At 44.5% G+C, this 72089-nt stretch overlaps 1 protein-coding gene and 1 pseudogene across 1 annotated transcript; both read right to left on the bottom strand.

Moving 5' to 3' along the window:
- Positions 1–35471: 35471 nt before the first annotated feature.
- On the bottom strand, positions 35472–37254 carry LOC123405184. The gene is made up of 6 exons (XM_045098977.1): positions 37243–37254; positions 36369–36500; positions 36060–36191; positions 35910–35976; positions 35699–35809; positions 35472–35598 (listed from the first exon to the last, which is right to left on the bottom strand). The coding sequence occupies exons 1-6, from the start codon at positions 37252–37254 to the stop codon at positions 35546–35548; spliced, it is 507 nt and encodes a 168-aa protein (XP_044954912.1). The 3' UTR covers positions 35472–35545.
- Positions 37255–39071: 1817 nt separating this feature from the next.
- On the bottom strand, positions 39072–39920 carry LOC123405185 (annotated as a pseudogene).
- Between the last annotated feature and the right edge of the window lie 32169 nt (positions 39921–72089).

Below are 72089 nucleotides of genomic sequence, written 5' to 3' on the forward strand. Positions count from 1 at the left end.
AGACTGGGATTTGTCACACCGTGTGACGGAGAGGTATCTCTAGGCCCACTTGGTAAAGCATCACCATAATGAGCTCAATGCGACTAAGGAGTTATCCACGGGATGATGTGTTACAGAACGAGTAAAGAGACTTGTCAGCAATAAGATTGAACAAGGTATAGGGATACCGACGATCGAATCTCAGGCAAGTATCAAACAGGTAGACAACGGGATTTGCATACGAGATTGATTGAATCCCCGACATCGTGGTTCATCCGATGAGATCATCGTGGAACATGTGGGAACCAACATGGATATCCATACCCCGCTGTTCGTTAGTGACCGGAGAGGTGTCTCGGTCATGTCCGCATGGTTCCCGAACCCGTAGGGTCTACACACTTAAGGTTCGATGATGCTAGGATTGTAATGGGAATAGTATAAGTGGTTACCGAAGGTTGTTTGGAGTCCCAGACGTCACGAGGAGTTCAAGAATGGTCCGGAGGTAAAGATTCATACATAGGAAGTGGAGTTTTGATCGCCGGAAGAGTTTCGGAGAATGCCGGTAATGTATCGGGACCACCGGAAGGGTTTCAGGGGTCCACCGGGAAGGGCCGCAAGCCCTAAAAGGCTACATGGGCCAACAGTGGAAGGGAACCAGCCCCTAGATGGGCTGGTGCGCCTCCCACCTCAGCCCAAGGCACACAATAGGGAAGGATGGGCTAACCCTAGGCATGGCGGGCTTGCCTTATGTGGCAAGCCACCCTAGCGCGCCACCTCCTCCTCCACTTGGCCGCCGCCCCTTGCCCATCTAGGGCTGCCGCACCACCTAGGGTGGAAACCCTAGGGGTGGGAACCCTCCTCCCTCTCGTCCTATATAAACCCAAGGGTTTGGGTTGTTGGACGCACAATTCCACCTCTCCATGGCGCAACCCTACTCCTCGTCCTCCTCGTCCTCCGTAGAGCTTGGCGAAGCCCTGCCGGAGTACCAAGCAGCTCCACCGTCACCACGCCGTCGTGCTACCGAATCTCTCTCTCTCAACCTCTCCTCTGTCCTTATTGGATCAAGGCATAGGAGACGTCATCGGGCTGCACGTGTGTTGAACGCGGAGGCGCCATTGTTTGGCGCTTAGATAGGAATCCACCATGATCTGAATCGTTGCGAGTACGATTCCATCAACCGCGTTCTAGTAACGCTTCCGCTTAGCGATCCTCAAAGGTATGAAGATGCTCTACCCCTTTGCTTGTTGCTGGTTTCTCCTAGATAGATCCTTGTGAAGCATAGGATTTTTTTTTGAAATTACTACGTTACCCAACAAGCAGCTCATCTAATTTCATGACACTCACGACATCCATGTTATTAGAGTCCACGGGGCTAACCAGTGGCACCATTTTCGTTGGAATATTTGGACTCGGGCCATAGCTACAGTCATATGAAGAAAATCCGTGTAAGGCATCTCGCTCGGGCCTCGGGGTCGGAGCATGGTCGAGAGTCGTCTCGAGGACAAGATCTACCCCCTCCGATGTTGAGGCATCAAGGGCAAAAGGCGTTCTTGGAATAAGGTCTTCCCGGGAACCGGTGACGAACTCTAAGCTCCGAAACCTAATCTCCTGGTCGGGGGACAAGGCTTCTGATCCAGTCTAAGTGACCAGTTGGATTGGCTTGCAGCACGACGCTACCAAACGCGAAGATCTGCCCAGGCACAAAAACATCCGCTGAGCATATGTCATCATTGATGATGAGATGGGCCATTGGTCCTTCAATAGTTCCACAATAGGCCCTCAATGAAAGCACCAATGTGGGTGTCAAAACCGGCTGATCTCGAGTAGGGGGTCCAAACTGTGGATCTTGGATCGATCAGTAACAAGGGATGAAGGAGATCGATGGGTAACAAGGGACGAAGGAGACGATGTTTTACCCAGGTTTGGGCCCTCTTGATGGAGGTAAAACCCTACGTCCTGCTCTTGTTGTATTGATGAAGCAGTACAGAGTACAACGTTGTTCTTTCTTGAGATCAGATGTTGTGGTCTAAAACCCTGATCGTAATGAGCGTAAGTTACCTACGAACTACATCTCCCTAGCTTATATAGATACAAGGGGAGCTAGGGTTTACACAACGACAGTTACATCAAGGAAAGGAATATGGGGATCAGCACATTGTCTTGGATTGCACGCCAAGTCTTCGGAAGATTCCATCTTGATCTTAGTATCTTCAACGACGGTCGAACGGCCCAGGAGTCCGGCCCACAAGAACAGATAAGTGCCCCGAAGACCCCCTTAATCCTAGACTCCCTCAATGAAGACTAGTAGATTTCTCCCCATACTCCACTATGGATGAGCCACTCTTCGTCACATCTTCACAAGTCCATTGTCACCACAATGGATGTCAAGCTTAAAGCATGATCTCTTCGTGATGCTCCACTTGAACTTGCACACTACAAACTTGATGATGATCACCACTTGATGTCCTCCTCCATGGGGTGTATGATATCTTCCTCTTGACACAATCCCATGGACACATACCTAACCCCACAAAGAACTCTCATGAGGACCATGGGTTAGTGCACAAAACATAATGGACAATGCTTACCATACCATGGAATCACTTGATCCCTCTCGGTACATCATCTACACTTTCTGTGTTGATCAACTTGATTCATTGTTTGAATTAGTCTTGATCAACATTGAAACTTATATTTTCTCTTCATAAAGATGATGTCTTGAAGGTAAACATAAATGTTCACACAATCTTCTTCTTCAAGACATGCTTGTAATAAGCTCAACTCTCACATGACCAATCTTTGGAGAAAACCTTGAATACAACCTTGATCACCATATAAACTCCTTGAAACCAATAGATGGACTTCAAGAAGTGCCTAAGGATAAATCCTCCGAATATAACTCAAGGCTACCATTTGTCCATAGGGATTGTCATCAATTACAAAAATCACACATGGAGAAATATGCTCTAATAAACACATACTCTCTCTTTCTCTCCTTCTTTCTCTCATATACACACACTCTCCCCACTCTCCTATGACTCAAAACTTAATTTTGATAAGTGTTATAATTCGACATAATATATTCTATATTCTAAAAGCTTAAATATTAAAGAAGTACCGACCAACTTATAAATATTCTTTCTTGACTCGTTTACTTCACCACTCCAAGGCACACAATTAATGGTTATACTCTATACAACAAACATAATGACTTCGCATGATAAACTTTTTAATCCACTGCTTGACATTCATTCTAATAGTTATTCTTGCCTATTAGATTTTTTTTATTAAACAAGTCAGATTGATACTGAGATTGATACAAAAGGATGTATGTAAGGTCTCACATCCATAAATATCCGAATGATTTTTGTGCATCCACAATCTATGAAGATTACTAAAGATGAATAATTCTAGTTGAGAGTTCAAAGCAGAAGTGCTTGTATTCAAATGTAGGTCATATCAGTGAACAAGCATATTACCACTAAACCAAAGTCTAAATTTGGAAAACACTGAAAGAGATATTGTGGTATCCTCTATGATCACAATAAAGCTACGACACACATGGATGAAGATTAAGATTCCAACTTTGTTTGACCCCAATGGTTACAACTAATAAGTAACAATTTCAAGAAATATTACCAGAATAGACGCATCATGCACATGACATACACAGGTGAACCATGAAATAAAAAAGTACTAAAAGACAATCTCTTAAAGTTTGATCATTGCATCGTGAAAATGACATTGCAAGAGCCAACCTTGCCTAGTCCGGCAAGAGAGTTAAACCAACAAACCCTAGCTATTTGGTTCATGCCTAACAACTCCCTTACTTTGACCGACACAAAGCACTTGCAGGTTGGTGCCGCCACCCTACGCCCATGATCGTTTTATTCCCCTTTACTCTATGCATGCCACCTCCAAATCAAATAAACAGTTGGGTTAATTACTCATCGGACTACTTATCTATTTCCTATCAAGCAATGATGGATGTTGTGTTGGAAGTACATCATCGAGTTAATTGCGCCAATGGTACACAAACTTGTCGTGGATGCTCACTTGAGTTCGTAAACTCGCATCCATGGAAAGCGGCTGCATGAACTTGTTAAGCGCGCTCAGTTTAGTACAAAAATAGCTTAGTGGCATGCTAACTCACCTGAGGCTGGTTTGAGCGGGATTTATTTTTGCAAACCCCCTCGGAGGCACGTGAGGGTCTGATGTCCCACAAGCGTATGGGATTGCAGCAGTTTCAAGGGTAGAGTTTTCAACCCAAATTTGTTGATTCGCTCACAAGGGGAAGCTAAAGGATATTCTCTAGTATTAGCAGCTGAACATGTCAGATTCAACCACACCTGAAAGATTAGTGTCTGCAAGCAAAGTATCAGTAGAAAAGTAGTATGATAACAACGGAGACAGAAACGATCTGGTGACAAGGCAAACTATTCCTAACTGTTGTATCAATGGTGCGAGTAAAAGCTTTGACAATCCCGAGCAATAGCGCGAGAAAAGGCACGTTGACGGGAGACAATTCCTGAGACTATTGCTATACTTCCCTGGCAACGGCGCGAGGAAGAGCCTTGTTGATGGGATGTTAGCGCCAACAAACTCTTGCAACAAGTAACAGCGGAGTAGCAAGGAACAGTAGTAGTAGTAGCAGCAGCAAAGTAACAAGTAACAACAGTAGCGACATCAGTAGCAAATTAACAGCAGTAGTGACAGCAGCAAAGTGGCCCAATCCCTCTTGTAGCAAGGGACAAGCCTAGGCAAAGCAACATAGCGAGAGCCAGTAGTAAAAGACTCGTAGGCAGTGGATCGGTGATGGATGAGTGTGACGGATGTGATTCATCATGTAACAGCTATAACACGGAGAGATATGTGGCTAGCTCCCGTTCATCAACCTAATGTAGGCATGTATTCCGTATGTAGTCATACATGCTTAGGGACAAGAACTTGCATGACATCTATTGTCCATCCCTCCCGTGGCAGCGGGGTCCTAATGGAAACTACGAGATATTAAGGTTCTCCTTTTCATAAAGAACCGGACCAACGCATTAACACGCGGTGAATACATGAACTCCTCATACTATGGTCATCTCCGGGAGTGGTTCCGGCTATTGTCACTCCGGGGTTGCCGGGTCATAACACATAGTAGGTGACTACAACTTGCAAGATAGAATCTAAAACACACATATATTGGCGACAACATAATAGGTTCAGATCTGAAATCATGGCACTCGGGCCCTAGTGACAAGCATTAAGCATAGCCAAGTAGTAGCAACATCAATCTAGAACATAGTGGATACTAGGGATCAATCCCCGTCAAGAACTAACTCGATTACATGATAGATCTCATCCAACTCATCACCGTCCAGCAAGCCTACGATGAGATTACTCACAAACGATGAAGAGCATCATGGAATTGTCGATGGAGAAAGGTTGATGATGACGATGGCGACGATTTCCCCTCTCCAGAGCCCGAAACAGACTCCAGATATGCCCTCCAGATGAAGAACAGGATGTGGCGGCGCCTCCGTATCGCAAAACGCGATGAAACCTTCTCTCTGATTTTTTTCAGGAAAAACGGAAGATATAGGACTGAGATTGGGGGCGGTGGTGCCACGTGGGCCCCACAAGCCTGCGTGGCGCGACCTAGGGGGTGGCCGCGCCGTGTGAGCTTGTTTCCCACTGGCACACCCCCTCACGTGGATCTTTGCGCACGTATTTTTCTTTTATTCCAGAAAAAAAATTCCATAAATTTTCAGGACGTTCCGAGAACTTTTATGTCTGCACAAAAACAACACCACGGCAATTCTGCTGAAAACAGTGTCACTCCGGGTTAGTTCCATTCAAATCATGCAAATTAGAGTCCAAAACAAGGGCAAAAGAGTTCGGAAAAGTAGATACGACGGAGATGTATCAACTCCCCCAAGATTAAACCTTGTTTGTCCTCAAGCAACTCAGTTGATAAACTAAGAGAGACAAAAGAAAAACTTTGACGAACTTTGTTTGATCTTGTTGTTGCAACTATGTCTAACTCACAACCAGAATTTCAGCAACATCACAAGCAAACCACAAAAGCAAATTACATCTAGGTCTCACGGTAAACTCATATCAATGGCATAATCAACTAGCAAGCAAATAATAATAAGCCTCAAGTGTCAACACTTCAATCAAAACAACATGAAGCAGTACAAATAGATGGTATCTCGCTAGCTCTTTCTGAGACCGCAAAACATAAATGCAGAGCACCTTAAAAGACCAAGGGCTGACTAAACATTATAATTCAAGGCAATGAATATCGAGTCATAGTCACACTCAACACAGTTAAAAGCAAAGCATAAAAATGACAGAGGTGCTCTCTAATTGGTGCTTTTTGTAAGAGGAGGATGACTCAACAGGAACATAAATTGACAGGCCCTTCGCAGAGGGAAGCAGTGATTTGCAGAGGTGCCAGAGCTCAAGCTTTTAAAACAGAGATAATAATTTTGTGTGGCATGCTTTCATTGTCAACGCAATGACTAGGAGTTCTCAATATCTTCCACACTACACATGCTATAGGCGGTTCCCAAACAGAAATGTAAAGTTTTGACTCCCCCACCACCAATCAATCACACTGCACGGCTAGCTGAATCCTCGGGTACCGTCCAAACCAACATCAATCCTGGGGGAGTTTTGTTTGCAATTATCTTTTCGATTTGAGCATGGAACTGGGAATTCCAATTACCGGCCCCTTTCTCGTGAATGATAGTGAATAAACACATATCGAGGATAACACGCCTAGCATGGAAGATACCAATAGCCCCCTGTCACCACATGAGCGGTTCGGGCATGCAAAACAGATTATTTCTTGAAGATTTAGAGAGTGGCACATGCAAATTTACTTGGAACGGCAGGTAGATACCGCACATAGGTAGGTATGGTGGACTCATATGGCACAACTTTGGGTTTATGGAGGTGGATGCACAAGCAGTATTCCCGCTTAGTACAAGTGAAGGCTAGCAAAAGACTGGGAAGCGACCAACTAGAGAGCAACAACAGTCATCAAAATGCATTGAGATTAACTAGCATTGAGTGCAAGCATGAGTAGGACATAAATCACCGTGAACATGAACATCATAGAGGCTATGTTGATTTTGTTTCAACTACATGCGTGAACATGCGCCAAGTCAAGCCACTTGAAACATTCAAAGGAGGATACCATCCTATCATACTACATCATAGTCATCTCAAGATTCATGTGGGCATCCAAGACAAACCATTATAAGCTCCTAGCTAAGTAAGCATGGCATAAGCAACTATGATCTCTAAGTTGTCATTACAAACATGTTTCTCTCACAACAAAGCTGAATCAGACATGATGAGCTAGTCATATTTACAAAAACAAAATAGATCGAGTTCATACCAGCTTTTCCAGGCTTAGTCACTTCATCATATATCGTCATTATTGCCTTTCACTTGAACGACCGAATGATGTGAACAATAATAAGAGTGCTCGTGCATTGGACTAAAGCTGGAATCTGCAGGCAAACACAAAGGAGAAGACAAAGTAATATGGCTCTTTGAAAGCTAAACAGGTATGCATGCAAGAGCCACTAAACATTATAACCAATATCTTCTACCTTGACCCAAAGAAAAAAGAAAACTATCTACACGGGAAAGCTCCCAACAAGCAAAATAAGAAAAAGAAAATCTTTTTGGTTTTTCTCAAATTAGACAGACGCATGAAAAGAAAACAAGAAAAAGAAAATAAACTAGCATGGATGATACAGTGGCAAAGTGTGAACACCGGCTAACAAAGTGAAAGCATAAGCAAGAATGTAAAGTCGGTGAGAACACGTACTCCCCCAAGCTTAGGCTTTTGGCCTAACTTGGTCTACTCCCAAGGAGGGAAATAACCAGCTCCTGGGTACTCCGGAGTGGACTGTGGATGCCACTGCTGTGTGAACTCCTGTGGCTCCCACTGATAAACTGGCGTCTGGTACTCGACTGGAGGCTCGGGCTCGGGCTCGGGCACCTGTGGTTGGGCCAAGCCCCAATATGCGTAGATGTCCGAGGGCATAATAATGTACCTGCCTGCATGAAGATTGAACAAAGAAGGAGGAGGCAAAGTAATAGTCTCACGAGTACCCTGACTAAATACCAGGTTATAAATCATCCTTCCACCTATATCTCTATCAAGAAAGTCATGGCGAACCATGCTATCGTAATCTAGATATCTCTCGGGAAGAAGCATCTCTTCTTCCTCCTCCAGTCTAATGGGTATCTCAAAGTGTCTGGCAAGACGGGTAGCATAGATACCTCCATAAACAACACCTTTAGAACGGTTCAGGTTCAACCGTTGAGCTACTATAGCGCCCAAGCTATAAGTTTTATCGTTATAAAGGGCTTCGTGCAAGATCGCAAGATCTGGGGAACTAAGTGACCCAGCTTTCCCACGGCCAATCAAACATTTTCCCACAAATAGTGAGAAGTACCGAAGCACGGGAAAATGAATGCTAGCAGCTCTAGCGCAAGACACCCCTCTCTCCTCTCCTACAACAATTGTACCGATAAAAGCTTCCAAGTCCTGTGGACGAGGTTCATGAATATCCCCAACATAAGGTAATTTGCAAACATTGAAAAAATCCTGGAGTGCCATGCGCTGGGGGACATCATAAAGTTTAAACTCAACCATAGGAGGATTCTTCCTCGGATAGAAGTTAAAGCTTTGTATGAAGATATTAGTGAGGAGGAGGTATTGCGAACACTTATCTTCAATGAAGGCGGTAAGGCCTGCGTTTTCCACCAAGTGATAAAAGTCCTCATAAATTCCAGCGGCGCGTAAGAACACGTCGCTTGGCCACTCGCACGCTCGAACTTCCGCGACTCAAGGGACCGGATACTTGGGCTTCTTCTCACTCCCATCATCCTTGGGGTCACGGCTTGACGAGCCTCTCAAGAACCTCCTCATGTTTTCCCTTTTCTATCTCTGAAATATTTAGTGATTCTAAGGAGAAGTGAATAAGGCTCAACGAAACTCGTAGCAACTACTCCCACAAGTGCCTAGAGACCATATTACGCATCAAAACTACTTGGGACCAGCTAGAATCAGCATACAAAACTCAAGAACATGGTCACCAAGGCAGCAAAAATACGCGGAGCATAAGGCACTAGAGCAAAAACTAATTGGACCAATGGAGGAGTCACTTACCAAGGAGTAATTTCCCCAAAACAGTTCGAAGAATGGTGATTTGAGCAAAGAGATTGAAAATCCCAGCAAGTGGAGCAAGAACACGGGTTTGAACTGCGAAACGATTTTTTCTGGAGGTAGGAGAACAGGATGGGAGCAAGAATGAGTGGAGGGGGTACCTATGGCCCCACAAGCCTGGGTGGCGCAACCAGGGGGGTGACCGCGCCCCTAGGGCTTGTGGCCCACTGGTGTGGCCCCGAGACAGACTCTTTGTCCCAGTATTTTTCAAATATTCCACAAAAAATCATACTAGATTTTCACAGCGTTCGAAGAACTTTTCTTTTCGGGGTATTTTTCTACCGAACGCTAAAATATAGAACAGGGAAAACTAAACTAAATCTATCATTTTCTTCTAAGCAACCTAAAGTGAAAGCTTGGAACAGAGGTTTGTGGCTCCTCGATTCATCCATCTCATGGTCATCGAAAGAAATCCATCAATGGGGTTGATCAAATCCTCTTGACAAATTTTTTTGGAATCACAAAAGAAGACGGAGAATTTTTGAATAGTCACTAGGTCACCTCAGTGGGGATGTGTATCTCCCCAACAAGCAAATCATACTTCATCTTGACACGAGGAATAGGGCATTCAAAGCTCCCAATAAGAATCGATGAAGTCTTTTCGATAGCATTGATGCAATGTACTCGATATTGTTTCTTCGGAAAGTGCACCGTATGCTCATTACCGTTGACATGGAAAGTGACATTGCCTTTGTTGCAATCTATAACAGCCCCTGCAGTGTTTAAAAAGGGTCATCCGAGGATGACAGCCATGGCATCGTCCTCGGGAATATCCAAGATAACAAAGTCTGTTAAGATAGTAGTATTAGCAACCACAACAGGCACATCCTCACAAATGCCGATAGGGAAAGCAGTTGATTTGTCGGCCATTTGCAGAGAGATTTCAGTGGGTGTCAACTTATCCAGTTCAAGTCTATGATAAAGAGAGAGAGGCATAACACTAACACCGGCTCCAAGGTCGCACAACGCAGTTCTAACGTAGTTGCCTTTAATGGAGCAAGGTATAGTGGGCACATCGGGATCACCTAGTTTCTTAGGAGTTCCACCCTTGAAGTATAGTTGGCAAGCATGGCGGACATCTCAAGATCATGTATCCTCCTCTTATTAGTCACAATATCTTTCATGTACTTAGCATACGGAGACATCTTGAGCATATCAGTCAAACGCATCTGCAGAAAGACATGTCTGATCATTTCAACGAAGCGCTCAAAATCCTCATCATCCTTTTTCTTGGACAGTTTGCGAGGAAAGGGCATAGGTTTCTGAACCCATGGTTCCCTTTCTTTACTGTGCTTCCTAGCAGCGAAGTCATTCTTATCGTATCTCTTTGTCTTAGGATGTGGGTTATCAAGATCAACACTAGGTTCAATCTCCACATCCTTTTCATTGCTAGGCTGAGCATCTTCATGAACATCACTATTTATATTATCATTAGGCTCATGTTCATCACCAGATTGTGTTTCAGCATCAGAGATAGAGGCATCGTTTGGAGTCTCAGTGGTAGCAGCAACAGGGTTGCTAGCGTGCAAGATCCTATCATCTTTCTTCTTCTTTCTAGGATGACTAGGTGCATCAGTGCTAACTCCTTGAGACTATTGTTCAATTCTCTTCGGATGACCCTCAGGATACAGAGGTTCCTGGGTCATTCTACCGCCTCTAGTAATGACTCTGATGGAATTGCCATTCAACTCATTGATCAAGTCATTTTGAGCTTTAAGTACTTGTTCTACCTGAGTAGTAACCATAGGGGCATGCTAACATAATCATTGAAACTCTTTTCCAGTTGTGTGCTAACATAATCATTGAAACTCTATTGTTTGGCAACAAAGTTATCAAATTCATTTCATGCATAAGCTAGGAGGTTTATCAAAAGGAATATCACTCTCATCAAACCTACGCAGAGAATTTACTTCTACTACCTGTATCGGGTTATCGAGACCATGGATCTCTTCGATAGGTGGTAGATTTTTGACATCTTCAGATTTAATGCCTTTCTCTCGCATAGATTCTTGGCTTCTTGCATATCTTCGGGACTGAGGAATAGAATACCTCTTTTCTTCGGAGTTGGCTTAGGAGGTGGTTCGGGAGTAGTCCAAGCATTCTCATTGCACAAGATGTTATTCAGTAGAATTCCTGCTTGTTCTACGGTTCATTCCCTAAAAATACTACCGGCACAACTATCTAGATGGTCTTTGGAAGCATCGGTAAGTCCATTAGGTCTTTGGAAGCATCGGTAAGTCCATTATAGAAGATATCAAGTATCTCATTCTTCTCAAGAGGGTGATCAGGCAAAGCATTCAGTAGCTGGATAAGCCTCCCCCAAGCTTGTGGGAGACTCTCTTCTTCAGCTTGAGCAAAGTTGTATATTTCCTGCAAGGGAGCTTGCTTCTTATGGGTAGGGAAATATTTTTCAGAGAAGTAGTAGACCATATCCTGGGGGCTACGCACACATCCGGGAGCAAGAGAAGTGAACCAGGTCTTAGCATCATCCTTTAGCGAGAAAGGAAACAACTTGAGCATATAGTAGTGGCGGATCTTTTCCTCACTAGTGAATAGCGTGGCTATATCGTGCAGTTTGGTAAGATGAGCTACAACCGTTTCAGACTCATAACCGTGAAAGGGATCAGATTTGACCAGAGTGATTAACTCGGGGTCGACAGAGAATTCATAATCCTTATCGGTCACAAAGATAGGTGAAGTGGCAGACTTCGGGTCGTATTTCATCCTAGCGTCCAGAGATTTTTCTTTCCACTTGCGTAGAAGTTTCTCAACATCATAGCTATCCTTACACGCAAGAAAATCCTCAGTTATCTCTCCCTCCATAACATAGCGTGTATCAGGCATAACAGGCAATTCAGGCATAGTAGCAGGTTCAGAAGCATCATCACATCTAGCAGCAACTCTAGCAATATGTGCATCAAGGGCACCAAGTGGCAAAGCAGTATCAGGCATAGCATGCATAGTATCATCAGGCATATTATCTAGCATAGCATCAGACGACATATCAAGATTTCTAGCAGGAGGCGAAGTCGCAAACTTACTCAAAACTGAAGGTGAATCAAGTGCAGAGCTAGATGGCAATTCCTCAGGCATAGCATAGTTGTGCTTCTGTAACGCCCCGGACACACCCGTCGGGGGTCGTTACTCCTGGAGGGATCTAGACTGGCCCCACATATCAATACTAGTCTTTTCTGCGCACTTTGTCCTCACTCATGCGCACCCGGGATCAACTTCCCGGTCGGTCACCCATCCTAGAACTACTCCAAGCCAAGCACGCTTAACCTCGGAGTTCTGTTTGAACGGGCTCCCGGAAAAGAAGGAATTCCTTATTGATATGAGTAGTCTATCAGCCCTAATAAGCTAGGCTATCACATACACCACCACTTAGAGGAACCGACGTCCTCGTCGGGCCACAGGAGCGTTCCCTCTTGGTACAAACGTCCGTGCATCCAGTCCAGTACATGTACCATGTCGTGTGCCACGACGGGTCACAAACGTCATGAACAACATGATCGCACACCTATCCGCAAACATCCGTGTAACCGCGAGGGTCGGCTCTGATACCAACTTGACACGACGAGATGCGCTTCTATCCCTGACGAGGCCTTCGTGCCAAATTGAGGATAGGGTCGCATCTAGGGCATGACAGCTTCCCCGGCAACGGCGCTAGAAAAACCCTTGATGTCCCACAAGCGTATGGGATCGCAGTAGTCTCATATACACACACTCTCCCCACTCTCCTACGACTCAAAACTTAATTTTGCTAAGTGTTATCATTTGACATAATATATTCTATATTCTAAAAGCTTAAATATTAAAGAAGTACCGACAACTTATAAATATTCTTTCTTGACTCGTTTACTTCACCACTCCAAGGCACACAATTAATGGTTATACTCTATACAACAAACATAATGACTTCGCATGATAAAAATTTTAATCCACTGCTTGACATTCATTCTAATAGTTATCTTGCCTATTAGATTTTTTTATCAAACAAGTCACATTGATACTGAGATTAATACAAAAGGATGTATGTAAGATCTCACATCCATAAATATCCGAACGATTTTTGTGCATCCACAATCTATCAAGATTACTAAAGATGAATAATTCTAGTTGAGAGTTCAAAACAGAAGTGCTTGTATTCAAATGTAGGTCATATCAGTGAACAAGCATATTACCACTAAACCAAAGTCTAAATTTGGAAAACACTGAAAGAGATATTGTGGTATCCTCTATGATCACAATAAAGCTATGACACACATGGATGAAGATTAAGATTCCAACTTTGTTTGACCCCAATGGTTACAACTAATAAGTAACAATTTCAAGAAATATTACCAAAATAGACGCATCATGCACACGACATACACAGGTGAACCGTGAAATAAAGAAGTACTAAAAGAAAATTTCTTAAAGTTTGATCGTCGCATCGTGAAAATGACATTGCAAGAGCCAACCTTGCCTAGTCCGGCAAGAGAGTTAAAGCAACAAACCCTAGCTATTTGGTTCATGCCTAACAACTCCCTTACTTTGATCGACACAAAACACTTGCAGGTTGGTGCCGCCACCCTACGCCCATGATCGTTTTATTCCCCTTTACGTTATGCATGCCACCTCCAAATCAAATAAACAGTTGGGTTAATTACTCATCGGACTACTTATCTATTTCCTATCAAGCAATGATGGATGTCGTGTTGGAAGTACATCATCGAGTTAATTGCGCCAATGGTACACAAACTTGTCCTGGATGCTCACTTTAGTTCGTAAACTTGCATCCACGGAAAGCGACTGCATGAACTTGTTAAGCACGCTCAGTTTAGTACAAAAATAGCTTAGTGGCATGCTGACTCAGCTGAGGCTAGTTTGAGCGGGATTTATTTTTGCAAACCCCCTGGGAGGCACGTGAGGGTCTGATGTCCCACAAGCGTATGGGATCACAGCAGTTTCGAGGGTAGAGTATTCAACCCAAATTTATTGATTCGCTCACAAGGGGAAGCTAAAGGATATTCTCTAGTATTAGCAGCTGAACGTGTCAGATTCAACCACACCTGAAAGATTAGTGTCTGCAAGCAAAGTATCAGTAGCAAAGTAGTATGATAACAACTGAGCCAGAAACGATCTGGTGATAAGGCAGACTATTCCTAACTGTTGTATCAATGGTGCGAGTAAAAGCTTTGACAATCCCCAGCAATAGCGCAAGAAAAGGCACGTTGACGGGAGACAATTCTTGAGACTATTGCTATATTTCCCTGGCAGCGGCGCGAGGAAGAGCCTTGTTGATGGGATGTTAGCGCCAACAAAGTCTTGCAACAAGTAACAACGGAGTAGCAAGGAACAGTCGTAGCAGCAGCAGCAAAGTAGCAAGTAACAGCAGTAGCGATAGCAGCAGCAAATTAACAGCAGTAGTGACAGCAGCAAAGTGGCCCAATCCCTCTTGTAGCAAGGGACAAGCCTAAGCAAAGTAACGTAGCGAGGGCCAGTAGTAAAAGACTCGTAGGCAGTGGATCGGTGATGGATGAGTGTGACGGATGTGATTCATCATGTAACAGCTATAACACGGAGAGATATGTGGCTAGCTCCCGTTCATCAATCTAATATAGGCATGTATTCCGTATGTAGTCATACGTGCTTAGTGAAAAGAACTTGCATGACATCTATTGTCCATCCCTCCCGTGGCAGCGGGGTCCTAATGGAAACTACGCGATATTAAGGTTCTCCTTTTAATAAAGAACCAGACCAACGCATTAACACGCGGTGAATACATGAGCTCCTCATACTATGGTCATCTCCGGGAGTGGTTCCGGCTATTGTCACTCCGGGGTTGCCGGGTCATAACACATAGTAGGTGACTACAACTTGCAAGATAGGATCTAAAACACACATATATTGGCGACAACATAATAGGTTCAGATGTGAAATCATGGCACTCGGGCCCTAGTGACAAGCATTAAGCATAGCCAAGTAGTAGCAACATCAATCTAGAACATAGTGGATACTAGGGATCAATCCCCGTCAAGAACTAACCCGATTACATGATAGATCTCATCCAACTCATCACCGTCCAGCAAGCCTACGATGAGATTACTCACGAACGATGATGAGCATCATGGAATTGTCGATGGAAAAAGGTTGATGATGACGATGGCGACGATTTCCCCTCTCCGGAGCCCGAAACGGACTCCAGATCTGCCCTCCAGATGAAGAACAGGATGTGGCAGCGCCTCCGTATAGCAAAACGCGATGAAACCTTCTTTCTGATTTTTTTCCATGCGAAACGGAAGATATAGGACTAATATTGGGGGCGGTGGTGCCACGTGGGCCCCACAAGCCTGCATGGCGCGGCCTAGGGGGGTGGCCGCGCCGTGTGGGCTTGTGGCCCACTAGCACACCCCCTCACGTGGATCTTTGTGCAGGTATTTTTCTTTTATTCCAGAAAAAATCTCTGTAAATTTTCAGGACGTTCCCAAAATTTTTATTTCTGCACAAAAACAACACCATGGCAATTCTGCTGAAAACAGCGTCAGTCCGGGTTAGTTCCATTCAAATCATGCAAATTAGAGTCCAAAACAAGGGCAAAAGAGTTCGGAAAAGTAGATACGACGGAGACGTATCAGGGTCACGTGCGAATGCTAGGCGGTGGCATATTTACATATAGGACCTTGGTTATTTTAGCATTTTCAGTTGTTCATCTATCTCCCATGTTTCCTGGTGAACAGAGTAGAGGAGAGCTCGAGGAGGCGACAACTCCGCCGAGTCCGACGATCGGTTGCATAGATGCCGCCTCTTCTTTGAGATCGGGACGGAGGCCCTCCTGAATACGGTATGTTCTCATTCCCAACACGTTTTTTTGCTGCAATTAGATGGAAATCGGATGAGTGACGGGTAAGTTTTAAGGGGAGGTCGATGGATGAAATTTAATGATTTGGTGACTAATTTTCATCATAGATGGTCGAAATCAGCTTTCCCCTTTGAATTTTTGCTAGCCACGAACAAGGAGTAGTATGATTCACGGTTTGCTTTCATAGGATTATGAACTGAAATTTCCCCAATTTTTCTGCAATGCAGGTGATTTTGATGATCTTTTTTATGTTAAGATCCATCACTATGGATTTTTCTGTGGGATTAGGAAGAACATGGAATATATGGTTGAAAAGATCGATTTTTTGACCGTTGCTCATGAGATACTTGGTCCTTACTCTGACTACAAGATCATATGGAGAAATTGGAATACACTCCTTGTAATGATTTGGACGTGCACACGACAATTCATGGCAAAGGTTTAGGATATGGACTGAGGTCCTTAACTTGTGGTGGATATTCCATAGCATTGGTTAATAAAGCTCTGAGACCAAAGCTTCTACATCTCTATGTTGATCATGTGGACCTTATCAGATGCCAAGAGGATGATGTGTTGCAAGAGAATGTTGATTTGGCCCATGACATTAGGCCAGCAAAGTCTTGTGAAAGCACAATTGGTCCCTAGGGTGGTTTTGATAAGTGATCACAACATATGCACCATTGAACTAATATGTTTTCCAATTATATTTCAGAAAAAGTTCGAAAGATGCTATGGCTTAAGGTTTATGTGGAGATGCCCATGGATGCAAGAAAGGAACAATGTTGGATCAAGCTTCAAGCTAGAAACTGCTCATTTTATATTTGTGAAAATCACTTTTGAGTCCATAGGAAAGCCAATACTATTAAAAGGGGGCGAGGTAGTAAAATTAACTCATTGCTCAAATGCTCAAAGTTAGCCACCAAAACACTTAGTCATTTTTCATACATATCCACTCTTCAAGATCCGCATACAAAAATTCAGTTTCACCAACATTTCCATATCGGACCCACCGAGTTTCACCTCATACAGAAACCCTAGCCATTCCCACCAAATCGGTGTAACCGAAACCAAGTCGGTGCTACCAAGTTCAGTGTGACCAACATTTTGTTGCCAAGATACACAAAATAGGAATTTCCGAGTTTGAGTATCGGTGCCACCGAGTTTGGCCATCTGACCGTTAGTCACCTTTTTGGTGCCACCGAGTTTCATATATCGGTCTCACTGAGATTCAAAAGCTCACACCTTTGTGCTAATCGGTACCACCAAGTTTTCAACTTTGGTGTCACGAAGTTTGCCCTTTTGTGTGTAACGCTTGGATTTTGGCTGCTACCTATATATACTCTTTCACCCACCTCTCATTCATGGGAGAAGCACTAAGAACACACACTTTATTGCCAGATCCATTTTCTGAGAGAGAACCACCCACTCATGTGTCGAGACCATTCCAATCCTATCATTTGAAACTTGATCTCTAGCCTCCCAAACTGCTTTCCACCAAATCAACCTCTCCTACCCATGCATATTCTGTGAGAGTGATTTGTGTTGAGGAGACTATCGTTAGAAGCACAAGAGCAAGGAGTTCGTTTATCTACCACATCTATTACCTTTTGGAGGGTGGTGCCTCCTAGATTGGTTAGGCGTCACTTGGGAGCCTCCTACTTCGTGTTGTGGAGTTGAACCAAGATGTTTGTAAGGGAAAGGAGAACGCCTACTTCGTGAAGATCTACAGTGAGTAAGGCTAGTCCTCCGTGGATGGAAGACATGGTGGAATAGACAAGGCCGCTTCTTTGTGGACCCTCCATGGGTGGAGCCCTCCGTGGACTCTCGCAGTCGTTACCATCCGTGGGTTGAAGTCTCCACTAACATGGACGTATGATAGCGCCACCTATCGGAACCATGCCAAAAATCGTCGTGTCAACCACATGTGTTTGATCTCCCTACCTTACTCACTACTAAAATTCAGAAATTTTCCGTCTGCCATGGCAGACGGCAAAGGCTTTGCCATCGGTAAATTTTTTTTGGTGAAGAGGTTCTTTGTCGTCTGCTTTTGTAAAGCGGATGGCAAAGATTCTTTGCCATGAGGGGGCAGACGACAAATTAACTAGGACGACATATACTGCAACGTCCCCGTTAAGTGTTAACGGCAGGCGTCTTCTCCTACCGTCTGCCATCCCCCCTTTTCCATGTGGGGGCAGACGGCAAAGAGGGGATAGAGGGGGGGCTGATTCACCCCTTTGCCGTCTGCCCAACCCCCTTTGCCATGTGGGGGCAGACGACAAAGAGGGGAAACAGAGGGGGCAGATTCCCCCCTTTGCCATGTGGGGGCAGACGGCAAAGAGGGGAAACAAAGGGGGAGATTCCCCCCTTTGCCGTCTGCCCACCCCCCTTTGCCATGTGGGGGCAGACGGCAAAGAGGGGAACCTGCCCCATTTTAATTTATTTTTTATTATATCCAGCATTTTTAACAATAATCAGGATATATATATATATATATATATATATATTTGCCATAAATAAATTTCTTTCCGTACTCATAACCATATTAAAATAACTCTCATCCATAGTGCATACATATTATGCAAGTTGCATCCGTACCAAACCATATATTACACCAGTTTCATACACATGCATACAAAGTTTCATATATATCATATACTACAATAGTTTCAATACAAGCCATGGTACAAGAAATCATCTTCAAGCATTCCATCAATATAATCCAAGCTTCCCGTGAAGTGAAGGTAATCTGCAAAATGACAAATAAGAAAGTTAGAAGAATAATACTAGATTAAGGAGTGCATATTGTTGGAAATATGCCCTAGAGGCAATAATAATTAGTTATTATTATATTTCTTTATTCATGATAATCGTTTATTATCCATGCTATAATTGTATTGATTGGACACACAATACTTGTGTGGGTACATAGACAAAACACTGTCCCTAGTAAGCCTCTAGCTGACTAGCTCGTTGATCAAAGATGGTCAAAGTTTCCTGACCATAGGAAAGTGTTGTCACTTGATGACGAGATCACAGCATTAGAAGAATCATGTGATGGACTAGACCCAAACTAATAGACATAGCATGTTGATCGTGTCATTTTGTTGCTACTGTTTTCTGCGTGTCAAGTATTTGTTCCTATGACCATGAGATCATATAACTCACTGACACCGGAGGAATGCTTTGTGTGTATCAAACGTCGCAACGTAACTGGGACTATAAAGATGCTCTACAGGTATCTCCGAAGGTGTTCGTTGAGTTAGTATGGATCGAGACTGGGATTTGTCTCTCCGTGTGACGGAGAGGTATCTCGGGGCCCACTCGGTAATACAACATCACACACAAGCCTTGCAAGCAAAGTGACTTAGTGTAAGTTGCGGGATCTTGTATTACGAAACGAGTAAAGAGACTTGCCAGTAAACGAGATTGAAATAGGTATGCGGATACTGACGATCGAATCTCGGGCAAGTAACATACCGAAGGACAAAGGGAATGACATACGAGATTATATGAATCCTTGGCACTGAGGTTCAAACGATAAGATCTTCGTAGAATATGTAGGATCCAATATGGGCATCCAGGTCCCGCTATTGGATATTGACCGAGGAGTCTCTCGGGTCATGTCTACATAGTTCTCGAACCCGCAGGGTCTCCACACTTAAGGTTCGACGTTGTTTTATGCGTATTTGAGTTATATGGTTGGTTACCGAATGTTGTTCGGAGTCCCGGATGAGATCACGGACGTCACGAGGGTTTCCGAAATGGTCCAGAAACGAAGATTGATATATAGGATGACCTCATTTGATTATCGGAAGGTTTTCGGAGTTACCGGGAATGTACCGGGAATGACGAATGGGTTCCGGGTGTTCACCAGGGGGGGGGGGCAACCCACCCCGGGGAAGCCCATAGGCCTTGGGGGTGGCGCACCAGCCCTTAGTGGGCTGGTGGGACATCCCAAGAAGGCCCTATGCGCCGTAGGAAGAAAATCAAAGAGAAAAGGAAAAAAAGAGGAGGTGGGAAAAAGGGGAAGGACTCCTCCTTCCAAACCTAGTTGGATTCGGTTTGGAAGGGGAGGACACCCCCCATTGGCTCGGCCGAACCCCTTGGGGGTCCTTGGACCCCAAGGCAAGGCTCCCCCTCTTCCCCCTATATATACGCAGGTTTTAGGGCTGATTTGAAACAACTTTGCCACGGCAGCCCGACCACATATCTCCACGGTTTAACCTCTAGATCGCGTTTCTGCGAAGCTCGGGCGGAGCCCTGCCGAGACAAGATCATCACCAACCTCCGGAGCGACGTCACACTACCGGAGAACTCATCTACCTCTTCGTCTCTCTTGCTGGATCAAGAAGGCCGAGATCATCGTCGAGCTGTACGTGTGCTGAACGCGGAGGTGCCGTCCGTTCGGCACTAGATCGTGGGACTGATCGCGGGACGGTTCGCGGGGCGGATCGAGGGACGTGAGGACGTTCCACTACATCAACCGCATTCACTAACGCTTCTGCTGTGCGATCTACAAGGGTACGTAGAACTAATATCCTCTCTCGTAGATGGACATCACCATGATAGGTCTTCGTGCGCGTAGGAAAATTTTTGTTTCCCATGCGACGTTCCCCAACAGTGGTATCAGAGCTAGGTTCATGCGTAGATGTCTTCTCGAGTAGAACACAAAAGTTTTTGTGGGCGGTGATGTGCGTTTTGCTGCCCTCCTTAGTCTTTTCTTGATTCCGCGGTATTGTTGGATTGAAGCGGCTTGGACCGACATTACTCGTACGCTTACGAGAGACTGGTTTCATCGCTACGAGTAACCCCGTTGCTCAAAGATGACTGGCAAGTGTCGGTTTCTCCAACTTTAGTTGAATTGTATTTGACCGAGGAGATCCTTGTATAAGGTTAAATAGCAATTCATATATCTCCGTTGTGGTGTTTGCGTAAGTAAGATGCGATCCTACTAGATACCCATGGTCACCACGTAAAACATGCAACAACAAAATTAGAGGACGTCTAACTTGTTTTTGCAGGGTATGCTTGTGATGTGATATGGCCAACGATGTGATGTGATATATTGGATGTATGAGATGATCATGTTGTAATAGATAATATCGACTTGCATGTTGATTGTATGGCAACCGGCAGGAGCCATAGGGTTGTCTTTAAACTAACGTTTGTGCTTGCAGATGTGTTTACTATTTTGCTAGGACATAGCTTTAGTAGTAATAACATGAGTAGCACGACAACCCCGATGGCGACACGTTGATGGAAATCATGGTGTGGCGCCGGTGACAAGAAGATCATGCCGGTGCTTTGATGATGGAGATCAAGAAGCACGTGGTGATGGCCATATCATGTCACTTATGAATTGCATGTGATGTTAATCCTTTATGCACCTTATATTGCTTAGAACGACGGTAGCATTATGTGGTGATCTCTCACTAAAATTTCAAGACGAAATTGTGTTCTCCCCGACTGCGCACCGTTGCGACAGTTCTTCATTTCGATACACCACGTGATGATCGGGTGTGATAGACTCAACGTTCACATACAACGGGTGCAAAACAGTTGCACACGCGGAACACTCGGATTAAGCTTGACGAGCCTAGCATGTGCAGACATGGCCTCGGAACACATGAGACCGAAAGGTCGAGCATGAGTCGTATAGTTGATATGATTAGCATAGAGATGCTTACCACTGAAACTATTCTCAACTCACGTGATGATCGGACTTGAGATAGTGGATTTGGATCATGTACCACTCAAATGACTAGAGACATTTACTTTTTGAGTGGGAGTTCTTAAGTAATATGATTAATTGAACTAATTGTCATGAACATAGTCTAATGGTCTTTGCGAATTACGATGTAGCTTGCGCTATAGCTCTACTGTTTTTTATATGTTCCTAGAGAAAATTTAGTTGAAAGTTGATAGTAGCAAACTTTGCAGACTAAGTCTGTAAAACCGAGGATTGTCCTCGTTGCTGCGCAGAAGGCTTATGTCCTTAATGCACCACTCGGTGTGCTGCACCTCGAGCGTCGTCTGTGGATGCTGTGAACATTCGACATACACGTTTCTGATGACTACACGATAGTTCAGTGCAAAATACTTAATGGCTTAGAAGCAAGGCGCCGAAAACGTTTTGAAACGTCACGGAACATAAGTGATGTTATAAAGAGATGAAATTGTGATTTCATGCTTGTGCCCCTGTTAAGAGGTACGAGACCTCCAACAAGATTCTTTGTCCATAAAGTAAAGGAGAAAAGCTCAATCGTTGAGCGTGTGCTCAGATTGTCTAAGTACGACAATCGCTTGAATCAAGTGGGAGTTAATCTTCCAGATGAGATAGTGATGGTTCTCCAAAGTCACTGCCACCAAGCTGTGAGAGCTTCGTGATGAACTATAACATATCAAGGATAGATACAATGATCTTTGAGTGATTCGCGATGTTTGACACTGCGAAAGTAGAAATCAAAAAGGAGCATCAATAGTTGATGGTTAGTAAAACCACTAAGTTTCGAGAAAGGCAAGGGCTAGAAGGGATACTTCATGAAACGGCAATACAGTTGCTGCACTAATGAAGAGACCCAAGATTAAACCCAAACCTGAGACTAAGTGCTTCTGTAATGAGGGGAACAGTCACTGAGGCGGAGCAACTCTAGATACTTGGTAGATAAGTAGGCTGGCAAAAGTCGAAAGAAGTATATTTGGTATACATGATGTGTACTTTACTAGTACTCCTAGTAGCATGAGGGTATTGGATACCGGTTCGGTTACTAAGTGATTAGTAACACGAAATGATAGCTACGGCATAAACGGAGACTAGCTAAAGGAGAGGTGACGATACGTGTTGGAAGTGTTTCCAAGATTGATATGATCAAAACGTCGCACGCTCCCTCTACCATCGGGATTGGTGTTAAACCTAAATAATTGTTATTTGGTGCTTGCGTTAAGCATGAACATGATTAGATAGTGTTTATTGCAATACGGTTATTCATTTAAAGAGAATAATGGTTACTCTATTTGCTTGAATAATCACCTTCAATGGTTTATTGAATCTCGATCGTAGTGTTACACATGTTCATGATATTGGTGCCAAAAGATACGAGGTAATGATGATAGTACCACTTACTTGTGGCACTGTCGCTTGAGTCATGTTCTTATAAATTGCATGAAGAGGCTCCATGCTGATGGATCTTTATACTCACTTGATTTTGAATCACTAGTGACATGCAAATCATACCACATGAGCAAGGCCTTGTTTTCATTGAGATGAAACAAGATAGTAACTTGTTGGAAGTGATACATTTTGATGTATACTGTCCAATGGGTGCTGAGGCACGCAGTGGATATCATTATGTTCTTACTTCAATGACGATTTGAGTAGATACTAGAGTATTTACTTAATGAATCACAAGTCTGAAATATTGAAAAGTTCAATTCTGTTTCAGAGTGAAGTTCGTCGTAACAAGAGGATAAACTGTCTACGATATGATCATAGAAATGAATATCTGAGTTACGAGTTTTGGTACGCAGTTAAGACAATGTGGAAATTGTTTCGCAGTTTATGCCACCTGGAACATCATAGTGTGATGATGTGTCTGAACGTCATAGCCACGCACTATTAGGTATGGTGCATGCTATGATGTCTCTTATTGAATTACCACTATCGTTTATGGGTTATGCATTAGAGACAACCGCATTCACTTTAAATAGGGCACCGCGTATTTCCGTTGAGATGACGCGGTATAGACTGAGGTTTAGAGAAATCTGAACTGTCGTTTCTTGAAAGTTTGGGGCTTCGAAACTTTTGTGAAAAAGTTTCAGTCTGATAAGCTCGAACCCAAAGCGGATAAATGCATCTTCATAGGATATCCAAAACAGTTGGGTACATCTCCTATCTCAGATCCGGAAGCAAAGTGTTTGATTCTAGAAACGGATCCTTTCTCGAGGAAAGGTTTCTCTCGAAAGAATTGAGTGGAAGGGTGGTAGAATTTGATGAGGTTATTGAACCATCACTTCAACCAGTGTGTAGCAGGGCGCAGGAAGTTGTTCTTGTAGCGCCTACACCAATTGAAGTGAAAGTTGATGATGGTGATCATCGAGCATCAGATCAAGTTACTACAAGCCTCGTAGGTTGACAAGGTCTCGTACTACTGCAGAGTGGTACGGTAACCCTGTATTGGAGGTCATGTTGTTGAGCAACAGTGAACCTACGAGTTATGAAGAAAGCAATGGTGGGCCCGGATTCCGACAAATGGCTGGAGGCCATGAAATCCGAGAGAGAATCCATGTATGAAAACAAAGGGTAGACTTTGGAAGAACTACTTGATGGTCATAGGACTATTGAGTAAAGATGGATCTTTAAAAGGAAGACAGACGACGATGGTGATAAGTCACTATTAAGAAGAGCTCGACTTGTCGCAAAGATGTTTCCGACAAGATCAAACAGTTGACTATGATGAGACTTTCTCACTCGTAGCGATGCTAAAAGTCTGTTAGAATTATGTTAGTAGTTGCTGCATTATTTATGAAATATTGCACGTAGGATGTCAAAACATTGTTTCCTCGACGGTTTCCTTGAGAAAACATTGTATGTGATACAACCAAGAGGTTTTGTCGATCCTAAAGATACTAGCAAGTATGCAAGCTCCAGTTATCCTTCAATGGACTGGTGCAAGCATCTCGGAGTTGGAATATACACTTTGATGAGATGATCAAAGATTTTGGGTTTGTACAAGGTTTATGAGAAACTTGTATTTCCAAAGAAGTGAGTGGGAGCACTATAGAATTTCTGATAAGTATATGTGGTTGACATATTATGGATCAGAAGTAATGTAGAATTTCTGTAAAAGCATACAAGGTTGTTTGAAAGGAGTTTTTCAAAGGAATACCTGGATTGCGCTACTTGAACGTTGAGCATGAAAGATCTATGGAGATAGATCGAAAGCGCTTAATAGAAAGTTTTAACAAGATGCATACCTTGACAAGTTTTTTTTGAAGGAGTTCAAAATAGATCAGCAAAGAAGGAGTTCTTGGTTGCGTTGTAAGGTGTGAATTTGAGTAAGACTCAAAACCCGATCCCGACAGAATAAAGAGAATAGACGAAGGTCGTCTTCTATGCCTTGGCCGTAGAATCTGAAGTATGCCATGTTGTGTACCGCACCTGAAGTGTGCCTTGACTCAAAGTCTGTTGAGAGGTACAGAGAGTGATCCATGATTGAATCACTAGCAGCGGTCAAAATTTATCCTTAGTAACTGATGGACTAAGGAAATTTTCTCGATTATGGAGGTGGTTAAAGAGTTCGTCGTAAAGGGTTACGTTGATGCAAGCTTATAATCCGAATAACTATGAGTAGTGAAACGGATTCGTATAGTAGAGTAGATATTTGGAGTATTTCCGAATATCACATAGTAGCAACATCTATAAGATGAAAAAATATTTGTAAAGAACACACGGATCTGAAAGTTTCAAAACCGTTGACTAAAACCTTTCTCACGAACAAAATGTGATCAGACCCCATAACTATATGGGTGTTGGATTCGTTGGAATCACATGGTGATGTGAACTAGATTATTGACTCTAGTGCAAGTGCGAGACTATTGGAAATATGCCCTAGAGGCAATAATAATTAGTTATTATTATATTTCTTTGTTCATGATAATCGTTTATTATCCATGCTTTAATTGTATTGATTGGAAACACAATACTTGTGTGGGTACATAGACAAAACATTGTCCCTAGTAAGCCTCTAGTTGACTAGCTCGTTGATCAAAGATGGTCAAAGTTTCCTGACCATAGGCAAGTGTTGTCACGTGATGACGGGATCACATCATTAGGAGAATCATGTGATGGACTAGACCCAAACTAATAGACGTAGCATGTTGATCGTGTCATTTTGTTGCTACTGCTTTCTGCGTGTCAAGTATTTGTTCCTATGACCATGAGATCATATAACTCACTGACACCGGAGGAATGCTTTGTGTGTATCAAACGTTGCAACGTAACTGGGTGACTATAAATATGCTCTACAGGTATCTCCGAAGGTGTTCGTTGAGTTAGTATGGATCGAGACTGGGATTTGTCACTCCGTGTGACGGAGAGGTATCCCGGGGCCCACTCGGTAATACAACATCACACACAAGCCTTGCAAGCAAAGTGACTTAGTGTAAGTTGCGGGATCTTGTATTACGGAACGAGTAAAGAGACTTGCCGGTAAACGAGATTGAAATAGGTATGTGGATACTGACGATCGAATCTCGGGCAAGTAACATACCGAAGGACAAAGGGAATGACATACGGGATTATATGAATCCTTGGCACTGAGGTTCAAACGATAAGATCTTCGTAGAATATGTAGGATCCAATATGGGCATCCAGGTACCGCTATTGGATATTGACCGAGGAGTCTCTCGGGTCATGTCTACATAGTTCTCGAACCCGCAGGGTCTGCACACTTAAGGTTCGACGTTGTTTTATGCGTATTTGAGTTATATGGTTGGTTACCGAATGTTGTTCGGAGTCCCGGATGAGATCACGGACGTCACGAGGGTTTCCGGAATGGTCCGGAAACGAAGATTGATATATAGGATGACCTCATTTGATTACCGGAAGGTTTTCGGAGTTACCGGGAATGTACCGGGAATGACGAATGGGTTCCGGGTGTTCACCAGGGGGGGGGCAACCCACCCCGGGGAAGCCCATAGGCCTTGGGGGTGGCGCACCAGCCCTTAGTGGGCTGGTGGGACAGTCCAAGAAGGCCCTACGCGCCGTAGGAAGAAAATCAAAGAGAAAAGAAAAAAAAGAGGAGGTGGGAAAAGGGGAAGGACTCCTCCTTCCAAACCTAGTTGGACTCGACCTGGAAGGGGAGGACTCCGCCCTTGGCTCGGCCGAACCCCTTGGGGGTCCTTGGACCCCAAGGCATTGCTCCCCCTCTTCCCCGTATATATACGGAGGTTTTAGGGCTGATTTGAAACAACTTTGCCACGGCATCCCGACCACATATCTCCATGGTTTTACCTCTAGATCGCGTTTCTGCGGAGCTCGGGCGGAGCCCTACCGAGACAAGATCATCACCAACCTCAGGAGCGCCGTCACGCTACCGGAGAACTCATCTACCTCTCTGTCTCTCTTTCTGGATCAAGAAGGCCGAGATCATCGTCGAGTTGTACGTGTGTTGAACGCGGAGGTGCCGTCCGTTCGGCACTAGATCGTGGGACTGATCGCGGGACGGTTCGCGGGGCGGATCGAGGGACGTGAGGACGTTCCACTACATCAACCGTGTTCACTAACGCTTCTGTTGTGCGATCTACAAGGGTACGTATATCGAATATCCCCTCTCGTAGATGGACATCACCATGATAGGTCTTCGTGCGCTTAGGAAAATTTTTGTTTCCCATGCGACGTTCCCCAACACATATATAGGTTATTTCAGAGAGAAATTAGCTAAGTATAGACCATTTAGGAGCTAACTAAGCTAATTATGTCATTTAGGTGGAACCCTAGCTAACTATAGGTCGTTTCGGAGCTAACTTGGGTAAAATAGGTCATTCCGGAGCAAAGTATGCTTATTAAGCCATTTTGGATCTAGCTAGGCTAATTATAGGCCATTTCATACCTAAGTTAGGGGGAATAGGTCATCTTGCCGCTACGTAAGCCTTATTATGTCATTTAGGAGAGAACTTAGCTAACTGTAGGTCATTTTTTATTAAATAGGTCATTTCGGAGCTAACTAAGCTAATTATGTCATTTCGTAGGATAATTAGCCAATTTAGCCTTTCTTGGATGAGTCTAAGCTACGTAGAAGAGAGAAAGAGAAGAAGAAGTAAAAGAAGGAGGAGGAGATGGAGAAGGATGAGGAGAAGAATAAGAAAAGAAGAAGGAGAAGGAGGAGGAGGAAGGAGAAGGAGGAGCTCCTTCTCCTTCTTCTCCTCCTTCTTCTCCTTCTCCTTATCCTCCTCCTTCTCCTTCTTCTTCTTCTCTTCTTCTTCTTCTTCTTCCTTCCTTTCATTTTTCCTCTTTCTTCTCCTCTTGTCCCCTTCTTCGGGCTAAATTGGCTAAGAATGCCTTTTTGGAGCTAATTATGTCATTTCGAGGATAATTAGCTAAGTATAGGTCATGTGTTATTAAATAGACCATTTCGGAGCTAACTAAGCTAATTATGTCATCTAGGTGGAACCCTAGCTAACTATAAGTCGTTTCGGAGCTAACTTGGGTAAAATAGGTCATTCCGGAGCAAACTATGCTTATTAAGCCATTTTTGATCTAGCTAGGCTAATTATAGGCCATTTAATACCTAAGTTAGGGGGAACAGGTCATCTTGCAGCTATGTAAGCCTTATTATGTCATTTAGGAGAGAACTTAGCTAACCGTAGGTCATTTTTTATTAAATAGGTCATTTTGCAGCTAACTAAGGTAGTTATGTCATTTCGTAGGATAATTAGCCAATTTAGCATTTCTTGGATGAGTCTAAGATACGTAAAAGAAGAGAAAGAGAAGAAGAAGTAAAATAAAGAGGAGGAGGAGGAGGAGAAGGAGAAGGAAGAGGAGAAGAAGAAGAAAAGAAGAAGGAGAAGGAGAAGGAGGAAGAAGGAGGAAGAAGAAGGAGAAGGAGGAGCTCCTTCTCCTTCTTCTCCTCCTTCTTCTCCTTCTCCTTATCCTCCTCCTTCTCCTTCTTCTTCTTCTCTTCTTCTTCTTCTTCTTCCTTCCTTTGATTTTTCCTCTTTCTTCTCCTCTTGTCCCCTTCTTCGGGCTAAATTGGCTAAGAATTCCTTTTTGGAGCTAATTATGTCATTTCGATGATAATTAGCTAAGTATAGGTCATGTTTTATTATATAGACCATTTAGGACTAACTAAGCTAATTATGTCATCTAGGTGGAACCCTAGCTAACTATAGGTCGTTTCGGAGCTAACTTGGGTAAAATAGGTCATTCCTGAGCAAACTATGCTTATTAAGCCATTTTGGATCTAGCTAGGCTAATTATAGGCCATTTAATACCTAAGTTAGGGGGAATGGGTCATCTTGCAGCTACGTAAGCCTTATTATGTCATTTAGGAGATAACTTAGCTAAGTGTAGGTCATTTTTTATTAAATAGGTCATTTTGGAGCTAACTAAGCTAATTATGTCATTTCGTAGGATAATTAGCCAATTTAGCCTTTCTTGGATGAGTCTAAGCTACGTAGAAGAAGAGAAAGAGAAGAAGAAGTAAAAGAAGGAGGAGAAGGAGGAGGAGGAGGAGGAGGAGGAGAAGGAGAAGGAAGAGGAGAATAAGAAGAAAAGAAGAAGGAGAAGGAGAAGGAGGAAGAAGGAGGAAGAAGAAGGAGAAGGAGGAGCTCCTTCTCCTTCTTCTCCTTCTCCTTATCCTCCTCCTTCTCCTTCTTCTTCTCTTCTTCTTCTTCTTCCTTCCTTTCATTTTTCCTCTTTCTTCTCCTCTTGTCCCCTTCTTAGGGCTAAATTGGCTAAGAATGCCTTTTTGGAGCTAATTATATCTTTTCGAGGATAATTAGCTAAGTATAGGTCATGTTTAATTAAATAGACCATTTAGGAGCTAACTAAGCTAATTATGTCATCTAGGTGGAACCCTAGCTAAGTATACGTCGTTCCGGAGCTAACTTGGGTAAAATAGGTCATTCCGGAGCAAACTATGCTTATTAAGCCATTTTGGATCTAGCTAGGCTAATTATAGGCCATTTAATACCTAAGTTAGGGGGAATAGGTCATCTTGCAGCTACGTAAGCCTTATTATGTCATTTAGGAGAGAACTTAGCTAACTGTAGGTCATTTTTTATTAAATAGGTCATTTTGGAGCTAACTAAGCTAATTATGTCATTTCGTAGGATAACTAGCCAATTAAGCCACCCAGGTTCAAGTCCCCACGGGCACAAATTTGGGTTCTTATTATTTTAAAAAAAAACTTGATGTGGGAGTTTCTCTTACAGTTTTCCTTCAAAAAACAATTAGCCAATTTATCCTTTCTTGGATGAGTCTAAGCTACTTAGAACAAGAGAAAGAGAACAAGAAGTAAAAGAAGGAGGAGGAGGAGGAGGAGGAGAAGGAGAAGGAAGAGGAGAAGAAGAAGAAAAGAACAAGGAGAAGGAGAAGGAGGAAGAAGGAGGGAGAAGAAGGAGAAGGAGGACCTCCTTCTCCGTCTTCTCCTCCTTCTTCTTATCCTCCTCCCACTCCTTCTTCTTCTCCTCTCCTTCTTCTTCCTTCCTTTCATTTTTCCTCTTTCTTCTCCTCTTGTCCCCTTCTTTGGGCTAAATTGGCTTAGAATGCCTTTTTGGAGCTAATAATGTCATTTCGAGGATAATTAGCTAAGTATAGGTCATGTTTTATTAAATACACCATTTAGGAGCTAACTAAGCTAATTATGTTATCTAGGTGGAACCCTAGCTAACTATACGTCGTTTCGGAGCTAACTTGGGTAAAATAGGTCATTCCGGAGCAATCTATGCTTATTAAGCCATTTTGGAACTAGCTAGGCTAATTATAGGCTATTTAATGCCTAAGTTAGGGGAAATAGGTCATCTTGCAGCTACGTAAGCCATATTATGTCATTTAGGAGAGAACTTAGCTAACTGCAGGTCATTTTTTATTAAATAGGTCATTTTGGAGATAACTAAGCTAATTATGTCATTTCGTAGGATAATTAGCCAATTTAGCCACCCAGGTTCAAGTCCCCACGAGCACGAATTTGGGTTCTTATTATTTCAAAAAAAACTTGTTGTGGGAGTTTCTCTTATAGTTTTCCTTCAAAAAAAATTAGCCAATTTAGCCTTTCTTGGATGAGACTAAGCTACGTAGAAGAAGATAAAGAGAAGAAGAAGTAAAAGAAGGAGGAGGAGGAGGAGGAGAAGGAGAAGGAAGGGGAGAAGAAGAAGAAAAGAAGAAGGAGAAGGAGAAGGAGGAAGAAGGAGGAAGAAGAAGGAGAAGGAGGAGCTCCTTCTCCGTCTTCTCCTCCTTCTTCTCCTTCTTCTTATCCTCCTCCCTCTCCTTCTTCTTCTTCTCCTCTTCTTCTTCTTCCTTCCTTTCATTTTTCCTCTTTCTTCTCCTCTTGTCCCCTTCTTCGGGCTAAATTGGCTTAGAATGCCTTTTTGGAGCTAATTATGTCATTTCGAGGATAATTAGATAACTATAGGTCATGTTTTATTAAATACACCATTTAGGAGCTAACTAAGCTAATTATGTCATCTAGGTGGAACCCTAGCTAACTATACGTCATTTCGGAGCTAACTTGGGTAAAATAGGTCATTCCGGAGCAAACTATGCTTATTAAGCCATTTTGGATCTAGTTAGGCTAATTATAGGCCATTTATAACCTAAGTTAGGGGGAATAGGTCATCTTGGAGCTACGTAAGCCTTATTATGTCATTTAAGAAAGAACTTAGCTAACTGTAGGTCATTTTTTATTAAATAGGTCATTTTGGAGCTAACTAAGCTAATTATGTCATGTCGTAGGATAATTAGCCAATTTAGCCTTTCTTGGATGAGTCTAAGCTACGTAGAAGAAGAGGAAGAGAAGAAGAAGTAAAAGAAGGAGGAGGAGGAGGAGGAGGAGGAGGAGAAGGAGAAGGAAGAGGAGAAGAAGAAGAAAAGAAGAAGGAGAAGGAGAAGGAGGAAGAAGGAGGAAGAAGAAGAAGGAGGAGGAGCTCCTTCTCCTTCTGCTCCTCCTTCTTCTCCTTCTTCTTATCCTCCTCCCTCTCCTTCTTCGTCTTCTCCTCTCCTTCTTCTTCCTTCCTTTCATTTTTCCTCTTTCTTCTCCTCTTGTCCCCTTCTTTGGGCTAAATTGGCTTAGAATGCCTTTTTGGAGCTAATAATGTCATTTCGAGGATAATTAGCTAAGTATAGGTCATGTTTTATTAAATAGACCATTTAGGAGCTAATAAGCTAATTATGTCATCTAGGTGGAACCCTAGCTAACTATACGTCGTTTTGGAGCTAACTTGGGTAAAATAGGTCATTCCGGAGCAAACTATGCTTATTAAGCCATTTTGGAACTAGCTAGGCTAATTATAGGCCATTTAATACCTAAGTTAGGGGGAATAGGTCATCTTGCAGCTACGTAAGCCTTATTATGTCATTTAGGAGAGAACTTAGCTAACTGTAGGTCATTTTTTATTAAATAGGTCATTTTGGAGCTAACTAAGGTAATTATGTCATTTCGTAGGATAATTAGCCAATTTAGCCTTTCTTGGATGAGTCTAAGGTACGTAGAAGAAGAGAAAGAGAAGAAGAAGTAAAAGAAGGAGGAGGAGGAGGACGAGAAGGAGAAGGAAGAAGAGAAGAAGAAGAAAAGAAGAAGGAGAAGGAGAATGAGGAAGAAGGAGAAGGAGGATCTCCTTCTCCTTCTTCTCCTCCTTCTTTTCCTTCTTCTTATCCTCCTCCCTCTCCTTCTTCTTCTTCTCCTCTTCTTCTTCTTCATTCCTTTCATTTTTCCTCTTTCTTATCCTCTTGTCCCCTTCTTCGGGCTAAATTGGCTTAGAATGCCTTTTTGGAGCTAATTATGTCATTTCGAGGATAATTAGCTAAGTATAGGTCATGTTTTATTAAATAGACCATTTAGGAGCTAACTAAGCTAATTATGTCATATAGGTGGAACCCTAGCTAACGATACGTTGTTTCAGAGCTAACTTGGGTAAAATAGGTCATTCTGGAGCAAATTATGCTTATTAAGCCATTTTGGATCTAGCTAGGCTAATTATAGGCCATTTAATACCGACTAGTAATAGTGCACGTGCAACGCACGTATAATCGAATAATGTGGGATGAAATTAATGGACTGAAAAATCCAAAATTCAATTTTTATATATCAAAAAATCTTTAAAAAATACAAGTACCATTAGTACAGATAGGTTTGTGTCATTGTTGTTGCCCTGACACCTCTCGCTCGCTCACGCACTGCCTCGCCGCGCTACTCCACGGCGAACGGAGAAGAAAGGAGGAAGGAGAGCACAGGGACATGGTGGGGATTTTCTCCCGACGCACGTACACCATTGCCGCAACCATGGATTCTATTCCGAGCAGGAACTCGACACCCACACCAGGTTACAACGCACCCCACTCGGATTTTATACCCAGAGCTGGCGTCGGGAACAACCCCCCCCCCTCTCCAGTGCACACGATCCAGCCCCACCCGCTCTCGTCGCGGCCACCACACGCGCGTATGCGCCCCACACGCGCGAGGCCCGCGTCAGATCGTGCCCTGGAGACCCGGTCCAGCATGCTACCTGAGCCCTGGGCATGTGGAAAGTTAGAGCGAACCGAGTTCCCACCGAAAACTTGCAAATGACGAGACATTGGTGAATAAGACTTCGAATTGAATGGGGCCTAATCGACCGACATACAAGGTGTTTATGCACACAAATACCATCTTTACATGCCATGATAAAAATATCAGCTCATATCCCCCAAAAAACAATCGTACTATCATGCTTTACCAGCTTGTTGTTGGAAATATGCCCTAGAGGCAATAATAATTAGTTATTATTATATTTCTTTGTTCATGATAATCGTTTATTATCCATGCTATAATTGTATTGATTGGAAACACAATACTTGTGTGGATACATAGACAAAACACTGTCCCTAGTAAGCCTCTAGTTGACTAGCTCGTTGATCAAAGATGGTCAAGGTTTCCTGGCCATAGGCAAGTGTTGTTACTTGATAACGGGATCACATCATTAGGAGAATCATGTGATGGACTAGACCCAAGCTAATAGACGTAGCATGTTGATCGTGTCATTTTGTTGCTACTGTTTTCTGCGTGTCAAGTATTTGTTCCTATGACCATGAGATCATATAACTCACTGACACCGGAGGAATGCTTTGTGTGTATCAAACGTCGCAACGTAACTGGGTGACTATAAAGATGCTCTACAGGTATCTCCGAAGGTGTTCGTTGAGTTAGTATGGATCAAGACTGGGATTTGTCACTCCGTGTGACGGAGAGGTATCTCGGGGCCCACTCGGTAATACAACATCACACACAAGCCTTGCAAGCAATGTGACTTAGTGTAAGTTGCGGATCTTGTATTACGGAACGAGTAAAGAGACTTTCCGGTAAACGAGATTGAAATAGGTATGGGGATACTGACGATCGAATCTCAGGCAAGTAACATACCGAAGGACAAAGGGAATGACATACGGGATTATATGAATCCTTGGCACTGAGGTTCAACCGATAAAGATCTTCAGAATATGTAGGATCCAATATGGGCATCCAGGTCCCTCTATTGGATATTGACCGAGGAGTCCCTCGGGTCATGTCTACATAGTTCTCGAACCCGCGGGGTCTGCAGACTTAAGGTTCGACGATGTTTTATGCGTATTTGAGTTATATGGTTGGTTACCAAATGTTGTTCGGATTCCCGGATGGGATCATGGACGTCACGAGGGTTTCCGAAATGGTCCGGAGACGAAGATTGATATATAGGATGACCTCATTTGGTTACCGAAAAGTTTCCGGGCATTACCGGAAAAGTTTCGGGCTCATCGTGTAGTGTACCGGGAGTGCCGGGAGGGGTGACGGGGACCATCGAGAGGGGTGTCACGCCCCGAGGGGTCTCATGGGCTATGGGAAGAGATAAACCAGCCCCTAGTGGGCTGGAATAAGTTCCCACTAAGGCCCATAAGGTTTGAGAAGGGAAAAACACAAGGTGGAAAGAGTTTCCAAGTGGGAAGGTGGAATCCTACTCCAAGTAGGATTGGAGTAGGACTCCTCCACCTCAAATTTCGGCCAAACCTTGAGGGTTTGAGGCTGCCTCCTCCCCTCCCTCCCTCCTATATATACTGAGGTATTAGGGCTGATTTGAGACAACTTTTGCCACGGCAGCCCGACCACATACCTCCATGGTTTTTCCTCTAGATTGCGCTTCTGCGGAGCTCGGGCGGAGCCCTGCTGAGATTAGATCACCACCAACCTCCAGAGCGCCGTCACGCTGCCGGAGAACTCATCTACCTCTCCGTATCTCTTGTTGGATCAAGAAGGCCGAGATCATCGTCGAGCTATACGTGTGCTGAACGCGGAGGTGCCGTCCGTTCGGCACTAGATCGGAGCGGATCGTGGGACGGATCGCGGGATGGTTCGTGGGACGGTTCGCGGGGCGGATGGAGGGACGTGAGGACGTTCCACTACATCAACCGCGTTTCTTAACGCTTCTGCTGTGCGATCTACAAGGGTACGTAGATCGGAAATCCCCTCTCGTAGATGGACATCACCATGATAGGTCTTCGTGCCGTAGGAAAAATTTTGTTTCCCATGCGACGTTCCCCAACACTTGTTACCCAGCACGGTAAGTTGTCTTCCTGGAACAGGATAAGCCGGCAAATTATCTAGTAACTCATCGGTATAGTTCACGTTTTAGCGGTCTGCATCCAGTTCTTGCTCACCCACAGCTATAGCCCGATGTCATTACACCATGTACCTCCAGCATCTACAGTCCAAAATGTTCGCCTGTCCCTCCATAGCTTAGGGCTTGATGTTGTTTCAAGCTTCTTGTGAGCAAGAAAACTTCCAGACGGAGCAGCATTTCTCATCGCCTAAATTGGCAAGATAAATCATAAAGAAGTGTGTAGCACCTGCCATTGAAGCAACATAAACATATTCTGAATGCTTGAAGTCTAGAACATTCACACACACCTGCCAAACTCGATTCCTCTTTGAATTCATCTTCCATACCAAATCTTCTGTGCCCAGATGATGTTGTAGCAAGAGGAAGGTATGGATGAAAGGTGAAACCGTTGACAGTATCTAAGATCAAGGAGATAAAAAATCACATGGGTTGTACCATAAAAGAATTGCATATATATTATGTAAACTGCTCTATAGACAGAAATTTAGAAACACATACCAGCAGCTGCTTGGAAGCCTGTCACCCACTGGCCACCTTGAAGGTCGTAAATATGGACCATGCCGTCCTGTCGAAACACAAAAATCATGTTTCAAAGGTTCAATGGTTTGGAATAAGAACGAAAACGAACAGAAAACATGAGAAGCAAACCTGCCCACCAGTGGCAAGATGCTTGCCACAGGGCTCAATATCAAATTGTACTCTTTGATTAGTAGTATCACACGATTTGTACAACCTAATGAAGGGACTCCACACACAGAAAATGGGAAGAGTTTGTACAACCTAATGAAGGGATTCCACACACAGAAAATGGGAAGAGTTTGACGGAAGTCAGAAGAATATGACTCCACTTAAAATAAGACAGATTAACCTATCAATTCCACTTCCCAAATCGAACAAACTAATTATACTTATTCTAAGCAATTTTGGAAGTAAAGTAGAATGTGTTTAAATACTTACTTGTAAACAATTTCCACGATGACCAATTCCAACTCTACATAATGACCTGAAGAGGCATTTGTACATAATGACCTGAAGTGCCCTCAGCTCGGTAATCTCGAGGAGAATACAGTATTTGGACTCGAGACCTTCCTGAATTCGTGCAAAGGACAAACTAGATCAGATCAGTTACAGCATTTGGCCAGCAGATTTAATAGTAAAAACAAGCCAGGCTAGATATTTTGGATACGGAATACTACTAAAGGTATTTCTTATGTTAAATGATTAACTAAATGCATTCTCTGCTGAAGCAAAATAAAAAATAAATAAATTCTCCATGTGATTGGTGCTCAACTGATCATCTCTTCTTTACGTACCATTAGCAAAGTATGTCTAGTGGGCAATTGTATGTTCTTTTAAGGGAGTGTGTAGTTCTTATCTAACTCATACGCCATTGATTTTACACCAAGATTCGTGTGTGTGATTTTACCGCCATAACTCAAAAGACAAAAAATAATAGATAGAAACTTAGAAAAAACATCCAGGAATACCTCAGACTAACCATGTCGAGTTTATTTCTGCACTTTAAAAAATCATATCTGGATACACAATTAATTGTAAATAAAGAATTGGTTTAGTATCAGAATTAAACATTTTCTTATGAGAAAATCATCAATATAATATGTTTCTATTAGAACGTTCACAAGGTTTGAGTTGTGGGAGGGAGAATTGTAGGGGTCAAATTTAAGCAAAAAATCACATTCAGAAGATGCCCAAATAGGAGAGACACTGTCCAATGCCAGCAATTTTTCACCATTGATGAACCTCCAAATTATCAGCACATACGAATTCATATTTTGGGTTGGGCAAAGAACACGGAGGCGTTGTCGGTTGCCGATGCCGCCATCTCGTCATATAAAACGACTTTTTAAGTTCTATAAACGGGTTTATTGCAATTGTTTAAGTACGCGCATGCGTGTTTGTCTAGTGTCTACATACTTTGGCCCCATGTGTATCTAGTAATTAGTGTGTGCTTTCTCGCCCTGATGCTTCTTAGTGCGGCCAGCAATCATAGCAAGGAAACTAAAGATCATACTCCTACTTAAAAGGTGTCACATGATCATAGGCTCTGCTAAAGAACACCGAGTAGTTTTCAGACCTAATAATGAGACCCTGTTGGTGTGCGTTTCTAAATCTTGTTCCATTTTTAAACTATTTTTGATTTGTCCTGAGTGTTCATGATGATTGATTGCTTTTCTTGGAGAAATATAAAAGCATGAGTAATTAAAGAAGAAGATCAATCTAGAGCAACCAACAACAGAATTCGATCACAATTATACTCCATGTTACGTACCGGTCAGCAGTTGATCCTGAAGGAAACCAATGATCCCTGCAAGATGCCTCTCGGCGAAGCAGCAACAAGCCTCAGGAGATCAGGTTGAAACTTCCTTTGTGCTTTTCCGGTCACGACAACTGTGAGAGCGAATGCCCTTGAAGGTATGTGACCTGTCGGAGACTGATCAGGTGAGGATGTTGACAAATAAAAGGCTCTCGTCCACAAATGGCACTTCCCACACTTAGAAGTATGGTAAGCTTAAAAGCGAATCCATGGAAGAATTATGACAACAGCGATAGAGCAACAGCTAACGTAGCTATCAGTATAGTTTACTGAAAAATTGATGTCGTACAGGAAGCTGCTAAATGTCCAACCAATTATTTCAATTTGTATTTGTGCCACTTCATACACGATAAACAAACACAACTAATTTATTATTTAACATTGTCATAAGAATATATGACAAATGTAAAGAAAGTGCATCAAGGAAACATGGCATAAAAGTGAGCATATACATTAATTCCTTCAGCGGAGCAAAGGATATGCTAGTGATCTTATAGCGTATGGTTCAAGCTGGTAGTGATCTTATAGCGGAGCAGAGGATATGGCATAATAGTGGAAGCGATATATTCCAGTAGGGCTCTCTCCTACTATTCTTTGCTTGATGCAATAAGTGTAAGGTAATTAGATATAGAACTCGCCTCGATTGCTAAGTCCAGTTGCAAAATTCATCAAAATGCAGCTGTCTACAATCACCGAGTCTTTCGACATGAGTGCTTGCGATTCTTCCTATATCATATGATATGCAATCACGGCATCAAGCCATAGCTATAATTCACGAATCACCATACAAAACAGGAATAACCAGCCAAGTTTAACATGGCACCAGCGATGCCAAATAGCAGAGCAAGTCAAAAAAGTTCCAGTGTCAGAACGATTGTGTGTATAATTTGGGGAGATTATATGTACTAATCATAAAGATATTTAGCACAACTGAAAAAACATCGAATGGAAATGAGATACCCATGATGGCACATCGCAACACGATTTATAAACTACTAATCTAATCTAACTATGAATTATGACATGCTCAAAGCCTGAAGAATTTCCTCCTACAACACAAATTATACTGATAATTCTTCATGACTGCAAATCAAAAACACACTTGGTATGAAAAATCTAAGAAAGACAGTACTACCTTTGAATCAAAATAAGATACACATGATTGCACTTTGCATCACGATTTAAACCAGTAATACAATCTAACTATGAACTGTGATGTGCCCAAACCTTGAAGCATTTACTCATCACAATCCCACTGATTAATAAGTCTGCATGAGCAAATAGGAACACATTTATGTGATACGAATAACTGAGGAAGGAAAGCACTACCTTTTGATCCGCCTGAGCATCTCCGGGCTGACCTCGGCCTCAGTATCGCCGGGCTGGATCCTCTTCCGGAGCACCTCGTTCCCCCAGCGGAGCCTATCCACGGTCATGACCCCGCACTAGAGGATCCCCTTGGCGACGTTCTCGGTGCCGGACTCGATGGACCTGGCGACGGTGCTGTCGTACTCCTCGACGTTGGGCGCGACGGCGGTCCAGTACACGGCGGCCTCAACCTCGCCGCGCACCCCGTCGGCCAGCCCCTCGCTGCCGGAGATGGAGTGGGCGGAGAACCTGGTGTAGGCGCCGAGCAGGGCATCGAGGCGCGGGTCGGGGACGGAGAGCGTGAGGCCGTAGTGGAGCGGTTCGTGAGCCGGGTCATCGGGGGAGGGGGAGACGGCGAAGGAGAAGGAGTAGTGGCGGGGGTCGAGCTTGACGACCGCGACGTCGCGGGCCAACGGCAACTGGACGGTGCCGAGGGCCGCGATGGCGGCCAGGGAGGTGTCTCCGGCCCGGATGCGGTGGAGGGAGAGGTCTCCGGCGGCCAGCGGGTGGCTGCGCTGGGGGACTCGCAACAGCACGTCCTCCGACGGCGCCGGTGCGTCAGGGGTGGCCTGGGACCGCGGGATCTCGACCGGCGGCAACGGCGTTGGCGATGAGGAACTGCTCGACGTGGACAGGATGGATCTGGGGCGAGAGGTGGGGGAGACTAGGAGAGGGACGTGTGACGTGGGAGGAGGAGGTCGATGAACTTTTTTTTCTTTCTTAGCGTTTCTATTTACATGGGCGTGGGAAGAGGAGGTTGAACGAAGGAAAGGTGGGATCGTACGATCGCTGGGAGGTCGAACCATCGTGGAGGTTGAACCATCACGAGGGTACATCCTGCTTTAATAGTAGAGAGTTAGGGGGAATAGGTCATCTTGCAGCTACGTAAGCCTTATTATGTCATTTAGGAGAGAACTTAGCTAACTGTAGGTCATTTTTTATTAAATAGGTCATTTTGGAGCTAACTAAGCTAATTATGTCATTTCGTAGGATAATTAGCCAATTTAGCCTTTCTTGGAGCTAACTAAGCTAATTATGTCATTTAGATGGAAGTCTAGCTATTTTTTATTAAAACACTAGAAATAACATACCATTATCGTCATCACAGCGCTGAAGCACGGTGGCTCTGACTTGTTTCACCTGGAGAAGGCTGCCCTGGAGAAGGCTCGACTGTAGAAGGGTCGTGCGATGCGTTTCCGAAGATATTCTGCACCAAACATCATTTGCAATGTGTAGTTAGCATGAGGACACTCTTAAGATCACTGCACTGAAATGAAACTCACCGTCCCCGCCACGTTAATGACTGGCATCGGCGGAGGGACTTGGACGTTCTTTTCGCACATAGACTGTACATTTGGTTTCGACAAGTCAAACTTTTTATTTATTAATGAAACGGACATTCAAATGCAAGATTTGAAATAACATGAAGAAGAAACTTACCACGAAGAGCTCGTATATGGCCCTGTTAGACGCATCATTCCATGCCCTCTCTGCCTCCACCAATGCAGTCGTCCTCTCCTCGAGCTCCCTAATTTCCTTATCCTTCTCCTCCATAGCCGCCTGCATTGCCTCTCTCTCTTTCTGAATAGCAGCCTGCAACACAACTCATTGTTAGCAATGTAATCATATTGGTTCCAACGCACAACATAATGCGGAAAGATAGTTGAGTCCATTAAACTAACCTCGATGGCGAGCTCGACTGGCCATGGACGACGTGTTATCTCCGGACAAGAGCTCATTTGGGGTGCCTTTATCTGCCGGAGAGTGCTAGGACAACGTATAAGGCCGTCTCCAATGGCGATCGAGCCATGGGGCCTCCCGTTGCCAGCTATCATCACCAGCTCTGGATCAATAGGCCCCTCGCTCGGGTTAAAGTCCTCCCCTTTCCTCGCCTTCCCGTGATCTCTGTACTTCACGAGCTTGTGGTGGGAGGATATGTTGGTGAAGTTTTCTGGATGCTCGAGGTCAGACTCAGAGAATGCCTTGACCTTCTTGTACGAGGCAGTATGGGCCATCGCATACAGGTCGTACATCTGTGGCGCCTCCGTCTTATTGTGACGCGCCTAAAAGAGAGAGAGAGGAAAATTGTATTAGTAAAGGGCTCAAGATAGCATTAAGAATGAATTGCATGAGGCATGAAGCAAACCACATACCCAGTTCTCGCCAAATTGGATTAAGTTGACGCTCCCTTGATGGTGTGGCACGACAACCATTTTGCCACGCCTCTCCTTGGCGTTGTTGTGGCTGGCCTCTCACGTTTCGGAGCACCACTGATCCACCAAGGCCTCCCAACAATCCATCTTATCCACACACCATCTCGGGGGCACCTAAGTTAATAAAGAGAAATTTGAGCGCGTAAGAACCAAATCAAGGAAACTAACTACAAAGCCTGAATAATATGTAATTACCTTCATGTAATGCTCCTTCTCCATCTTAGCATCACGGCACTTCGCCTTGTCAAGCCTAATACGCCGCGTGGCATAGTAGTCTCGAACAGCCTGCACCCGAGCCTCGTGCCGAAAGTTTTGAAGTAGGCAGCGACATTCGGTTTCGATAACCTTTGCCGCATCCTCCTCGTATCCATCCTCACATCTGTAGTAGGTCTGCAAACAAGACAACACCGATTAGTACAATAAATAGCTATGGTTGATTTATAATTGTGTGAAGGAGAAATTACCCAGAACTTTCGGATCACCATGTCCGCCCTCGTGTCGCACAAAACACCGTCGATCTCCACCTCTGGCGGGGCCGGGGCACCCAAGTAGTGCTCCTAGGTCATTCCAACCTCTCGCTCCCGACCGGGCAACATAACAAACCCTGGGAAGTTTTTACAGCAAAGAACACCAAGGACGCTGTTGGGCTTGCGGACACCCTTGGCAACAATCCAACCCCTACAGTATGACAAATTAAAGCCAAATCATTAGATATTTGAGAAAACGCGAAGTCAAAAGATTAAATAAGAGTAAATTAACTTACTTGTTCCCATTTGGCCTAATCGACCACCTCTGCTCGGGGGTCGCTCGCACGAGCGGGAGCCCCGAACTACCACGCTGGTAGACGGTAGCCCCCTCACCCAGATCCTCGTCGCTACCAGCATGGCCACTTGGCTCAGCCCAGGTATCCCACTGGGTCTCTTGGGACGTACCCGCATCCCTGCTTTGCTCCGGAGTCGCCTGGAAGGAAGCCTCTGGGACACGAGTCTCGTGGGTCGAAGGCTCGTCGACCTGAGGCTCGTCGACCCGAGGCTCGTGAACCGGAGACCGTGTAGCCTCCACCTCAGACGAATCCACCCTAGAAGTCATGTGCTCAGGTGAATCAGCTTGGGGTGGTGGCGGAGACCGTGTAGCCGCCACCTCAGAAGGCGTGGCAGCCACCGCCCTACCTCTCCCACGGCCACGTGTACCTTTAGTACAACATAAATACCAACATGAGTAATAAAATGTATATAAATACCAATATGCATACAACATAAATACCAACATGAATACAACGTGTACCTTTAGTGCCTCTCGGCTTCGCGGGGGGTCGACCTCCTCTCACGGGGGCGCTCCTTGCATAGTAGAGAGCAACACTCTCCGAAGAGGCGAGGCAGGAATGGAAGTACCCATCCCATCACCCGCCGACGAAGAAGGAGCTGCGGAGTGCTTTCGACCCTTTCCCACCATCTTTCAACACCTGTCATGACAAAGAGTAATTGAAATTAATACAACATAAATACCAACAGGACTAATAAAATGTATATAATTTAAGTGTATCATCGTCATAAATACCAACATGACTAATAAAAATTGAATACCTAACATGAACTCAAAATTTATATATAGTATAATAGTTGAATACCTGACATGAACTAATAACAATCGTGCTCGTCTATATATGCTTCGGGGTCAATAAATGCATCATGATCATCACTATCATCAATAAATGCATCATCATCGTCACTATCACGAAGAACATGTGGAAGGCCACCATTATGTAATCGGTCAAGAAGTGACAGGTCATCCGCAGCAGTAACCTCTTATTCTTCTAGCTCTTCCTGTTCGGGCTCAGGGGTTAAGACGGATTCACTATCGCTGTCTACTTCAATGTTCTGGGGTGAAGTAGAGAGGTTTTTGAAACGTTTCTTGGACATACGTGTTTCTTGGAAGAATTCTCCTTCATATGTTTCTAGGTTAATGTGAGGTTCGTAATCCTCTTCATTGAGGGTAGGTGGTCTAAAATGTGGTGGAACTTCATAAACAACATCCCAACCTTTGAGATTTGGATCAGTTTGGCAGGCCCGCGGTAGATAGAAAACTTGTGTCGCCTGTTGAGCCGTAATATAGACATCGGGAGCATCTAAGTGGGTGTTTTGGTTGATTTCAACTAGTCCTATATGTTCATGAGTCCTTCTAGTCTCCCTCGGCTCAAACCAATAACATTTGAAGACTACGACGGTCGGTGGGTTTTCACCATAGAATAGAAGTTCATAAATTGCTTCAACTCTTCCATAATACTCGCTGTCTCCTTCGCCGATAGCAGAGACAAAACAATTTGTAGACTTTAGGTCAGGCATAGATAGCTCTTTGCCAAAGGTACGAAAGTGATACCCGTTGATGTTGTATTTGTCAAATGAACGGACCTTATAGTCAAAACCATTAGCGAGTTGTCTCAACTCGGCGTACATAGACTCTGCATCAGCCCACAAGTTTAATACGAAAGAATGGATGCATTAGCCGCAAATTAGACCAAGAAATCAAATGGGCCTTAATGGTAATTAATTACCCTTTGTTTGAACCAAGAGATGAAACCGGGACAGTCCCCTCCATGCTTTGCAAGAAGCTCATACTCTTCGACGGAATCCTTTTCGATGACCGCTCCATCCGAGAATTCGGCGACGTATCGACTATATCAAATATCCGGGAATAAGAGTAGTTCAAAGCAATTAGAAGTTGCGGAACAATAAATTACCAAGAACTTACTCGATGTACGGCCGCACTTCTGTTAGGTTGGTGAAGATATACAATGAAATGGTCTGCCATTCTTCGACATCCAACGATTTCCCTTTCGAAGCACCGGATGGTGCGAGCTTACCTTTGAATAGGCTGAGGTTGGATCAAACTTTTTTTCGATCGCCATCATTGTACCGAGGCTTCGGGTTATGCAAATGATGATTTTTGGCTTCGTAGTGTGCTGTCACGAAGTTTGCCGCCTCCTCAGTAATGAATGCCTCGGCCATCGATGCTTCAATTCTACGTTTATTTTTACACTTAGCTCGAAGCGTCTTCTGCATCATCTCAGTTGAGTAGCACCATCGATTTTAAATGCCCCCCCCATTCTTGCCTCGGTCGGGAGATGCAAAATCAAATGTTGCATTGGATTAAAGAAGCTCGGTGGAAAGATCTTTTCTAATTTGCAGATCAACTCCGGCGCCAACTCTTCCATTTCATCTAGCACGCCAGGCGATAGTTCTTTCGCACAAAGAGAACGGAAGAAATAGCTCAGCTCTGCCAGTACTAGCCATTCATCCTCAGGGATAAAGCCACGCAACATCACCGGCATTACCCGCTCAATCCATATGTGCCAATCATGACTCTTGAGCCCAAATATTTTCAGTTTCTCAAGAGTCGCTCCCCTCTTTAGATTCGCAGCATACCCATCGGGGAACATTAACCGCATTTTCACCCACAATAGCATTTCCCTCATAGTTGCCTTTCAAGATTGAACCATGCCTTTGGCTTCGCTATGCTTTGCTTTCCTTTCCGTTGTCGCAAGTTTTGCAACGGTCTATCACATAGAGCCTCCAGGTCGATTCTAGCCTTAGGATTATCTTTTGACTTCCCCTCTATGCCGAACAATGTACCAAAAATGGCCTCCGCAATATTCTTTTCAGTGTGCATCACGTCAATGTTGTGTGGGAAAAGGAGGTCTTTGAAGTAAGGCAGATCCCATAAGCATGACTTGTGAGTCCAGGCGTGTTGCGTATTATACCCTTTGAAGTATCCTGGACGCAAAGGATCAGGCTCGAGAGCGTTTAACTGATCAAGGGTCTGTTGGCCTGTCAACGCAGCTGGTGCAGTGTTTTTGACAACTCTACCTTTGATGAAATTCTTCTTGTCTTTTCTGAACTTATGGTCAGGATCCAGGAATTGTCTATGCATGTCGAAGCAAGAATACTTGCGACCAGCCAGCAGCCAACGGAACTGAAGAGCTGCCTTGCATGTGGTGCACGGGAACCTTCCATGCACACACCAGCCAGCGAATAGCGCAAACGCCGGATAATCATGCGTCGAGTACATGTACCACACATGCATTTTGAAATTTGTTTTGGTAGCCGCGTCGTAGGTCTTGATCCCATTATCCCAGGCTTCTTGCAACTCATCCTTAAGCAGCTGCATGTACACATTCATATTCTTCCCCGGATAGTTCGGCCCTGGAATTATCAACGTCAGGAAATGTTCTTTCTTTTCATAATCTCTCCGGGTGGCAAATTTAGTGGAATGGCAAATACAGGCCAACAACTGTATTGTGCTGCCGTCATACCATACACATTGAACCCATTTGTGCTGATGGCAACTCTAGCTTGCCTTGGATCTTCCGATTTATCCTTATGTAATGCATCGAAGTGCCTCCACGCAAAACCATCTGAAGTGTGTACCAGCATCTTGTTCCCATCTGCATCTAGTTCGGTTCTTTTGCCCAATTTGTGCCATGTCATCTGTCTGGTCGTCTCTTCGACCATGAAAAGACGTTGAAGTTTTGGTACGATTGGCAGATACTGAAGAACACTAATGGGGATTTTGGTCTGATTCTTCTCACCCATGTCGTTGTCTACCACAATATACCTAGAAGAATTGCAAATGGGGCAATAGTTCAAGGACGCATACTCAAGTCTAAATAAGGCATATCCATTCTCACAGGCATGTATCTTCTCATAGGGCATCTTAAGTACACGGAGGATTTTCTCTGACTGGTACAGGTTTGGAGGAAGTACATGGCCTTTGGGTACAAAGCGTCCAAATATCGTCATCATCGTGTCATAGCATTCTCAGCCTAGGTTGAATTGAGCCTTCAGAGCCATTACTTGCACGATGGCATCCAGCTGACAAAGCTCAGTCTGCTCGTGGAGAGAACGTTTTGAAGACTCCAACATTTCATAGAAGGCCTTTGCAGATTCCTCCATCTCATCGTCCGAATCCCGAGCATCATCAAAGTCTTGCACCATGTCTTCAATCCGGGTACCATGCTCGTCGGTGCGACGAAGAATCACCTCAGCTCTGGCACATTGGTCAGACTCATCATGAAAAGTCCACACCGTATAATTAGGGGTAAAACCCCACTTCTGCATGTGTTTACCCATTTCAAACTCTGTCTGCTTTTTCCAGCTGTCGCAGTTGGGACAGGGGCACCATGTTTTTTGTTGGCCATTCGCAAATGCAGCTCTCACAAACCCCCTGGTTTTTGTTAACCATTCATGGGTCATGTCTTTCTGACTAGGGTGACCAGTGTACATCCAAGCACGATCACTCATGTTACCTAGCTACCTATGGGGGCACAAGAAATAAGTATATAATTCATCATCTGTATTCATACGCTAATCAAGTTTGTCAGTTTTATTACGTCCATGCAACCTACACGCTAATAGGTAAAGATAGGTCCTAATCCCACCCGAGTATGTGTAGATTGGGTTCGTTTTCCCATGCTCTGCTCCAGATGCGACGCAGAATTTCGGCAGCACCTCCCCGCCGTTCTCCTGATACACGTCTCGGCAATAAGCAGAGAGGATGTGTACCCGGAGAACAACAGGGGAGGCACTGACGAAATTCCGCATCGAATCCAGAGCACGGCATACGTGAAAACAAACCCAATCTACACATACCCGGGCTGTCCATGGATAATGTTGGACAATTCGAAAGGATGGTGGTTATAAATATGCAAAGAAATGCATATTTATAGATGTCGCCCTTTCGAATGGGAGACGCATACTGGTCATGCATACTCATGATTGAAGAAACCTATAGCTAGCAAGTTTCATCCGCACGAAGACCGGGACAGAGCAAATTAAGGGGGTAGGAGGAGAAGTCATTTGTGCTCACCAACAAACGCAGGGGCGGAGCTCGTCCAATGCACGTGGAGGTCGTCGAACAACTGCACATTAAAATTCACACGATCAACACAAATACGATGTTTTTATAATTAATATAATCGGAAAATATGTGGCCTAACTCATAATTTACAAAACTATGGCCTCGTGGGCCTCTGGAAGGCGAAAAGTGTTGGGGGAACGTCGCATGGGAAACAAAAATTTTCCTACGCGCACGAAGACCTATCATGGTGATGTCCATCTACGAGAGGGGATGAGTGATCTACGTACCCTTGTAGATCGCACAGCAGAAGCGTTAGAGAACGCGGTTGATGTAGTGGAACGTCCTCACGTCCCTCGATCCGCCCCGCGAACAATCCCGCGATCAGTCCCACGATCTAGTACCGAACGGACGGCACCTCCTCGTTCAGCACACGTACAGCTCGACGATGATCTCGGCCTTCTTGATCCAGCAAGAGAGACGGAGAGGTAGAAGAGTTCTCCGGCAGCGTGACGGCGCTCCGGAGGTTGGTGATGATCTTGTCTCAGCAGGGCTCCGCCCGAGCTCCGCAGAAACGCGATCTAGAGGAAAAACTATGGAGGTATGTGGTCGGGCAGCCGTGAGAAAAGTCGTCTCAAATCAGCCCTAAAACCTCCGTATATATAGGTGGGAGGGAGGGGAGGAGGCAGCCTCAAAACCTAAAGGTTTGGCCGAAATTGGAGGTGGAGGAGTCCTACTCCAATCCTACTTGGAGTAGGATTCCACCTTCCCACTTGGAAACTCTTTCCACCTTGTGTTTTTTCCTTCTCAAACCTTATGGGCCTTAGTGGGAACTTATTCCAGCCCACTAGGGGCTGGTTTATCTCTTCCCATAGCCCATGAGACCCCTTGGGGCGTGACACCCCTCCCGATGGTCCCCGGCACCCCTCCCGGGACTCCCGGTACACTACCGATAAGCCCGAAACTTTTCCGGTAATGCACGAAAACCTTCCGGTAACCAAATGAGGTCATCCTATATATCAATCTTCGTTTCCGGACCATTCCGGAAACCCTCATGACGTCCGTGATCTCATCCGGGACTCCGAACAACATTCGGTAACCAACCATATAACTCAAATACGCATAAAACAACGTCGAACCTTAAGTGTGCAGACCCTGCGGGTTCGAGAACTATGTAGACATGACCCGAGAGACTCCTCGGTCAATATCCAATAGCGGGACCTGGATGCCCATATTGGATCCTACATATTCTACGAAGATCTTATCGTTTGAACCTCAGTGCCAAGGATTCATATAATCCCGTATGTCATTCCCTTTGTCCTTCGGTATGTTACTTGCCCAAGATTCGATCGTTAGTATCCACATACCTATTTCAATCTCGTTTACCGGCAAGTCTCTTTACTCGTTCCGTAATACAAGATCCCGCAACTTACATTAAGTTACATTGCTTGCAAGGCTTGTGTGTGATGTTGTATTACCGAGTGGGCCCCGAGATACCTCTCCGTCACACGGAGTGACAAATCCCAGTCTCGATCTATACTAACTCAACGAACACCTTCGGAGATACCTGTAGAGCATCTTTATAGTCACCCAGTTACGTTGCGACGTTTGATACACACAAAGCATTCCTCCGGTGTCCGTGAGTTATATGATCTCATGGTCATAGGAACAAATACTTGACACGCAGAAAACAGCAGCAACAAAATGACACGATCAACATGCTACGTCTATTAGTTTGGGTCTAGTCCATCACATGATTCTCCTAATGATGTGATCCCGTTATCAAGTGACAACACTTGCCTATGGACAGGAAACCTTGACCATCTTTGATCAACGAGCTAGTCAACTAGAGGCTTACTAGGGACAGTGTTTTGTCTATGTATCCACACAAGTATTGTGTTTCCAATCAATACAATTATAGCATGGATAATAAACGATTATCATGAACTAAGAAATATAATAATAACTAATTTATTATTGCCTCTAGGGCATATTTCCAACAGTCTCCCACTTGCACTAGAGTCAATAATCTAGTTCACATCACCATGTGATTTCAACGAATCCAACACCCATATAGTTCTGGGGTCTGATCATGTCTTGCTCGTGAGAGAGGTTTTAGTCAACGGTTCTGAAACTTTCAGATCCATGTGTTCTTTACAAATCTTTATGTCATCTTATAGATGCTGCTACTATGTGCAATTCGGAAATACTCAGAATATCTACTCTACTATACGAATCCGTTTCACTACTCATAGTTATTCGGATTAGTGTCAAAGCTTGCATCGACGTAACCCTTTACGACGAACTCTTTAACCACCTCCATAATCGAGAAAAATTCCTTAGTCCATTAGTTACTAAGGATAAATTTTGACCGCTGCTAGTGATTCAATCATGGATCACTCTCTGTACCTCTCAACATACTTTGAGTCAAGGCACACATCAGGTGCGGTACACAGCATGGCATACTTTAGATTCTACGGCTAAGGCATAGAAGACGACCTTCGTCTATTCTCTTTATTCTGCCGGGGTCGAGTTTTGAGTCTTACTCAAATTCACACCTCACAACGCAACCAAGAACTCCTTCTTTGCTGATCTATTTTGAACTCCTTCAAAAACTTGTCAAGGCATGCATCTTGTTGAAACTTCCATTAAGCGCTTTTCGATCTATCTCCATAGATCTTTGATGCTCAACGTTCAAGTAGCTCAATCCAGGTATTCCTTTGAAAACTCCTTTCAAACAACCTTGTATGTTTTACAGAAATTCTACATTACTTCTGATCCACAATATGTCAACCACATATACTTATCAGAAATTCTATAGTGCTCCCACTCACTTCTTTGGAAATACAAGTTTCTCATAAACCTTGTACAAACCCAAAATCTTTGATCATCTCATCAAAGTGTATATTCCAACTCCGAGATGCTTGCACCAGTCCATTGAAGGATCACTGGAGCTTGCATACTTGCTAGTATCTTTAGGATCGACAAAATCTTCTCGTTGTATCACATACAATGTTTGCTCAAGGAAACCGTCGAGAAAACAATGTTTTGACATCCTACGTGCAATATTTCATAAATAATGCATCAACAACTAACATAATTCTAACAGACCTTTAGCATCGCTACGAGTGAGAAAGTCTCATCATAGTCAACTGTTTGATCTTGTCGAAAACATCTTTGCGACAAGTCGAGTTTTTCTTAATAGTGACTTATCACCATCATCGTCTGTCTTCTTTTAAAGATCCATTTTTACTCAATAGTCTTATGACCATCAAGTAGTTCTTTCAAAGTCTACACTTTGTTTTCATACATGGATCCTCTCTCGGATTTCATGGCTTCCAGCCATTTGTCGGAATCTGGGCCCACCATCGCTTTCTCCATAACTCGTAGGTTCACTGTTGCTCAACAACATGACCTCCAAGACAGGGTTACCGTACTACTCTGTAGCAGTACGCGACCTTGTCGACCTACGAGGTTTGTAGTAACTTGATTCGAAGCTCAATGATCACCATCATCAGCTTCCACTTCAATTGGTGTAGGCGCCACAGGAACAACTTCCTATGCCCTGCTACACACTGGTTGAAGTGATGGTTCAATAACCTCATCAAGTTCTACTACCCTCCCACTCAATTCTTTCGAGAGAAACCTTTCCTCGAGAAAGGATCCGTTTCTAGAAACAAACACTTTGCTTTCGGATCTGAGATAGGAGATGTACCCAACTGTTTTGGATATCCTATGAAGATGCATTTATCCGCTTTGGGTTCGAGCTTATCAGACTGAAACTTTTTCACATAAGTGTCGAAGCCCCAAACTTTCAAGAAACGACAGTTTAGATTTCTCTAAACCTCAGTCTATACTGTGTCATCTCAACGGAAATACGCGGTGCCCTATTTAAAGTGAATGCGGTTGTCTCTAATGCATAACCCATAAACGATAGTGGTAATTCGATAAGAGACATCACAGCATGCACCATACTAAATAGTGCGTGGCTATGACGTTCAGACACATCATCACACTATGATGTTCCAGGTGGCATGAACTGTGAAACAATTTCCACATTGTCTTAACTGTGTACCAAAAACTCGTAACTCAGATATTCATTTCTATGATCATATCGTAGAGAGTTCATCCTCTTGTTACGACGAACTTCACTCTGAAACGGAATTAAACTTTTCAGTATTTCAGACTTGTGATTCATTAAGTAAATACTCCTGTATCTACTCAAGTCGTCAGTGAAGTAAGAACATAATGATATCCACTGCGTGCCTCAGCACTCATTGGACTGCATACATCAAAATGTATCACTTCCAACAAGTTACTATCTTGTTTCATCTCAATGAAAACAAGGCCTTGCTCATGTGGTATGATTTGCATGTCACTAGTGATTCGCAATCAGGTGAGTAAAGATCCATCAGCATGGACCCTCTTCATGCAATTTATACTAACATGACTCAAGCGGCAGTGCCACAAGTAAGTGGTACTATCATCATTAACTCGTATCTTTTGGCACCAATGTGTAACACTACAATCGAGATTCAATAAACCATTGAAGGTGATTATTCAAGCAAATAGAGTAACCATTATTCTCTTTGAATGAATAATCGTATTGCAATAAACACGATCCAATCATGTTCATGCCTAACGCAAGCACCAAATAACAATTATTTAGGTTCAACACCAATCCCGATGGTAGAGGGAGTGTGCGACGTTTGATCATATCAACCTTGGAAACACTTCCAACATGTATCGTCACCTCGCCTTTAGCTAGTCTCCGTTTATGTCGTAGCTTTCATTTCGCGTTACTAATCACTTAGCAACCGAACCGGTATCCAATACCCTTGTGCTACCAGGAGTACTAGTAAAGTACACATCAACATTATGTATATCAAATATACTTCTCTCGACTTTTGCCAGCCTTCTTATCTACCAAGTATCTAGAGTTGCTCCGCCTCAGTGACTGTTCCCCTTATTACAGAAGCACTTAGTCTCGGGTTTGGGTTTAATCTTGGGTCTCTTCATTAGCGCAGCAACTGTTTTGCCGTTTCACGAAGTATCCCTTCTATCCCTCGCCTTTCTTGAAACTTAGTGGTTTTCCAAACCATCAACTATTGATGCTCCTTCTTGATTTCTACTTTCGCAGTGTCAAACATCGCGAATCGCTCAAGGATCATTGTATCTATCCTTGATATGTTATAGTTCATCACGAAGCTCTCAAAGCTTGGTGGCAGTGACTTTTGGAGAACCATCACTATCTCATCTGGAAGATTAGCTCCCACTTGATTCAAGTGATTGTCGTACTCAGACAATCTGAGCACATGCTCAACGATTGAGCTTTTCTCCTTTACTTTGTGGTCAAAGAATCTTGTTGGAGGTCTCGTACCTCTTAACAAGGGCACAAGCATGAAATCACAATTTCATCTCTTTAGAACATCACTTATGTTCCGTGACGTTTTAAAACGTTTTCGGTGCCTTGCTTCTAAGCCATTAAGTACTTTTGCACTGAACTATCGTGTAGTCATCAGAAACGTGTATGTCGGATGTTCACAGCATCCACAGACGACGCTCGAGGTGCAGCACACCGAGTGGTGCATTAAGGACATAAGCCTTCTGTGCAGCAACGAGGACAATCCTCGGTTTTATAGACTCAGTCTGCAAAGTTTGCTACTATCAATTTTCAACTAAATTTTCTCTAGGAACATATAAAAACAGTAGAGCTATAGCGCAAGCTACATCGTAATTCGCAAAGACCATTAGACTATGTTCATGACAATTAGTTCAATTAATCATATTACTTAAGAACTCCCACTCAAAAAGTACATCTCTCTAGTCATTTGAGTGGTACATGATCCAAATCCACTATCTCAAGTCCGATCATCACGTGAGTCGAGAATAGTTTCAGTGGTAAGCATCTCTATGCTAATCATATCAACTATACGATTCATGCTCGACCTTTCGGTCTCATGTGTTCCGAGGCCATGTCTGCACATGCTAGGCTCGTCAAGCTTAACCCGAGTGTTCCGCGTGCGCAACTGTTTTGCACCCGTTGTATGTGAACTTGAGTCTATCACACCCGATCATCACGTGGTGTCTCGAAACGAAGAACTGTCGCAACGGTGCACAGTCGGGGAGAACACAATTTCGTCTTGAAATTTTAGTGAGAGATCACCTCATAATGCTACCGTCGTTCTAAGCAAAATAAGCTGCATAAAAGGATTAACATCACATGCAATTCATAAGTGACATGATATGGCCATCATCACGTGCTTCTTGATCTCCATCACCAAAGCACCGGCACGATCTTCTTGTCACCGGCGCCACACCATGATCATCCATCAACGTGTTGCCATCGTGGTTGTCGTGCTACTTATGCTATCACTACTAAAGCTACAGCCTAGCAAAATAGTAAACGCATCTGCAAGCACATATGTTAGTATAAAGACAACCCTATGGCTCCTGCCGGTTGCCGTACCATCGACGTGCAAGTCGATATTTCTATTACAACATGATCATCTCATACATCCAATATATCACATCACATCGTTGGCCACATCATATCACAATCATACCCTGCAAAAACAAGTTAGACGTCCTCTAATTTTGTTGTTGCATGTTTTACGTGGTGACCAAGGGTATCTAGTAGGATCGCATCTTACTTACGCAAACACCACAACGGAGATATATGAGTTGCTATTTAACCTCATCCAAGGACCTCCTCGGTCAAATCCGATTCAACTAAAGTTGGAGAAACCGACACTTGCCAGTCATCTTTGAGCAAAGGGGGTTACTCGTAACGATGAAACCAGTCTCTCGTAAGCGTACGAGTAATGTCGGTCCAAGCCGCTTCAATCCAACAATACCGCGGAATCAAGAAAAGACTAAGGAGGGCAGCAAAACACACATCACCGCCCACAAAACCTTTTGTGTTCTACTCGAGAAGACATCTACGCATGAACCTAGCTCATGATGCCACTGTTGGGGGAACGTCGCATGGGAAACAAAAAATTTCCTACGCGCACGAAGACCTATCATGGTGATGTCCATCTACGAGAGGGGATGAGTGATCTACGTACCCTTGTAGATCGCACAGCAAAAGCGTTAGAGAACGCGGTTGATGTAGTGGAACGTCCTCACGTCCCTCGATCCGCCCCGCGAACAATCCCGCGATCAGTCCCACGATCTAGTACCGAACGGACGGCACCTCCGCGTTCAGCACACGTACAGCTCGACGATGATCTCGGCCTTCTTGATCCAGCAAGAGAGACGGAGAGGTAGAAGAGTTCTCCGGCAGCGTGATGGCGCTCCGGAGGTTGGTGATGATCTTGTCTCAGTAGGGCTCCGCCCGAGCTCCGCAGAAACGCGATCTAGAGGAAAAACTATGGAGGTATGTGGTCGGGCAGCCGTGAGAAAAGTCGTCTCAAATCAGCCCTAAAACCTCCGTATATATAGGTGGGAGGGAGGGGAGGAGGCAGCCTCAAAACCTAAAGGTTTGGCCGAAATTGGAGGTGGAGGAGTCCTACTCCAATCCTACTTGGAGTAGGATTCCACCTTCCCACTTGGAAACTCTTTCCACCTTGTGTTTTTTCCTTCTCAAACCTTATGGGCCTTAGTGGGAACTTATTCCAGCCCACTAGGGGCTGGTTTATCTCTTCCCATAGCCCATGAGACCCCTTGGGGCGTGACACCCCTCCCGATGGTCCCCGGCACCCCTCCCGGCACTCCCGGTACACTACCGATAAGCCCGAAACTTTTCCGGTAATGCACGAAAACCTTCCGGTAACCAAATGAGGTCATCCTATATATCAATCTTCGTTTCCGGACCATTCCGGAAACCCTCGTGACGTCCGTGATCTCATCCGGGACTCCGAACAACATTCGGTAACCAACCATATAGCTCAAATACGCATAAAACAACGTCGAACCTTAAGTGTGCAGACCCTGCGGGTTCGAGAACTATGTAGACATGACCCGAGAGACTCCTCGGTCAATATCCAATAGCGGGACCTGGATGCCCATATTGGATCCTACATATTCTACGAAGATCTTATCGTTTGAACCTCAGTGCCAAGGATTCATATAATCTCGTATGTCATTCCCTTTGTCCTTCGGTATGTTACTTGCCCGAGATTCGATCGTTAGTATCCACATACCTATTTCAATCTCGTTTACCGGCAAGTCTCTTTACTCGTTCCGTAATACAAGATCCCGCAACTTACATTAAGTTACATTGCTTGCAAGGCTTGTGTGTGATGTTGTATTACCGAGTGGGCCCCGAGATACCTCTCCGTCACACGGAGTGACAAATCCCAGTCTTGATCTATACTAACTCAACGAACACCTTCGGAGATACCTGTAGAGCATCTTTATAGTCACCCAGTTACGTTGCGACGTTTGATACACACAAAGCATTCCTCCGGTGTCCGTGAGTTATATGATCTCATGGTCATAGGAACAAATACTTGACACGCAGAAAACAGTAGCAACAAAATGACACGATCAACATGCTACGTCTATTAGTTTGGGTCTAGTCCATCACATGATTCTCCTAATGATGTGATCCCGTTATCAAGTGACAACACTTGCCTATGGACAGGAAACCTTGACCATCTTTGATCAACGAGCTAGTCAACTAGAGGCTTACTAGGGACAGTGTTTTGTCTATGTATCCACACAAGTATTGTGTTTCCAATCAATACAATTATAGCATGGATAATAAACGATTATCATGAACTAAGAAATATAATAATAACTAATTTATTATTGCCTCTAGGGCATATTTCCAACAAAAAGCACCTTCTCGTTCAAAAGAAGGCAGAAGAGGAGTCGGGGGTCGGGGCTTAGTGGCGTCGGGAGTCAGTGTCGTCGAGGGTCGGTGGTGTCGGGTGTCGGTTGTCGGGAGTCGGGTTAAATGCATCGATGGTCGGGGGTCAGTGTCGTCGGGGGTCGAAGGTCACTAGCGTCGGGGGTTGGGGTCTTTTCGATCAACAAGAGGCCAAAGAGTGTTGGGGAACGTCGCATGGGAAACAAAAATTTTCCTACGCACACGAAGACCTATCATGGTGATGTCCATCTACGAGAGGGGATGAGTGATCTACGTACCCTTGTAGATCGTACAGCAGAAGCGATAGTGAACGCGGTTGATGTAGTGGAACGTCCTCACGTCCCTCGATCAGCCCCGCGAACAATCCCGCGATCAGTCCCACGATCTACTACCGAACGGACGGCACCTCCGCGTTCAGCACACGTACAGCTCGACGATGATCTCGGCCTTCTTGATCCAGCAAGAGAGACGGAGAGGTAGAAGAGTTCTCCGGCAGCATGACGGTGCTCCGGGGGTTGGTGATGACCTTGTCTCAGCAGGGCTCCGCCCGAGCTCCGCGGAAACGCGATCTAGAGGAAAAACCGTGGAGGTATGTGGTCGGGCTGCTGTGGAAAAATCGTCTCAAATCAGCCCTAAAACCTCCGTATATATAGGTGGGAGGGAGGGGACCTTGCCTTGGGGCTCAAGGAGCCCCAAGGGGGTCGGCCGAGTCCAAGGGGGAAGGCTCCCCCCCCCAAACCGAGTTGGACTTGGTTTGGTGGGTGGGAGTCCTTCCTTCCCTTCCCACCTCCCTTTTTTTTCTTTTCTCTTTGATTTTCTTTCCTAGGCGCATAGGGCCCTTTTGGGCTGTCCCACCAGCCCACTAAGGGCTGGTGTGCCACCCTCAAGGCCTATGGGCTTCCCCAGGGTGGGTTGCCCCCCCCCCCGGTGAACTCCCGGAACCCATTCGTCATTCCCGGTACATTCCCGGTAACTCCGAAAACCTTCTGGTAATCAAATGAGGTCATCCTATATATCAATCTTCGTTCCCGGACCATTCCAGAAACCCTCGTGACGTTCGTGATCTCATCCGGGACTCCGAACAACATTCGGTAACCAACCATATAACTCAAATACGCATAAAACAACGTCGAACCTTAAGTGTGCAGACCCTGCGGGTTCGAGAACTATGTAGACATGACCCGAGAGACTCCTCGGTCAATATCCAATAGCGGGACCTGGATTCCCATATTGGATCCTACATATTCTACGAAGATCTTATCGTTTTAACCTCAGTGCCAAGGATTCATATAATCCCGTATGTCATTCCCTTTATCCTTCGGTATGTTACTTGCCCGAGATTCGATCGTCAGTATCCGCATACCTATTTCAATCTCGTTGACCAGCAAGTCTCTTTAATCGTTCTGTAATACAAGATCCCGCAACTTACACTAAGTTACATTGCTTGCAAGGCTCGTGTGTGATGTTGTATTACCGAGTGGGCCCCGAGATACCTCTCCGTCACACGGAGTGACAAATCCCAGTCTTGATCCATACTAACTCAACTAACACCTTCGGAGATACCTGTAAAGCATCTTTATAGTCACCCAGTTACGTTGCGACGTTTGATACACACAAAACATTCCTCCGGTGTCAGTGAGTTATATGATCTCATGGTCATAGGAATAAATACTTGACACGCAGAAAACAGTAGCAACAAAATGACACGATCAACATGCTACGTCTATTAGTTTGGGTCTAGTCCATCACGTGATTCTCCTAATGACGTGATCCAGTTATCAAGCAACAACTCTTTGTTCATAATCAGAAGACACTGACTATCTTTGATCAACTGGCTAACCAACTAGAGGCTTGCTAGGGACGGTGTTTTGTCTATGTATCCACACATGTAAATGAGTCTTCATTCAATACAATTATAGCATGGATAATAAACGATTATCTTGATACAGGAATTATAATAATAACTATATTTATTATTGCCTCTAGGGCATAATTCCAACAGTCTCCCACTTGCACTAGAGTCAATAATCTAGCCCTCACATCATCATGTGAATTACATTGTAATAAATCTAACACCCATACAGTTCTGGTGTTGATCATGCTTTGGCCGTGGAAGAGGTTTAGTCAGCGGGTCTGCTACATTCAGATCTGTGTGCACTTTGCATATATTTACGTCCCCTCCCTCGACGTAGTCGCGGATGAGGTTGAAGCGTCCTTTGATGTGTCTAGTCTTCTTGTGAAACCGTGGTTCCTTTGCTAAGGCAATGGCACCCGTGTTGTCACAGAACAAGGTTATTGGATTGAGTGCGCTTGGCACCACTCCAAGATCCGTCATGAACTGCTTCATCCAGACACCCTCCTTAGCCGCCTCCGAGGCAGCCATGTACTCTGCTTCACATGTAGAATCTGCTACGACGCTTCAGGATATTCTTGACCGCTGTCCAGTGATCCACTCCTGGATTACTCTGGAACCTACCCGCCATACTTATGGCCAGGCTAACATCCGGTCTAGTGCACAGCATTGCATACTTGATAGAACCTATGGCTGAAGCATAGGGGACGGAGCGCATATGCTCTCTATCTTCATCAGTTGCTGGGCACTGAGTCCTACTCAATCTCGTACCTTGTAAAATGGCAAGAACCCTTTCTTGGACTGTTCCATTTTGAACCTCTTCAAAACTTTATCAAGGTATGTGCTTTGTGAAAGTCCTATCAGGCGTTTTGATCTATCCCCATAGATCTTTAATGCCTAGAATGTAAGCAGCTTCTCCTAGGTCCTTCATAGAGAAACTCTTATTCAAGTAATCCTTTATGCTCTCTAAAAACTCCACGTTGTTTCCAATCAGCAATATGTCATCCACATATAATATTAGAAACGCCACAGAGCTCCCACTCACTTTCTTGTAAATACAAGATTCTCCAACCACTTGTATAAACCCAAATGCTTTGATTACCTCATCAAAGCGTTTGTTCCAACTCCGAGATGCTTGCACCAGTCCATAAATGGATCGCTGGAGCTTGCACACCTTGTTAGCATTCTTAGGATCGACAAAACCTTCGGGTTGCATCATATACAATTCTTCCTTAAGGAACGCCGTTTTGACATCCATCTGCCAAATTTCATAATCGAAAAATGCAGCTATTGCTAACATGATTCTGACGGACTTAAGCATCGCTACGGGTGAGAATGTCTCATCGTAGTCAACTCCTTGAACTTGCGAAAAACCCTTTGCCACAAGTCGAGCTTTATAAACGGTCACATTGCCGTCTGCGTCCGTCTTCCTCTTAAAGATCCATTTGTTCTGAATAGCCTTGCGGCCCTCAGGCAGTACCTCCAAAGTCCACACTTTGTTTTCATACATGGATCCTATCTCGGACTTCATGGCTTCTAGCCATTTGTTGGAATCCGGGCCCACCATTGCTTCTTCATAATTTGCACGTTCATTGTTGTCCAACAACATGATCGACAAGACGGGATTACCGTACCAATCTGGAGCAGCACGTGGTCTCGTCGACCTGCGTGGTTTGACAGAAACTTGAACCGGAGTTTCATGATCATCATCATTAACTTCCTCCTCAACCGGCGTCGCAACGACAGAGGTTTCCCCTTGTCCTGCGCCACCATCCAGAGGGATGAGAGGTTCGACAACCTCGTCAAGTTCTATCTTCCTCCCACTCAATTCTCTCGAGAGAAACTCCTTCTCGAGAAAAGCTCCGTTTTTAGCAACAAACACTTTGCCCTCGGATTTGAGATAGAAGGTGTACCCAACTGTCTCTTTTGGGTAACCTATGAAGACGCACTTTTCCGCTTTGGGTTCCAGCTTTTCAGGCTGAAGCTTTTTGACATAAGCGTCACATCCCCAAACTTTAAGAAACGTCAACTTTGGCCTTTTGCCATACCACAGTTCGTATGGTGTCGTCTCAACGGATTTTGATGGTGCCCTATTTAAAGTGAATGCAGCTGTTTCTAATGCATAACCCCAAAATGATAACGGCAAATCGGTAAGAGACATCATAGATCGCACCATCTCTAATAAAGTACGATTACGACGTTCGGACACACCATTACGCTGTGGTGTTCCAGGCGGTGTCAACTGTGAAACAATTCCACATTCTCTTAAGTGAGCACCAAACTCGAAACTCAGATATTCACCCCCACGATCAGACCGTAGGAACTTGATCTTCTTGTTACGATGATTTTCCACTTCACTCTGAAATTGCTTGAACTTTTCAAATGTTTCAGACTTGTGCTTCATCAAGTAGACATAACTATATCTACTCAAATCGTCAGTGAAGGTGAGAAAATAACGATATCCACCGCGCGCCTCTACGCTCATCGGACCACACACATCGGTATGTATGATTTCCAACAAGTCACTTGCACGCTCCATAGTTCCGAAGAATGGAGTCTTAGTCATCTTGCCCATGAGGCATGGTTCGCACGTGTCAAGTGAATCAAAGTCAAGTGACTCCAGAAGTCCATCAGCATGGAGTTTCTTCATGCGCTTTACACCAATATGACCTAAGCGACAGTGCCACAAAAATATGGCGCTATCATTGTTAACTCTAACTCTTTTGGTCTCAATGTTATGTATATGTGTATCGCTATCAAGATTCAATATGAACAATCCTCTCACATTAGGTGCATGACCATAAAAGATGTTACTCATAGAAATAGAACAACCATTATTCTCTGACTTAAAAGAGTAACCGTCTCGCAATAAACAAGATCCAGATATAATGTTCATGCTCAACGCAGGCACTAAATAACAATGATTTAAGTTCATCACTAATCCTGATGGTAACTGAAGTGAAGCTGTGCCGACGGCGATTGTATCAACCTTGGAACCATTTCCTACGCGCATCGTCACTTCATCTTTCGCCAGCCTTCGTCTATTCCGCAGTTCCTGTTTCGAGTTGCAAATATGAGCAACAGAACCGGTATCGAATACCCAGGCACTACTACGAGAGCCGGTTAAGTACACATCAATAACATGTATATCAAATATACCTGATTTTTCTTTGGCCGCCTTCTTATCAGCCAGATACTTGGGGCAGTTGCGCTTCCAGTGACCCATACCCTTGCAATAGTAGCACTCTGTTTCAGGCTTAGGTCCAGCTTTGGGTTTCTTCGTCGGATTGGCAACAGGCTTGCCGCTCTTCTTTGAATTACCCTTCTTGCCTTTGCCGTTTCTCTTGAAACTAGTGGTCTTATTCACCATCAACACTTGATGTTCTTTACGGAGTTCAGACCCTGCGACTTTCAGCATCGCAAACAACTCGCCGGGTGACTTGTTCATCCCTTGCATGTTGTAGTTCAACACAAAGCCTTTATAGCTTGGCGGCAGTGATTGAAGGATTCTGTCAGTGATAGCCTCTTGTGGGAGTTCAATCCCCAGCTCAGCTAGACGGTTTGAGTACCCAGACATTTTGAGCACATGTTCACTGACAGACGAGTTCTCCTCCATCTTGCAAGCATAGAATTTATCGGAGGTCTCATACCTCTCGATCCGGGCGTTCTTCTGAAAGATAAACTTCAACTCCTGGAACATCTCAAATGCTCCATGACGCTCAAAGCGACGTTGAAGTCCCGGTTCTAAGCCATACAAAACTGCACATTGAACTACTGAGTAGTCCTCCTTACGTGCTAACCAAGCGTTCTTAACATCCTTATCAGCCGTAGCGGGTCGTTCATCTTCTAGCGCAGCATTAAGGACATAATCCTTCTTCCCATCTTGTAAGATTAGCTTAAGATTATGAGCCCAGTCTACAAAGTTGCTTCCATCATCTTTCAACTTAGCTTTCTCTAGGAACGTATTAAAATTCAGGGTGACTGCCGCGTGAGCCATGATCTACAACACAAATATATTCAAAGTGGACTTAGACTATGATCAAGATAATTAGAGTTTAACTTAATCAAATTATTTGCTAAACTCCCACTCAAAAAGTACATCTCTCTAGTCATTTGAGTGGTTCATGATCCACTTACACTAGCTCAAGTCCGATCATCACATGAGTTGAGTATAGTTTCAGTGGTAAGCATCCCTATGCTAATCATATCATCTATATGATTCATGATCGACCTTTCGGGGTTGTCGTGCTACTCATGCTATTACTACTAAAGCTACATCCTAGCAAAATAGTAAACGCATCTGCAAGCACAAACGTTAGTATAAAGACAACCCTATGGCTCCTGCCGGTTGCCGTACCATCGACGTGCAAGTCGATATTTTCTATTACAACATGATCATCTCATACATCCAATATATCACATCACATCGTTGGCCATATCACATCACAAGCATACCCTGCAAAAACAAGTTAGACGTCCTCTAATTGTGTTGTTGCATGTTTTACGTGGTGACCATGGGTATCTAGTAGGATCGCATCTTACTTACGCAAACACCACAACGGAGATATATGAGTTGCTATCTAACCTCATCCAAGGACCTTCTCGGTCAAATCCGATTCAACTAAAGTTGGAGAAACCGACACTTGCCAGTCATCTTTGAGCAACGGGGTTACTCGTAGCGATGAAACCAGTCTCTCGTAAGCGTACGAGTAAGGTCGGTCCAAGCCGCTTCAATCCAACAATACCGCGGAATCAAGAAAAGACTAAGGAGGGCAGCAAAACGCACATCACCGCCCACAAAAACTTTTGTGTTCTACTCGAGAAGACATCTACGCATGAACCTAGCTCTGATACCACTGTTGGGGAACGTCGCATGGGAAACAAAAAATTTCCTACGGGCACGAAGACCTATCATGGTGATGTCCATCTACGAGAGGGGATGAGTGATCTACGTACCCTTGTAGATCGTACAGCAGAAGCCTTAGTGAACGCGGTTGATGTAGTGGAACGTCCTCACGTCCCTCGATCCGCCCCGCGAACAATCCCGCGATAAGTCCCACGATCTAGTACCGAACGGACGGCACCTCCGTGTTCAGCACACGTACAGCTCGACGATGATCTCGGCCTTCTTGGTCCAGCAAGAGAGACGGAGAGGTAGAAGAGTTCTCCGGCAGCGTGACGGTGCTCCGGAGGTTGGTGATGACCTTGTCTCAGCAGGGCTCCGCCCGAGCTCCGCGGAAACGCGATCTAGAGGAAAAACCGTGGAGGTATGTGGTCGGGCTGCCGTGGAAAAATCGTCTCAAATCAGCCCTAAAACCTCCGTATATATAGGTGGGAGGGAGGGGACCTTGCCTTGGGGCTCAAGGAGTCCCAAGGGGGTCGGCCGAGTCCAAGGGGGAAGGCTCCCCCCCCCCAAACCGAGTTGGACTTGGTTTGGTGGGTGGCAGTCCTTCCTTCCCTTCCCACCTCCCTTTTTTTTCTTTTCTCTATGATTTTCTTTCCTAGGCGCATAGGGCCCTTTTGGGCTGTCCCACCAGCCCACTAAGGGCTGGTGTGCCACCCTCAAGGCCTATGGGCTTCCCCAGGGTGGGTTGCCCCCCCCCCCCCCCGGTGAACTCCCGGAACCCATTCGTCATTCCCGGTACATTCCCGGTAACTCCGAAAACCTTCCGGTAATCAAATGAGGTCATCCTATATATCAATCTTCGTTCTCGGACCATTCCGGAAACCCTCGTGACGTCTGTGATCTCATCCGGGACTCCGAACAACATTCGGTAACCAACCATATAACTCAAATACGCATAAAACAACGTCGAACCTTAAGTGTGCAGACCCTGCGGGTTCGAGAACTATGTAGACATGACCCGAGAGACTCCTCGGTCAATATCCAATAGCGGGACCTGGATGCCCATATTGGATCCTACATATTCTACGAAGATCTTATCGTTTGAACCTCAGTGCCAAGGATTCATATAATCCCGTATGTCATTCCCTTTGTCCTTCGGTATGTTACTTGCCCGAGATTCGATCGCCAGTATCCGCATACCTATTTCAATCTCGTTGACCAGCTAGTCTCTTTACTCGTTCTGTAATACAAGATCCCGCAACTTACACTAAGTTACATTGCTTGCAAGGCTCGTGTGTGATGTTGTATTACCGAGTGGGCCCCGAGATTCCTCTCCGTCACACGGAGTGACAAATCCCAGTCTTGATCCATACTAACTCAACTAACACCTTCGGAGATACCTGTAGAGCATCTTTATAGTCACCCAGTTACGTTGTGACGTTTGATACACACAAAGCATTCCTCCGGTGTCAGTGAGTTATATGATCTCATGGTCATAGGAATAAATACTTGACACGCAGAAAACAGTAGCAACAAAATGACACGATCAACATGCTACGTCTATTAGTTTGGGTCTAGTCCATCACGTGATTCTCCTAATGACGTGATCCAGTTATCAAGCAACAACACTTTGTTCATAATCAGAAGACACTGACTATCTTTGATCAACTGGCTAGCGAACTAGAGGCTTGCTAGGGACGGTGTTTTGTCTATGTATCCACACAAGTAAATGAGTCTTCATTCAATACATTTATAGCATGGGTAATAAATGATTATCTTGATACAGGAATTATAATAATAACTATATTTATTATTGCCTCTAGGGCATAATTCCAACAAAGAGGTGTCGGGGGCCCGGGGTTGGGGGTTAGTGGCATCGAGGTCGGGGGTCGGGGGTCGAGGGTCAGTGGCGTCGAGGGTCGGGGGTCAGTGGTGTCGGGGGTCGGGGGTCGGGAGTCGGGGGTCGGGGGTCGGGGGTCGAGGGTCAGTGGCGTCGAGGGTCGGGGGTCAGTGGTGTCGGGGGTCGGGGGTCGGGGGTCGGGGTCGGGGGTCGGGGGTCGAGGGTCAGTGGTGTCGGGCGTCGGGAGTTGGGGGTCGGGGGTCAGTGGTGTCGGGCGTCGAGGGTCGGGGGTCGGGAGTGGGTGTCAGTGGCGTCGGGGGTCGGGGTCGAGGGTCAGGGGTTGGTGGCGTCGGGCGTCGAGCGTTGGTGGCGTCGGGCGTCGGGGGTCGGGAGTCGGGTGTCAGGGGTCAGTGGTGTCCGTTGTCGGGAGTCGGGTGTCAGTGGCGTCGGGGGTCGGGGGTCGAGGGTCCGGGGTTGGTGGCGTCGGGCCTCGGGGGTTGGTGGCGTCGGGCGTCGTGGGTCGTGGGCAGGGGGTCGGGGGTCGGGGTCCTTTTTTTCTTCTTCTCCTCTCTCCTCTTTTTCTTCTTCTTCTTTTTCTTCTTCTTCTTCTTCTTTCTCCTCCTCCTCCTCCTCTTCTTCTTCTTCTTCTTCTTCTTTTCTCTCCTCTTCCTCTTCCTCTTCTTCTTCTTCTTCTTCTTCTTCTTCTTTTCTCTCCTCTTCCTCTTCCTCTTCTTCTTCTTCTTCTTCTTCTTCTTTCTCCTCCTCCTCCTCCTCTTCTTCTATTTCTTCTTTCTTTTCTCTTTCTCCACCTCTCCTCTTTCTTCTTCTTCTTCTTCTTCTTCTTCTTCTTCTTCTTTTTTCTTCTAAGTTTTTTCTTTTCTATCTATTTTTTCTATTATTTCTTTTCTATCTACTTTATTCTACCTAATATACTAACTATATAATTTAACAGAAAAAAAGAAAAATCTAACTATCTAATTTAACAGGAAAAAAACTAACTTTCTTCTATTATTTTCTTCTAAGTTTTTTTCTTTTCTATCTATTTTTTTCTATGTACTTTATCCTACCTCATAAACTAACTACATAATTTAACAAAAAAAACATACCGGCGGCGCAGGGAGGATGGGCGGCGCAGGGAGGAGGGGCGGGCGGTGCAGGGTGGTGGTGGTGGAGCAGGGAGGGGCGGCGCAGGGTGGTGGCAGCGCCGGGTGGGGGAGGCGCCGGGTGGTGGCGGCGCAGGGTGGTGGCGGCGCCGGGTGGGGGTGGCGTAGGGTGGTGGCGGCGCAGGGTGGGGGAGGGGCGGGCGTGCGGGAGAGGTCGTGCGGGACCGGGAGGAGGGCGAAGCCGGGAGGAGGGCTAAGCCGTGAGGGAGTTAGTGGGGGCCGGCAGCCGTTAGTGGGGTGGGGTCGCCGTCCCCTTTGCCGTCCGCCGTGCTCCCAGGCAGACGGCAAAGGAGTCCCAGGCAGACGGCAAAGGGGCGGGTGGGTGGGGGTGGGTTTCGGCCGTTTGGGTGGGGGGCTTTGCCGTGTGCCAAACCTTTGTCGTTCGCATAGGGCTCCTTTGTCGTCCGCCAGCGGACGGCAAAGAGATGGACGACGGCAAATTAAAACTTTGCCATCAGCCACCTCTTTGCCGTCAGCACTATGACAGCTAACGGCAAAGAGTACCTTTGCCATGCGTCAGCAGACGGCAAAGGCAAGGCAGACGGCAAAATTCTGAATTCCAGTAGTGACTCCTCTACTTAACACTTGCATGTTTTACTTTCCGCTGCTATAATATTAGAATTGCATGTATAGGGTGTACTTGACCTGCTATAACTGTCGTAGATGCCTCTCAAGTAAAATTGGGAAAAGGAAGAATTTTTATCTTGTCAAGTAGTCTAATCACCCCCCCCCCCCGCCTCTAGACATACGTTCGATCCTACAAGTGGTATCAAAGCTTTGGTCTCCACTTCATTGGTTTAACAACCTAGGAGAGTATGACATCTAGTGAGGGAAATTATCATTGTAGAGATCCATATTTCGATGGCACTAATTTTGCTAGTTGGAAGCATAAAATTAAAATGCATATTCTTGGCTTTAATCCTCATGTTTGGGCTGTTATTCATGTTGGTGTGCAAGGTAACTTCTTTGGAGAAGGGCATGAGCCAGATCGTGATGCGACAGCTCATGAAGTGAAGATGTTGCAACTTAATGCTCAAGCCCGTGAAATCATCTTCAACTGCCTATGCCCCGAAGAATTCAACAAAATCAGTCGTCTTGAGAATGCAAAAGAAATTTGGGATACTTTGGTTGATATGCATGAAGGTACTGATTCTGTCAGAGAATCTAAGTTGGATGTACTTCAAAGTCAGCTTAACAGGTTCAAGATGAAGGATGGTGAAGGTGTCGTTGAAATGTACTCTACGCCAGCTCTCATCACCAATGATATTGCCAGCTTAGGAAGCGAAGAGATGACCGATAAATTCATCATCAAGAAGATACTTAGAGCTCTCGATGGAAAGTATGACACAGTGTGCACATTGATCCAAATGATGCCAAATTAGAAAGATCTCAAGCCCACTGAAGTCATTGGTAGGATTGTTGCTCATGAGATGTCACTCAAGTACAAAGATGAGTTGCACAACAAGTCAAGCGGTGCTTATAAAAGCTTCATGTGATGCTCTCGCTACTTCAAAGGAAAATCTTGTCACTGATGAAGAGATAAGCCTCATGGTCAGAAAATTCAACAAGTTCTATAAGAGTAGAGGCAAAGAGAGAAGATCAAGCTCGAGACATGAAGAGAATCGTTCGTCCAGTCGTGACCGAAACTGCTACAATTGTGGGAAGCCCGGACACTACTCAAATGAGTGCTCGTCTCCCTAGAAAAGAAGGGAAGAGTCACCTCGAAGACGAAACTCAAGAGATGAGTCACCTCGCAGAGAGAGAAGGAGTAGAGAAGATCACTATGAACGATGACACTCATGGAGAGGCAAGGAATCAGAGAACAAGGACAAATACACCAAGAGCAGTTCAAGAAGAAGGCATCGAGCTCATGTTGGTGAATGGGTGTCTGGCTCCGAGTCTGATCACCACTCCGAGAGAAGCTATCACTCCAACTTCGACTATAGTCAAGATGAAGGTGTTGCCGGCATTGCACTTGTTTCCACCAACTCCTACGACTTATTTGATTCACCAAATGAGGGAGTCGGAAACTTCTTCATGGCTAAAGTCCCCAAGGTATCACATCCCGAGTATCTTGATTTTAATACTGATGAGGATAACTTGTTAGGAGAAGATGACTTGCTTCTTGATAAAACTAGTGATTGCACTGAAAATAAACTTGCTAATTATCATGCTAATCAAGAGAAATCGGATGATGATGATAAGAAAGAAATTGAATGATTAACTCAAGAATTTAAAACTCTTAAGTTATCTCATGAGACAACTCTAGAATATCATAAAGAGCATGCAAGAACCCATGAGAAGCTACGCTTCGAGAAGGTCAACTTGGAGCAAGAGCATGAGTTCTTAAAAGCGATCAATGATGATCGTCGAAAGAAGAGATCTTCTTATCTAGCGAAACGATTACACTTGTCCAAATTTGTTCCACAAGTTAAACATAGGAAGACTAGTAACAAGGGCAAGAAGGTTTCTTCATCTATTAACAACTATGCTAAAGCTAAAACCAATAATGTTGTTGCTAGTAGCTCTATTGGTTCTACTAACGATTCTCTTAGCCAAGTTACACTTGAGCAAGAAAATGATCTATTGAAAGGGATTATAGAGAAAGGTGTCTTCAAGAGCCTTGAAGGAAGTAAACAATTCGAGGAAATTGTGCGCAAGCAAGGAGGACATCGGAAGAAACAAGGTGTTGGCTACTTCAACGTGAACGAAGATGATAGAAAAGAAGGTCCATATCCCACTCCTAAGTTTGTTCCGCAAGAGGAGAAGTGTGATCCCACTCCTCCCAAAGCAACAAGCTCATAAGATGGCCTTCTACCATAAGACCACAAAGGCAAGGGAAAGCTTCAAGATGACATTGACCTATTTGAACAAGAACCCCAAGCTAAGGTCAAGTGGGTTCCCAAGGACACTACTAGTTCTACCTCAACAAGTGATACAACAACTCCAAGGATCCCCACCAATTTGATGTGGATCCCCAAGAGGAATAACTAGGGAAGTTCTTGAGGGGTGACTCCGCCAATGAAATTCACTCTTATTCATTTTGGCAAGAACTATTTGCAATCAACCTCAACCGTATGCATTAGTTCAAGGAGTCACACATTCCCTCCAAGGTAAGCAAGGAACAAGGTAATTAATGCATCTTTCGACATCATCCCATTTGTGTTTCACTCCATGTCCATAGATATTCTTGCATATGTTCCTCGTGCTTTGGGACTAACCCATGTAGGTGAGAAGAGTATGAAAACAACAAGGATTACTCCCAACTCAATATGATCTTCATCAACATTGAGAATCCACCACTACTTCACCTACTTGAAGTCTTCTATGACAAAACCCAAGGTTAGTTGATCAATCTTAGTGGGGATGTCATATCAAGGGGGAGCTTTACTCTAAGACTTGAGTATAAGCATCTCCTAAGGATATGAACACATTAATGCTTATGTAAAAGTGGTAACCCCACTTGTGCTTAACGATGAGTATGACCTATGATCAAGTATTCTTACTACGCTCCTATGTCAGTATACTCATATATAGATGACTTTGTCATCGCCCAAGTGCTTGATAGCTGCTAGGATGTTTGTGCATGTTCACCATGTTTTTCTCTATCATTCTTATTGTGTGAGCATGTTGTTCTACATGTGTTTGATCATTCGAGGACATCCAATTGTTGTTATTTGGCTCTTGATTTATCTTTTGCCAATTGGATCGACAAGAATGCCTAGGACCTTTATCTAGCTATTTATGCTATCTCATCTCAAGTTCTATTCTTGCGTCATCACAAACCTTGAACAAGCACTTGTCGGTCCATCTGTGTGAAGGTGCACTCAGAGTTTCGTATCGTCAATGGCTGACCTCCAAAACCTTTGTGTGAATGAACTCGGTGAAACCAACTTCACAAAATCGTTTCCACCTAATTTCAGAGTTGATCTAGGTTTTCCATCTCGGTACCACTGGAATCACAAACTCGGTTCCACCGAGTTTCCCTGTCAACTCATAGTAGAGGAACTCGGTGACACCGATGTTGGAATCTCAGTGACACCGACAACGAATGGGTATATATTCCAGTGGACCGAATCTTTGATTTCACTTCGTCAAAGCCGTTTTGTCCCAATACCATACGCTGCCTCGGGACCCCTCGTCATCGCCCTTGAATCCCCGTGCCTCTCCGCCGCTGGGAATTGTCGCCGCTGATGGATTCCTCACCGTCGTCGCCTCTGTAGCCGGACCACCGCCAAGTTAGGGTATGGTTCGGATCCCCTCTGCGTCCCTCCATCTATTTCTTACACAATGGGAAGATTTATCCACAAGCCACCGTGTGCATCCTCTCCATCCACCAGATGAATCCATAGATTAGAGGACTAGGAAATTTTTAGGGTTAACCATCCGCAAACCCCATCTCGGTGCCTCCGAGTTGCAACACTCGATGCTACCGATTTTGGACCTAGGGTTACTGAGAATGAACTCGGTGATACCGAGTTGTCATTTTTGGTTCCACCGAAATAATAACCAGGTTTCTGTTAAGGAGTTCATGTGTATCGGTGACTCCGAAAGTTCAAACTCGGTTCCACCAATATGTGTTCTACAGAAAGTTAAAACTAAGGATTTCTCTGTTCAAATTTTCAAAAACATATGAATTTTGTGATGCTCATTCTTTCTGTCTTTCCTATATCCACTTCACTAGTTTTGTTGTTTGCTGCTGAGTTTCTGCTTGTCTGTCAGATATGTCTGGTTCAGAAGATAGTCAAAATGATTTTAGAGAGCAGAGCGTAGAGATGGACTTAGGCACTAGTCCAGAGAAGTTTGCCTCTGACCCAAGTTCTCCTATCTCCCATGGTTTGCCTAAGGCAGCCACCAAGCAAAGGAAGAAGCTGGATTCTGATGAAGAGGGCTGAGACTTTATGCCGGAGGAAACTTCAGCTCCTTCGAAGGCTCCAAGGAAGGCTGTCAGGAAAGTAACTGCTACCCCTATTGATTTGAGAGCACCTGAATATGCCAGGAAGAGCACAACACTTACCAGTGATGTACCTGCCAAGAAGGTTGGTGTGAAGAGGCCCAGGAAGAGAATTGTTCATCTTGTTGGAAGAAAGACTTCAGTGTATGAAGACCCACTAGCTATTGAGTAAGAAGCTCCTGAGGAGATCCCAGTTCATCCCAAGAAGAAGAAGCTGATGGCTGATGCTATGACATCTGCTCCTAAGCCTCCTGCCAAAGCAAAGAGGGCTATAGCTCCGAGAAGGACTACCAAGGACATACCTGCAACTGCCAAGAGAAAAGGCTCTGCATCCAGTGCCCATGTCGTAGAGGAGGCAGAAGATGAGAATGTGCTAATTCTCAGGAAGCTCAGACCAACCCTGCCTATTCACAATGCTGCCCATCTAATAGCATAAGATATGAAGAAGAGGAAGGATGTCAGACTAAGAACTGGAGAGCTAATGATCTATATGCTCTCAGGAGAAGAACTACTATTGTTCCAAGGTTTCACACCAAGGAACAACAAGATTTTCATGAGACTATCCCGTTTGACAAGAGTCCTGCTATCAGTTATATGAGGTATGTCGACTGGGCATATATCAAGGAAAATGAGAATTTCTTTCCCCATGTCCAATAAAACTTTAGGCTAGTGGACATTGAAAAGTTTGTTGGCAAAGAGATGACCCCATGGAATGACGAGTTGATCATGCAATTATATGCAACTATTCATTTCTATGATGATTCGTTAGTCTGGATGACTGATGGTCACAAGTATGAAACCACAATTGATGAATGGGCTCCTACCATTGGTGCCCCCAAGCACGAAGATCAAGATGTAGTTGTGTACTCAGAAGCGAAGCAGAGTCACAACTCAATGCCCAATATGTACAAGACAATTCCACACAAGTACTTGGTTACTCACAAGATGGGTTTCAGTGTACTTTCTGCAAGAAGACATTCCTACTACAAACACTATTGTGATACACACCCTGATGCCTAAATCAGGAGATGAAAAGATGATCAGAGGACATTCCATCAACCTGCTGCACTTGATAGACACCCATACCAGATTCAGGGTGATGGATTTGATAGTAGAGACTATCCGGAGGACTATTGTGGATCATAAGAGATCATGTGCATATGTTCCTTACATTCAAATGCTTATCAATGCGAAGCTAGGAAAACATGCATATCTACTTGATCGTCCCCATCTACCTCTTCAGTCATAGTTTGAAGACAATGAAGTGGTAATGGACGAAAATGATCCCAACTCAGCTGCAGCAAGAATGGCAGTAGAGGCAGCAGAAGCTGAGGCTGCTAGAAATAGGCCACCACCAGTTACACAGCTCAGAACTCAAGCTGAGCAAATAGAATTTCTAGTTAGCTCTATCCAAGGCATGGAGAACAACATCCAGGAGA

This window comes from Hordeum vulgare, chromosome 6H (assembly GCF_904849725.1).
Source record: "Hordeum vulgare subsp. vulgare chromosome 6H, MorexV3_pseudomolecules_assembly, whole genome shotgun sequence".
NCBI lineage: Eukaryota > Viridiplantae > Streptophyta > Magnoliopsida > Poales > Poaceae > Hordeum > Hordeum vulgare.

Excerpts from the sequence above, each read along its gene's own strand:
- LOC123405184 (XM_045098977.1), bottom strand. Across the intron at positions 36,192-36,368 it reads ATCGTGGAAATTGTTTACAA|GTTGTACAAACTCTTCCCAT; the intron begins GTAAGTATTTAA and ends TCCCTTCATTAG. Across the intron at positions 35,977-36,059 it reads ATCTTGCCACTGGTGGGCAG|GACGGCATGGTCCATATTTA; the intron begins GTTTGCTTCTCA and ends GTGTTTCGACAG.